The 71,641-nt window shown below is 47.0% G+C and overlaps 1 protein-coding gene across 1 annotated transcript; it reads left to right on the top strand.

The window, feature by feature from the left end:
- The first annotated feature begins 12,009 nt into the window (after positions 1–12,009).
- LOC125435442 (transmembrane immune signaling adaptor TYROBP) lies at positions 12,010–42,831 on the top strand. The gene is made up of 6 exons (XM_048501642.1): positions 12,010–12,090; positions 12,200–12,353; positions 24,613–24,633; positions 27,572–27,709; positions 35,647–35,690; positions 40,189–42,831. Exons 1-6 carry the CDS (start codon positions 12,010–12,012, stop codon positions 40,252–40,254), a joined length of 504 nt encoding a protein of 167 aa, XP_048357599.1. The 3' UTR covers positions 40,255–42,831.
- The last annotated feature ends 28,810 nt before the right edge of the window (positions 42,832–71,641 follow it).

Here is a 71,641-nt window from a genome sequence, read left to right as displayed (position 1 = left end):
TGCAGCCACTCAGGAGAGAACAGCCGGGCAGGAGGAGCTTCATTTGCCTCCTTTTCCCTTTTTTAAATTTTGCAGCTTGCATCTGCGTAGCTACACTACATAGCAGTGGCGTAGTGGCTAAGAGCAGTGGCTAAGAGCAGGTGCACTCTGATCTGGAGGAACCGGGTTTGATTCCCAGCTCTGCCGCTTGAGTTGTGGAGGCTTATCTGGGGAATTGAGATTAGACTGTACACTCCCACACACGCCAGCTGGGTGACCTTGGGCTAGTCACAGCTTCTCGGAGCTCTCTCAGCCCCACCCACCTCGCAGGGTGTTTGTTGTGAGGGGGGAAAGGCAAGGAGATTGTCAGCCCCTTTGAGTCTCCTACAGGAGAGAAAGAGGGGATATAAATCCAAACTACTCCTCCTCCTCCTCCTCCTCTTCTTCTTCTTCTTTTTCTTCTTCTTCTTCTTCTTCTTCTTCTTCTTCTTCTTCTTCTTCTTCTTCTTCTTCTTCTTCTTCTTCTTCACAGGTGCAGATGGTCGTATTGTGGGACATCAGCATGGCTGTGAGGTTCATTTGTGCACGCCTGCATAGCTACGCATGGATGGGAAGTAAATAAAAACGAGACGTGTCTCCATGAGGAGGCGCGACAGCAACCCAGATTGTTTCTGTGGCCTCCAATTGCCGCCTGCACAGATGCATGTGAACACGAAAACAGGAAAACAGGTTCCTTTATCCTGACTGCAACTCGTTATACATTTGCTGTGCAGAAGAGACCTGAGTCAGACCATCGGTCAATGCTACTATAATTGGCATCAGATTCCCATAGTCTCAGTCATAGATCTTTCACATCACATGCTTCATGATCCTAAAAAAACAAAAAAAACAGGAAATGCTGAGAACTAAACCTGGGCCCTTCTGGATGAATATCAAATCTTGCCCTCCTGAGCCACAGCAGGAAGATAATGTGTAAGTATGACAAAAGGTCCACCCTGAAACACAAAGCGTGGTGCAGTACACTTCGATTTTGATTTTAAATACCTTTAATGGCATATAAATAGTTTAACATTAACATTGCAAGATAATAACAGCCTTTACAACTTCTGACGAGTTAAAATAACACCATTTGAAAATTTAGCCACCGCTTCCAACAGCTCGTAGTTGTGGCTGTTTAAAAGATATATAACCTTCTGTTCCATGCAGGAAGGAGATTATGTGCTTCTTCCTATCTATCTCATAAAAAGGACAGTTCAACAGCATATGAGATACTGTTTCCACAGAACCCATGCCACACGGGCATTTCCTTTCTTTATGTGGAATTCCAAGGTGGCGTCCAAGGCTAAAGGAACAGTGGGCATTACACCTAGCTAAGGTGTGGTGCAGTACATATAATGATCAATTCTATTCCGCACTTGTACCCAGTGGAAAACGGGGTGCTTAATGATCTGTCCTCTCGCCAGTGATCAGATCTGGCAAGTCACTCTCAAATGGGGTTCGCTCTTTATGTTGTTTGGACATCACCATCCAAATTTTGTCTGCATTTCCCCAGAGCCAAGAAGCAAGACAGGTGCAGCCAAATATTCTATTCTGAACTGCAAAATACCTAGGTGGGCTAAGAAGTAGGGTCTCTATGGAATCTGACTTTTGGGGGATCAGTGCCATCCAACTCCATCCAACTCTCTTTCAACTCTATGATTCTCTTCCAACTCTATGATTCTATGATTCTGTTAAACAGAGGCTAGATGAACATATGTCGGGAATATTTTGATTGTGTTTTCCTGCATTGCAGGGGGTTGGACTTGATGGCCCTTGGGTCTCTTCCAACTCTATGGAGGATTCCGCAGGGGCCAAAAACGGTGGAGTGAAAATGGTGTAAACCTTTTAACGCCATTTTAAACCATTTTACACCATTTTCACACCGCTGTTTTTGGCCCATGCGAAATCCGCCTATGAGTCTATGATTCTATCAAATAAATCAAATTGCCACCACAGCTAGTAAAAAAAAAAGATGTGGGGAGAATTCTTGTGCTGTTGAGGTACTGCAGTGGCATAGGAGGTTAAGAGGAGCAGCAGTGGCATAGGAGGTTAAGAGCTCGTGTATCTAATCTGGAGGAACCGGGTTTGATTCTCAGCTCTGCCACCTGAGCTGTGGAGGCTTATCTGGGGAATTCAGATTAGCCTTTACACTCCCACACATGCCAGCTAGGTGACCTGGGGCTAGTCACAGCTTCTCGGAGCTCTCTCAGCCCCACCTACCTCACAGGGTGTTTGTTGTGAGGGGGGAAGGGCAAGGAGATTGTAAGCCCCTTTGAGTCTCCTGCAGGAGAGAAATGGGGGATATAAATCCAAACTGTTCTTCTTCTTCTATTACTGGTGGTATTTCTACAGAAAACTCTGGGTAAGCATGGGGGGAAATCCTTAGCAACTGGAGGAGAACTCAATATGAATATCATGCTGGGGAAGAGAACAGAGTAACACAAGTCATTCCATAGCGGAATACAGAGTTGCCATCCTGTCCCAGTCTCTGCCACTATGTCGCTATGAGACCCTTAACCTTTTCTGGGACCATTGGCTGGGCTTGTCTCTTTATCCAGAAAGCTTTCTGAGCAACAGATGTCTTGAGGGGCACGCTCCAGCAATGTCTTTCAGATTATGCAGTGAAGATAGCAAAATGTCACTAATGGATTGTATCTGGCTCGGGTCTGAGGGGCACGCTCCGGCAATGTCTTTCAGATTATGCAGTGAAGATAGCAAAATGTCACTAATGGATTGTATCTGGCTCGGGTCTGAGGGAGAAGGCCATGGCTCTGTGGTTGTGCATCTGTTTAGCATGCAGAAGGTCCCAGGTTCAATCCCCGGCAGCTCCCGTGGAAAGGACCAGGCTGTAGGTGACGCAGAAGATCTCAGCTTGGGATCTGGAAAGCTGGTGCCACTCAGAGGAGACAGTAATGACCCAGATGGACCAAGGTGTCTGATGCCGTGAAAGGCAGCTCTGCACGTTCACCAAAACCACCCGCAGACAAGATAAGGGGTCTGTATAAACTCCAGCTCCACTCCAGGTATGTTGCAAATTAGCAAAAAGGAAAAGAGAAAAAACCCTTTAAAATCTCATGGCCTGATAGGGATGGAACACCAACCAGAAGGGACAGAATCAGAGGTGGGATCCAGCAGGTTCTCACCAGTTCCCGAGAGTGGGTTACTAATTATTTGTGTGTGCCGAGAGGGGATTACTAATTGGGTCTGATTTTCCGTTAGAAATTCCATTAGGTCCAAAAATCATAAAGTCCTGTTGTTTCCTATGTGGCTGGTTAGCGAAGGTAGAAAACGGGATAATTCTCCCTGTTGGGCTGTTTTAAAAACATGTTTTAGAAATATGGTAAAGTTCCTTGTTTAAGGAAAGAATAGAATAGAATAGAATAGAATAGAATCTTTATTGGCCAAGTGTGATTGGACACACAAGGAATTTGTCTCCGGTGCATATGCTCTCAGTGTACATAAAAGAAAATACATTTGTCAAGAATCATAAGGTACAGCACTTAATGATTGTCATATAGGTCTAGTAAGCAATCAGGAAACAATAATCAATAGTAATAAAAAAATAAAATTTAAAATAATAAAATAAAAAGAAATGTCAGAACAGGCTATACTCATACAGTCATAATTGGGAGGAGATGGGTAATAGGAATCATCAAAAAAGTAGTGCAGTAATTATATATAATATATATTTAATAAATATTTTGACATTATCGATGGATTTATTTTTTTAACAGAGTGGGATGGCATTCTGGAAAAAAAACTGTTCTTATGTCTAGTTGATCTTGGTGTTGCAGTGCTCTGTAGCGACGCTCCAAGAGGGTAAAGAGGTTGGAAACAGGAGTTTATCAAATGCCAGGGATCGCGAAGGGGAATTCAGTAATCATATTTTCTATGCCACCTGAGCCCTTTTTTGGACCCAGTATCCACAAGGTCCCTCTAAAAGTGAGAAGGCTGCAAGGTTAGCTTAAGCAATTTAATTTTTTTCTGCACCGGGGGGTTCTTATTCAATTCCTCCTATAGAAGAAAGTAATCAACCTATCTTTTGATTTGTGTCTAGAAACAAAGGTCAAAGTCAAATTTGAAAGTCTATAGAAATCTTACAGACAGAACGCAGTCAAATTCAGAGGAGAAGTCAGTTGTTTCTGTTGTCAAGTAGATGATAGGACTTTGCTATAATGAGTTTGTAAATTATCGGACCAGAAAGAATCCATCAAGCTGGAAATTAGGAACTTTTTTTTACAGTTAAGAGTTTTTTTTTACAGTAACAGAGAAATTATTAATGCCCTGCTCCCTTGGAATGTCCGGCCACTCGTCCGTGGAGTGCCCTGCCCAGCTCCCATTGGGTTGGCTGTACGGCTACTGTTTGAATCCCACCACCATGGGAACCTGTTACTAAAATTTTTGGATCCCACCACTGGACAGAATGTTGATAGCAGCTGAGAGTTCAACTGTACGTGTGAAGGTACAGACCTCTCCCAGTTCCTGGAAGTTTAGAAAATTGTGGAGGGATGAGATTTCCTAAACTGTCCCATGGCACAAGTGATTTCTCTCAGGCTTGCCTCTACCTGGGTGATACGGCTCCACCAATTCCACGGGAGTCACCAGAGGAGGGAGGTGGGATTCGGGGTTGTTCCACCCTCTGTTTCTGCTAGAGAACATGCAGCCTGGTTCCTTGAGATCCAAACAAAGGGAGAAAAACCACTTCAGCAGGTAAATTGGTGGGTGAAAGCCCGGCTTATAAAATGAAAGACAGAGAACCAAAACCCTGAGATGTGTTGGATTTCACCACACAGAGAAGCAGAAGGGTAAAAGATAAATGTATATTGGGAACTACCTCGGCGTGTGGTGGAGTCTCTTTAAATGGAGCCTGGATGGCCATCTGACAGGAGTGCTTTGAGATTAATGTCAGTTTCCACTGCATTGTGCCATGAAGTGGGTTGGACTTGAATGCAGCCCGCTTGGGGAAGTCCTCTTCCAACTTTATGATTCTATGATTCTATGAACTACATTTCGGATAGGAAAGACGGAAAGACAGCATGCTGCTATCTTGCTAGCTAGGAAGAGTCTCTGCAACTAACTTCCGAGAAGAATGAGACCTGAGAGTATCTGTCTAAGGACAGACAAGAGATGCCACAAAAGGACGGAGGGGGTCACTAACCTTACAGTCCTCTCTAAGTGACCTCTTGCCCGCCCCCTGCTGGGTCTTCTTCTCAGTTCTTTTGCACATTAGACATTGCTACTTCCAACAAGATGCTCATTAGCCGTTGTTAGCATGTGAGGTTCTTTTGCTGCATTTTCTCCTTTCTATGCCAATCCAAGAGTCAAGATAGGAGAAGCAGCTTGATTCTTGGAGACACGGGATCAACACTGACCACTATGAATACATCAAGACAACACCTACAGTGGCCAGGTTGCCTGCTCCTGGTTGGGGAATACCTGGATATGTTGGGGGAGGAGCTTGAAGAGGGCGTGGTTTGGGGAGAGAAGAGTCTTCAGTGGGGTATAAGGCCATAGAGTCAGAGGTGGGATCCAGCAGGTTCTCACAGGTTCCCGAGAGTAGGTTATGAATTATTTGTGTGTGCCGAGAGGGGGTTACTAATGGGTGATTTTGCCACGTGATTTTTGCCTTAGTTACGCCCCTCCTCTCAGCAGTAGCGCGCAGAACTTGAAGCACAGCAGCTGCATCCTTGCCACAGCCCCGCCCAGGAATGCCCTGCCCCCGGAATGCCCAGCCACGCCTCCATCGTGCCCCGCCCAGCCCCATTGGCGCTACGCCACAGTTTGAGTCCCACCAGTGGTGGGATCCAAAAATTTTAGTAACAGGTTCCCATGGTGGTGGGATTCAAACAGTGGCGTAGCGCCAATGGGGCTGGGCGGGGCACGACAGGGGTGTGGCCTGGGCATTCCAGAGGGCGAGGGCATTCCTGGGCAGGGCTGTGGCAAGGATGCAGCTGCTGCGCCGGTTCTTGGGCGGGAAACGAATGCACGCAGGTGCAGGCTGCCACGCACGCCGGTGCACCTCCTGCTAGACTGCTTCAAGTTCTGCGCGCTACTGCTGAGAGGAGGGACGTAGCTAAGGCAAAAATCACGTGGCAAAATCACCAATTAGTAACCCCCTCTGGGCACACACAAATAATTAGTAACCTACTCTCGGGAACCTGTGAGAACCTGCTGGATCCCACCTCTGCCACCACTGCATAAGTTCACCTTCCAAAATGGCCATTTTCTCTAGAGGAACAGTTCTCTGTTACCAGGGGATCCGTTGTAGCTCCAGGAGATCTTCAGCCACCACCTGATGATTGGTAACCCTAACAAGAGGTGGAGGGGAGCATTGCCAGATCCTGATTTGGAAGCTCTTGGAGATTTGGAGGTGGAGCTTGGGGAAGACAGGGATCTCAGTGGGCTACAATGTCATGGAATTCACCCGCCAGTGCATCAGTTTTCTCCAGGGAAACTGGGGTCTACTGTAGCCTGGAGATGAACTGCGATTCCAGGTTTAATGCCACTGCACTTCCCACACTGACCTTTTTCTTACTTCCATGACCATTTTAAAAAAAACACTGAGAATAACTAGTCATGGTTTGACCCTAATATAACATTGCTCTCCTCTGTAATGCTTCTATTAACCACTAGAGAGCGCACTAGGCTAAATGGCCCAATACTACTGGAATTTGCTAAGTACATTCAATACTTCATTGATATGCATTAAACTGACACTGGGGGAATAACTGAGCAACTTAATGGCATAATCCTAGGGCAGCTAAGCCATTGTCTGAGCATAACTCTGAGCATAACTCAGAGATACACCATTGCTCCTTTGTGCTGGCATACCACCATGCCAATGCTGTGCCAATGCAGGGACCAGAAATAGGCAGTGCCCAGGGTATGCTAGAGGAGAAGCAAGACTTAGTGCCCAGGGAATGCTAAGCAAGACTTACTTGGCATCCTACACCAACACAGCCCAAGCAGCTCCCCCAGTCAAATATAAACACACCCATTGAAACAAAGGGCAGGAACAAGCAAATTCCTGCTTACTGCCATGCCTACATAGGATGTAAAAGCCAATCACGGCTCTCCTAAACAACATTGAAATCCAACCTAGAACACCCATAGGGACTACCCACCACTGGCTTTAAGTTGTGGACATCTCAAATACATGAAGACACCTGGTTGGCTTAAAAAAAACCCTTTATGACCTGAGCCTTACATACTAGAGCAGGACTGTGGCTCAGTCAAAGAGTCGGTCTCTGCTTTGTATTCAGAAGTTCCCGGGTTCAATCCCTGGCATCTCCAGTTAAACAGACCAGGTGTCAGGATATGTGAAAGACCCCTGGAGATCAGTCTGAGTAGACCATTCTAACCTTAATGGGCTAGACGTCTATTATGAATTAGGCAGCAGGAGGTGCGTGTTCATGTGTGTGTACTAAGGCCAAAATATACAGCCACTGTACCCGAGCTACAGGCTAGAGAAGCTTCACAACAAGCACTTGAGTGAACAGTGAAATTTAATCCATAAAGTGCAAAATATGCCATGCAAATTTAGCTCAAATGCACAAAATCAAACTCCATGTATGTCAAAATCTACGCAAGAACAGCGAATCTCTGTACAAATACACCGGGAACAGATAGTCTTATAAGTTATGCCAGCGCCACAAGTCCAAAGGATTCTTAGCACCAATGGTCCAAAAAAAGTCTAAGCAATAGATTTTTAGGGCAAAAGTTCAAATGGTTCTTGGGCCAAAATCAACAGGTTCGTAGAGACAGAAGACTGGGCTCTGCGATTAATCCTTGTTTTCGCTGATTCTTCCTTAGCAGTTGTTTCTCAAGCTTGCCATAATTACTACTGGGAGAAATTCATAACTATTATTATTTGGATGTGTCCCACCTGCCAGGTGAAGCTATCTGTATCATTACCTGCTCCACATGTGTATGTGCAGGACTGGCTCTTCCATTACCAACCCAGCAAGCAGTTCTTTTCCACAGACCAACACCTATTGATTATTCCTTTCCGTATGGTAGTGAAAAGAGTCACAGCTACATCTAGGGACCTTTCAGGGGCTGCTTGTATTTTGTACAAAACGTTTAGGAAGCCTCCCACTCGGTTAAGCTCTTGTAAGCTGTGCATAGCAGAATCACTCAGAATTATTCAGGAGGCCTTTCAACACAACCACCTCACTTTTAATGACATCCATTTGTTTTGTTTTTAACGGACTGAGATTGAAAGAAATCTTGGGGTTATAGTGGACAGTCTGATGTCAACCCTGTGTGATGCAGCAGCGAAAAAGGCAAACTCCATACTCCATACTTATTACGAAAAGGATTTAAAATAGAACAGCCAGTTTCTCAACATAAAAGAAAAATTTGTACACTTTCCTAACAACCATTACATTAACACAACTAAAAGAAAAAAACACAAAAAAAGAATACACAGAGACCAACCCCCCCCCAAATCTTACAATAACTAAACACAACCTATTATAACTAACCAAGCTACACACCGTAAAACCATATAATGACTTCCTGCCATCTCATTGTTGAATTCTAATCCATTTTATGTCCATGCATCTATTTAAAGTGAAACAATTTATCCATTACACACTGTATCATTACCAATATTCTAATTCAATCTGCTGTTTTCTTTTAGATCTCAGGACAGCCAATATTGTAAGGCCCTTGCATAAAGCAATGGTGCAGCCTTGTTTGGACTACTGTGTGCTGTTCAGGTTGCTGTGTCTTTAAAAGGATGCTGCAGAGCTGTGAAAAATACAAAGGAGGGCAACTGAGATTACTAAGGGGTGTGAACACCTCTGCTATGAAGAAAGGATAGAGTTTGGGACTTTTCAATCTATCAAAAAAAAATGGCTAAGGGGAGACAGTGATGAATTTTATAAGATGGGTCTCAACAACTGTATGTAGATAAGTGCCATAAAGTCTCAGCTAACGTATGGAAACCCCAGCAAAGAGTTTTCAAGGCAAGTGAGAAGGAGAGTCAGTTTGCCTTTGCAGCTTTGCCTTCCCTTGCACAGTTTTCTATGGTGGTCATCCATCCAAGAACCAACCCTGCTTGGCTTCTAAAATGGGATGAAATCACGCTATGCCATGCCACCTTCCCTCTCAACGTGATGTAGTGGTTAAAAGCAGGTGGATTCTATTCTGGAGAACTGGATTTGATTCCCCATTCCTCCATCTGAGTGGTGGAGGCTTATCTGGTGAACCAGATGCGTTTCCGCGCTCCTACATTCCTGTTGGGTGACCTTAGGCTAGTCACAGTTTATTCAGAACTGGCTCAGCCCCAGCTACCTCACAAGGTGCCTGTTGTGCGGAGAGGAAAGGAAAGGAGTTGTAAGCCACCTTACAGGAGACAAAGGTGAGCTATAAATCCAAACTCGTCTTCTTCTTCTCCCGCAAAAACCAGAGACGAACTGAAATTAACATTGAAAGTTGTCTCTTTTGCGGAGGGCGTGATCGTTAAGCTGTTATAAAGACCTTCTCGCTGTCCAGTTACGGTAAACCTGGTTTGTTTGCTGATTTATTTTATTTCAGCAGGATGAAAGAGTCACAGATTTCGCACCGATCCAAATTGAAATGGGAGGAGGAAATTCTCAGACAAGTTTTCCACATGTAAATGTGCTCGGGTGAGGGATGCAACATGCAGCCCGGCACCGTTTCTGTGGCCTCTGCTGAGAAGAGATGCATATCAAGGCATACTGCAGATGATTGCGACTTTTTCCAGCCTCAGGGAAACCCCTGATTTACGGCTTTCTCTCTAAACAATCACTTGTCAGATCAAGGTGATGGATTGCCCTACCTGGCTGGCTCTGGTGTTGGAAACCAGTTGCCTCGCGCAAGGAAATGCAGTTTCTTCCTGCTCAGAGGAATAGAGGTTCAGCATGAAAGCTGTCTCAGTAGAGCTGTGCAGAATTATCTGCCCGGGACAATACTCAGCTGAATTGTCGAAATTCATGTTGTCAAGTATTACAGTGGACTTTGCAGTTGCTCTGTTTCTGTGGCTTCCTGGGGATATTCTTGGAGACGCTGGGTCAGGCCAGACCTTGCACAAAGCAATGGCCAATTTTCGTATGTGGGTTAGTATGTGGCCTCAGTTTCGGTTTGCATTCAAAACCTGGTTTGCCTTCACAGATGCTGCTTTTATCATTTTCACTTGGCTGTGGAGATCCAGAGAGTATTCTGGCCTGCACTTTTTTGAGGGCAGCAATGGATGAAAGACCCGAATGCCTGTGTCATTCATACAGAATTGTAGTTAAATTAACGGTGGTTCCAACTGGCTTTCTGAGCCTACCGCCAGTCATTACTGAGCAAAAGGGGTTGCCAATCTCCAGGTCATAGATGAAGATCTCCCACTTGCACAACAGATCTCCAGGCAGAGATCAATTCATCTGGAGAAAATGGCCACTTGGAAAGCTGGACTCTATAGCACTATACCCCACTGAAGTCCCTCCACTTCTCAAATCCCACACTTCTCAGGCTCCACCGCAGTGGTATAGCGCCAACGGGGCAAGGGGGCGCAACGCCCTGAGTAGAGCCATGGCAGGGGTGGAGCTGGGGAGTGGAGGGGGTGTTCCAGGGGCATTCTGGGGCAGGGTGGGGCAGGCAGCACCACAGCAGAGGCACAGGGTGCATGTGTGCCCCAGGCACAGTTTCCCCATGCTCTGCCCCTGCTCCACTCCCAAAAAGCTAGGTATATCCCAGTAAATCTCCAGATATTTCCCAACCCAGAGCTGACAACCTTATGATATCACAACTGATCTCCTAATGACCAAGATCAGTTTTCCTAGGGAAAATGGCGGTTCTGGAGGCTGGACTCTATGGTATTATACCATGCTGAGGTCCCTCCCCTTCCTAAACCCCACCCTCCCCAAGCTCCACCCCCAAATCTCCAGAAATTTCCCAACCCAGAGCTGACAATCTTATATCACAACTGATCTCCTAATGACCAAGATCAGTTCCCCTAGGGAAAATGGCGGCTCTGGAGGCTGGACTCTATGGTATTATACCACACTGAGGTCCCTCCCCTTCCTAAACCCCACCCTCCCCAAGCTCCACCCCCAAATCTCCAGATATTTCCCAAGCCAAAGCTGGCTACCCAACTGAATACATACCTCAACTTTCTCAGTGTGCATCCTGTTGGAATTTCCAGCCTTGCTTTGCATGCAGCAGCAGCAAGAGCAGAATGGAATTCTGGGAAGCTGCACGAACATTCTAAAGGTGACAGTTAGAATCCGTTGGTAGTGTTCTGTTCCCTCACGCACACACACATGCAGACTGCCTGACTGACTAACTAAGAGAAAGATGCTCTGTATACTGCTCTGTAAACCAAATGATATATAGAAAGCGCTCTGACTACGACTAAAACATATTGTAACGCAACCAAACTGTAACAAACCATTAGCCGTGCATGTAACCAGTATTTGTGATACTTTGATAATGTATATACTGTATGTTTTCTCTCTCAGGTTAAGAAAAGTTCTGCTTATGTTTTTTATGAACTTCTGAGGGAAAAAACGGCTGGTCTTTTAAGAGATAAACTATTCTAATTTGACGTGCCGCACAGTTCACATTTCCACCCGTTACTTTGCTTGACAGGGTTATATATTCCAAATATACCTGTTGCCCTTCACATCCAAGAATATTTAGTTTGCAAGGCTAGAAACTACATATTGATCGTTCTCTTCCCCGTGCAGTGAGGTCATCATACATGGCTGCCAACTGCAGGTTGGGAAATCCCTGGGGATTTTGGGGGTGGAGCCTAGGAAGAGTTTGGTTTGGGGATGGGAGGGACCTCAACAGAATGTGATCCTATAGAGGTCACCCGCTGAAGCAGTCATTTTTTTAGGGAAACTTATCTCTGTCATCTGGAGATCAATGTTTATTCTGGGAAATCTTGAGGCTGGCAGCCCTGTGCCCATTACCACAAAGACAAAGGGGCTGGACATTGGAGGCCATGTGTGAAGAAAAACTCACAGGCAGGACATGGGTGGCTACCACCAACAGAGGTCAGCATGCCCAGTCTCTTCTACGTCCCTGTGGCCTGGCCTCCCATCCATTGGGGAAGTAAGAGACTGCTCACAGTCTGACAGCCGCCCCATGACAGCTCCCTTCCCCTTTTCTGAGGTTTCCTGCTTAAGCTGTTTCGATTACACCTCCCTTGCTCTTCGGCCAGATACTGCCGCTGTCCCTTCAGGAACCCAGAATAAGCTTATCCTCGCAAGAAGATCTCGGAATGAGCTCGATCCCCAAGTTGGGAGCCCGGGCCCCAGGCCACCCAGGATTCCCAGTGCTTCACGTTCTGCTAGGATTGGCTTCGGCACAGCTGGGTGAGTTAGATCCAATTCTTTCCATCACTTTCCCTATCTTTATCTCTCCAACCCTCCTGACTGTTGCACAAGGTGACCCTTGAAGGACTATTCCTCACCTAGGGCAGCAGTGGCGTAGTGGTTAAGGGCAGGTGCTTTCTAATCTGGAGGAACCGAGTTTGTGAGCTGTGGAGGCTTATCTGGGAAATTCAGAATAGCCTGTGCACTCCCAAACATGTCAGCTGGGTGACCTTGGGCTAGTCACAGCTTTTCGGAGCTCTCTCAGCCCCACCCACCTCACAGGGTGTTTGTTGTGAGGGGGGAAAGGCAAGGAGATTGAAAACCCCTTTGAGTCTCCTACAGGAGTGAAAGGGGGGATATAAATCCAAACTCTTCTTCTTCTTCTAGAGCAAATTTTGTCCATTCTGCTTCCTGGTGTCACCTCTTGTCAAAGCTAGGAATGAACTGCCCTTATTAATTCAAAGCAAATAGAGGCCCTTATTGTGTTTGTCAGGGCTGAGTAGACCTTCCCAAATTAGACCACAAACTGGATATACTGGACAAACTGAATATAAAGACGAAGAAGATTCATATCCATCTTTCTCTCCTGTAAGGAGACTCAAGCTGGCCTACAAACTCATTTCCCTTCCCCTCCCCATAGCAGACACCTTATGAGGTAGGTGGGGCTGAGAGAATTCTGAGAGAACTATGGCTAGCCCAAGGTCACCCAGCAGGCATCATGTGTAGGATCTGAGAAACAAATTCTGTTGATCATGTGGAGAAGTGGGGAATCGAACCCAGAATCTCCAAATGGAGTCCAGCTGCTCTTAACCACTACACCACCCTGGCTTTGGACATCCTATCTCTTTGAATGTGATGTTCTGCCAGCATCTCTGGTGAGGGGCTGAGGTTCAGTGGCATTATATTCCATAACCCCCTGGCATCTCCAGTTAAAAGCATCAGATAGTTGGTACTGTGAAAGGCCTCTGCCTGAGACCTTGGAAAGCCACTGCCAATCAAAATAGACAATACTGAATTTGGTGGACCAATGGTATGACTCAGTAGAAGGCAGGCCATGTGCTCACATAGGGGAAGGTGGTTTGGCTCAGTGCTAGAGCATCTGTTTTGCATGAGGATGGTCCCAGATTCAAACCCTGGCATCTCTAGTTATAAGGGAAAGAAAAGACTACTTGACAGGATTTCTAGGTGTGAAATCCTAGAGAGATCCTCCCTGGCCAATGACATTCTTAGGATGTCTTTCTGCCCTGACAGTTTTGAAGACAAATTCTGCATTATGCTTGGACATGACCAGGAGATTAGGACAAAGATGTAACCCGACCTGGTAAAAGGTCCTCAGTCTCAGCCGGCCGACATTTTTCAAACCAGCTCCGCATTTGTATTCTGTAAGCTTCCTAACAGCACTTTCTTGATACAGACTGCTCTGTTGTTGAAATCAAAGGAAGGCATTCTGTACAGAGTAGAAAGCAGTGATCTGGCATGTTTCTGTGAGGTAAACTTGAATGTTGATATGCTGACGGCTGGTGGCAGCGAGCCACTTTGGATTGTTTGCTACAAGGCAAAGGAAGGAAGGCTGTAGTTTCATGAGGTTTTGCTTCTCATCTAATGAGCTGGAGAAGAAACGTAGGATTCCCAAGCTGCAGGTGGGGTCTAGAGTTCTAGAATTAGAACGGATCTCCAGATGACAGAAATACCCCCCCCCCCCCCCGCCTTGTGGAAATAGCAGGCTTTATGCCATCCCGTCCCTCCTAAGCTCCTCCCCCAAACTGTGCCCTCCAATCTCCAGCAATTTTTGCAAGCCACCATTGACATCTCTAAAGAGTCAGTGGCACAGGGTTGGAGAGGCTGGCTGCCCTGAAGGTCCCACTCTATTGTATCTAAACTCAAGGCCCACCTTCTCCTGCCCAGGACAGTCGCAACTTATTTATTTACTTCATTTATACACCATCGTTCTCCCCCAATAGGGACCCAAAGCAACTTACATTGTTCCCCTCACTTCCATTTTATCCTCACAACAACCCCGTGAGGTAGGCAAGGCTGAAAGTGCATGACGGACCCAAGGCCATGCAGCAAGTTTCTGTGGCAGAGTGGGGATTCAAACCTGACTCCCTGATGCTCTCACACTTCCAGACAGATCTACTAAGATAGGGGGACAAATTTCCAGAACCTAATCACCTTGGGGAACCAGGGTGCCAAGGAATTTTGATGTGATGTTTGGGTTGGACCCGGATAGTGGGCAGGAAACAGAGAAGAAATATTTGTCGGGGGTATGGTGGTGGTTGGAAACTTCTCCTTCCTGCCTTGGTTTCTTGTCCCCACCATGGAGTATATACAGACATACCATATGCTATTGTAGATAGGGTCCAAAAAACATACGCTGTTAGAGATCCATGATGGGTTTCCCCCCACATTTTCCTTGTCAAGAAATGCAGCTTTGGAGAGATGCCAATTTGATCAAAGCTGGAAGGATGTGTGTACGTGTGAGGGTGAGAGAGAGAGAGAGAGATCTTGTGTCATTTCCCAGAACCAAAAACGTCACCCCTAAGCAATGGTTTGTCACTGCACGTTGCACAACACGCTCTCGGGTTGCTTGCTTTCTGCATTCTTCTTGACACTGTTGGCCATCTTTCCCAAAAGCATAACTGTGATGCGTCCTTCATGAACGGAGCCAAAGTGTGATAAGGTTATTCAACCACAGTTTCCATCAAACTGTTAGCATTTCACTACAAACAAGAATTCTGGGAAATCCATTGATAGATTTTTCCAAGTCACGTATAGTTTGGACCTAATTCTAATTTCTTCCTCAAAACTAATATATATATTAGTTTGGCCCTAATTCTCCCCAAGATTAAAAAGGCAGCAAATATTGTTGATGTTCTCTTTCTTTTTTAAAGAAATACTTCAATAAGTATGACAGCTTCTAACCCAGTCAGTTTTTCCCTGCATAGAAAAGTTCCTCTATCACATTCATCTTGTTTAAGTAGGTATTTTCTGCTGTCTTCAGTTTTCCATTCATACTGCTAGGCCCAAATCAGACCATTGGTTCGATTTGTCTCTGTCTCATTGGCAACTGAGCTAGGCCATAAATATACAGTCTGGTTGGCCCTAGATTTGCTTCCTGCATCTTTTCATATAGCGTTGCCAACTTCAGGTTGAGAAAATACCCGGATATCTGGAAGCAAAGGGGGTGAGGTCAGCAGGGCATAATGCCATAATCTCCACCCTCCAAAGCAGCCATTTTCTGATCTCTGTAGTTTGGAGTTGAGTTGTAACTGGCAATCTTACCTACCGGCTGGTCAGTTTCTCTTTGAAAAATGAACGAGAAACTGCTGTGTCATTCTAGCACATGCCTATATTTTGTATTTCTATACTTGTAGTGGTGAAATTGCCTTAGAAATTCCCAACCTCCCTTAGGGATTCTACCTTTTAAAGCTTGCAATTTGGACAGTGGCCAAGCACTGCAGGCAAGCATTTAATAGGTGACATTTCCCCCCGACCATTTTGCGCCTGAGGCACCCATGAAATCCTGAGAGTGTGGTTAGCACAGCAACAAAATGGCTGCCGGAGCTTACTTTCAGTCACACAGCAAATATCTTTGTGCTGTGGGGGCGGCGGCCGCCAAAGCAACGTTTTTAAAACTTGTAACATCCGATCAAATCTCCGGGCGTTTCCCCACTTGCCACGACCCCCTGTATGCCGCGAGCTGCTCTTAGCGCGCGTCATTTCTGGCACGCACCTGGGCTTCCCCACGACCCCGCACTCTGCGTGGGGTCATCAAAAGGTGCCGTTTGGAAGAGCGCCAGGAATGACGCGCGCTGAGGGGACGCGACAGTGGCAGTGTTGGGGCGGCTGCATTGTCGCCGCCCCTGTAGTGGGGAGTGCCGGGGGACCCCGCGCTACTTGCCTACAGTAGCGCGGGGCAGAAGGTAAGTGGGAAAACGCCCTCCCTTGTTCCTCAAAAGCTCCACTTGGCCCTGTCTACTTTCTAAAAAATACTTGCTTGTAGAGTTGGCTGCCTCCAGGTAGGACCTGTGGATCTGGAATTACACCTGATCTCCGAAAATAGAGATCTTTCCCCTGGAGAAAATGGCTGCTTTGGAGGGTGAATTCTATAGCATTATATCTGGCTTGCCCTGACCTCAGGTGTGAATTGCGCCCAGGGCACGTGTGTGCCCTGCGCCCCTGCCCCCATCCGCTCCTGCCACGCAGGGCATGCACCCGCCCAGTGCATCACGCGCACCCCCGCCCCTTGGCGCTATGCCACTGCCTGATCTGGATGACCCAAGCTAACCTGTTCTTGTTAGATCTCAGACGTTAGCAATCCAAGCATGCATCTGTATGGCTAATGGTACTGTTCTGTTGTCCCAGTATCTCCAAAATTCAATAAACAATTAAACAATTAGGATGTAAGCTTTTACATTGTGTTAGACTTTACAACATAAACGTTATGCACACAGGCTTATTATTGTGTGGTAATTTACGCAAAGATTCCTAAACCTAACTGTCCATTTGCAAAGGGCTCACAGCAACAAATTAACGTAAATAATATGCACATGGACTGTCATTCCCTGGTTGTTGAATGACTTCATGAAACCTTTACAGTGGCCCATTATCCTGTGTAATAGTAAGAAATAATAATTGTCTGAACACGTTTTGGAAACAATGGAATAACTTTACAAAGTGAATGGAATGAAACCTACTTGTAATCCCCCCCCCCCCAAAAAAAAATCCTTTTCCACAAGCCTACAAAAAAAATCTTTTATGCACTGCTGTTTAAGAACTGGCTCTCGTATAAACCAAAAATACATAAAGATTGTATCACTAGCAGAGTTTGCTATCGTGGAAACACTCCTAAAAGAAAAAGATAAAGGAAAGAAAAATTACCAGGGTAGAGACCTGATGCTCTGCTCTGGTCTCAACACCTTGTATTGAAAGGCTATCCAGTTAAATAAATGAAGCATAATTGCTCATTAGCAAAACCTCTTACTAGTTAAAGTGCCATGTCAAACTAAAAAGAGAAAACCCAGCTCAGGAAAAAAAATTGCTGATTCCACATAGGGCAAATATAACGGGGGCGGGATACCATAAAACCCATGGGGGGTGCTTTGCACAGGTCCTCCCCACCAAAACGAGCTTGCCCTGTTTTATTTTCCCCAACCCAGGTGATTGCTAAGCTAGCGATCCTTTTGAAAAATCCCAGGTTGGAGCCACTGCTGCGCAAACAGCCAGCAGGAGGTGCTTTACGTTCCTCCCTTCACGGTGCCGTCCACGGTCAGGGAGAATCCGCCTGTCATTGCCTGGCCATTGCAGGGAGACCTGTTTTTCTTTTCTTCTTTTATTTTGTGTGACGTATCTGCGTATCTACACCGGTGTGACAGGTCATATCATGGGACAATTGGAATAGCTGTGGGGGTTCATCAGTGATGTAGCGCAAACAGGGTGGGGGGGCACGAGCCCCGGAGCAGAGCTGCAGCTGAGGTGTGGCGGGACCATGGAAGGGGTGTGGAGAGGGCATTCCAGGGGCATTCCGGGGCAGGGTTGGGGTGAGCGATACTGCAGCAGGGGCTCAGGGCGTGCGCGTGCCCCGGATGCAGTTTTTCTTTGCTCTGCCTCTAGGGTTCATTCCTGCATGCCTGCAAAGACACAAGAGCAACCCGGATTGTTTCCGTTGGCCCCGATAGCTGCCTGCACAGCATGCATGTGAACGGGAAAACAGGAACACGGGTTCCTTTATCATGAGTGCAAACCATTATACATTTGCTGTGCTGGACTGACCAACGTCCAATTGACAAAAAGCCAGAGTAGTTCAAACTCTGGTGGAATCCAAAAAGAGGGGAACTGGAGCTCAGCCCCAAAACAAACTGGGCCTCAAGTTGGAGAAGCTTCCTCTTTAATTTCCCAACCTGTAGCTGGCAACCTTACTTGCTGGAAAGGTGTTGAAAGAGCCCATGGTCACTGGGCTGGGGACTGTTGCTCTAAGGCTTAAAGTTAAGAGTCCCAGGAGTTCCCTATACACACAAGATCATTTTTGTATTCTAAGAGAGCCCCAGTCTCTAGCTCCAACATGTCACAGAGAGCCAAAGGCGTAGCTCCAAGGGGACAGGGAGGTGCGCAATACACCGGGCGCGCGCCCCTGTGGGGGTGTGGTGAGGGCATTCCAGGGGTGTTCTGGGGGCGGGGCAGGTGCATTCCATGAGAGGGGGTGTTCCAGGGCGGGGTGGGATGGGGCGGAGGATGCACAGGTGCACCAGGCTCTTTCCCCCCTTGCTATGCCTCTGCAGAGAGCAAACCGGCGTAGGAATATGGTCAGCGTAGTGTAGACATCACAGACAAGAGCAAAGAGGCATGTGAAGATGTCAATCACCTGGAGTGCAAGAACTATGTCCAAAAGAAAGGTGACAGTGACAGATCAGTTGTACAAACCCCTTTGTTGGTCCTGGTCAGTATTGTAGACTATTAGGCAAGCAGTGACAGGGAATATTGAAACAACATGTCAGATCTTAGGAACATGCCTGAGACCCCAACCATCTCTTCCCAGCTTGCAGGAGGAAAATGACTTCTGAGCTAGCCATTCCCTTTCCCTGACTTTGACAAGAACAAAAATAAGGTTAAGAATTGCTTTGCCAGATCAAATTAAAAGTTTCCCCGCCCCCCGGCCCGCCGCCCCAGTCTAGCATTCTGGCCAGCCTGATGCCTCGAGGATTCTCGCAAGCAGGGCACAGCAAGAAGAGAGCCGTATCCCCCGAGGTCCGTCTCTGACACCTGACAATCAGAGATAAGCCGCCTCTGATAAACGATTCCATTTTTAACTCTCCGTGACTGTCATGAGCCCCAGGCTGATCTCGGAAAAGGCTCTTTTTCTCCTCTCCCTCCTGGCTCATTTCCTGAATGTGGCAAGTCACTCACAAAAAGGGAGCAAGAATGAGTAAATCGATTGTCTGCCAGGACCCGGGGGTGAGGGAGGCCAATCTAACTTTGTAAAAAGTGATGATTTTTGGTTGAGGTGTTTTGTGTCTGTTGTTTGGCGCTGGAAACACCTCTGGAAAGCCTGGAAACACTTGGGTATGATTGGCCAGTGGTAGAGCAAAGTTTAGAAGGATATACTTTGGACCCCATCCCTTAGGGTTGCCAACTCCAGTCTGGATAATTCCTGGAGATTTGGGACTTCGGGTTAGGGAGAGTGAGGGTTTGGGATGGAAGGGATCTCAGCAAGTCTCTGTCAATGAGTCAGACTCTGTAGCAAAACCAAGCATATAAAGACAACTGGAAATCAACAACATACAATCCACAAAGAACTTTCTACACCAGGGCTATAAACAAGATTTTATACTTCACTCATATAATGTCCTGATTTAATAAAACTTGTGGGTTGACATCAAAACATAACAAGTGCAGAAATCCACACCACATAAACAAATTAATCACTGGAGTATTGTGGGGTTTCAGGGCTGAATGGCCGTGTTCCAGTAGCATTTTCTCCTGATGTTTCCCCTGCATCTGTGGCTGGCATCTTCAGAGATCTTCTGAGGATCCTCTGAAGATGCCAGCCACAAATGCAGGCAAAACGTCAGGAGAAAATGCTACTGGAACATGGCCATACAGCCCAGAAACTCCACAACCCTCCAGCGATTCTGGCCATGAAAGCCTTCAACAATACAAAATGATCAATGTCATATAACATCCAAAAGGCAATTGCTTGTGGTTGTTGTGGTTTTTCCAGACTGTATTTCAGCAAATACTTGTGTCTAACACCACTCTCACGACACAAGTAACTCAGGTCCTTGCAACGTTAAACCAAGACAGGTTCCCCAGTAAATGCCTGTTTTGTGGTGACTTATCCACTTTATCAGTATCACTTATTCCTGCTTGCCCAGTATTGGGTTCACTGTTTCCAAATATATAGATTTCATTAACTCTAGTATTTTTATTTATTTTTTATTTATATATCAAATTTATAAACCGCCCACCCCCGAAGGGCTCTGGGCGGTGTACACTGGGCCAAACATACAATGGCCAAAACAACATACACCAAATAAAATAAATTAAAACAAGTTAAAACAATATACAAAAATTCATAAAACTAGCAGCATCAATACAATATACATAACAGCAAGATTATAAAAGTGTGTGTGTGGTATCATTGTAGTTGTGTCAGTTATGCCTGGGCTAAGCATCAAAGATTCTTTCCTTCAATCGCTATGAAGATTTATTAAATTAGCACGTTATATGTGTTAAGTATACCAACTTGTTTATAGATGTGGTGTAGTAGGTTCTTCGTGGACTCTGTTTAGTTTCTGTAGCAGCCATTTTCCTCCAGGAGAGCTGATCTCTGCAGTCAGGAAATCAGTCATAACTCCATGAAGTCTCCAGCACTTGTAGGAAGGAAATTGCCAACCCTGTGCCCCCTATGTGGAAGCATACAGAATGACATTTAGCTGGCTGTACACAGTTTGGCAAGAAAACTACAGTACGTGCAGAGAATTCAATTGCCAGGAGCTGTTGTTGTTGTTTAAAGTTGCAAACTGGCCTTTTCTCCGGTGAAGGAAAAGGCCTAACCCTGGCCCCAAGCTTACGTTTCTTTTTGCTAAGATTGGTTAAAACTTCAGAAATCCTAACTAGTTGGCTGCAGGTTTCTGCGACAGGCTTCACCAGAGAATGTTTACCTCCGCACAGAAAAAAATATATGCCAAGGCGGGGAGGGGAAACCAAATATGTTGGTGATGCTTTCCTTTGTTGCGGATGTTGGTTTTCTAACATCTTTTGCTCAAAGTTCAGATATTGTGCAAAAGCCATGTCTGTGGCCAAAAAAAAATAGATTTACTTGGTGACATTTGGAATTGGGCTTTGGAGTAGTGAATACTTTTCAGTAATGGCCAATTATGCTCAGCGTGTCCGCTGTGTGTTGGGGGCGCATGTCTATCGCAGTAAGATTTCTTGTACAGATGTATTTTCTGGAGCCCTGCTTTCACTTTCCATTCTCTCTGTGGCAAGCGAGACCACTTCTAGCACAACTTTTAATGTGCTTTGCCGCCAGTGGTGGAAAGATGTGCCAATGAGCACAGCTTTGCCCTGGAGATCTTCCTTCTGCCCATGGCCAGCCTATGTAGCTCTACCCAGCCATCCATGCTTTCCCCCTTGCTCCGCCTTTCATGTTGCCAGCTCCTTCCGGCTTTTTAAAATGCTTTTATTGAGATATCGATATTTCAATATAATAATAACAGAGAGGGCTTTACCAAGGAATAGCTCAAGCAAGGTCTCTTTTTAGCTCGACCCCACTTTCCCTGCTCTATTTCCACCCTCCCCAATGATTGGGAGGATTTTTTAAAACTTTATTTCAAGCCAGCCTCTCTTTTAAAACAAGCTTATCTCTTCCTTGCCACGGCAGCCACAGAAGGAAGAGATTGAGAGAAAGTGAGGGAATGTGTGTGTAGAGAAAAGAGGGGAGAGATCTGTGCCTTTAAGGCTGATTTGATGGCCAGCATTAAGAGAACCAGAAACTGAGAGCTGGCAAAGTTCAGCCAACAAACTGCGCTGCATGCTGTGTGCTGCTTCATCATGTATAAACAGAGAAATGTGAGCAGACCCCACTACAAACCTGCTGTGCAGTGAAGAGCCCAGAGGTAAACCTTCCATGCATAATGGGCCTATGATCTGTGTAGTTTCTAACATATATTTGTCTCATGGTTTTAAGGACATTAAAACCTGAAAGCATGTAATATCTTTTATGATGACCACTCAAAATAGCACACTTCAGTGTGCAAATGGTTCAGTTTCTAGTTAGCTCAAGTTAGTTCTCGTCAACACCACTGCCTCATTCACAAGACTAGATTAGTTGAACTTCCAAGATATATAATAAACAGTTCGTACAGAAAACACACATAACCCTACAGCTCTACCAATACCAATCAACAGGAAACTCCCAATAGACGGAATAAGGAGAAAACTCCCCAAATGATGGCTGCCTCAGCCATTGATACTGCAGTTTTAAGACCATCTACTCAGAATCTTACTGAAGTTACACACTGGGCCTTATTTCCAGGAAAGTGTTCTTCAGACTGCATTGTAAGGCACGTATTAGATTGTGTAGCTGGGAGAGAGAGTGAGCTGAAAAGCTGATCTCCCATTTTATGCTAAGGGGTTTACTTGCTGGAAAATGTTCTTCGACTGCCGCCTCAGCCAGACTTTGTCAACAACCAGACAGCGAAAGACATCTCTGGGAAGGAAAGAAGATGTCTGTGTTAATCACATCATTACAACATCTAATTGTCAAAACAGCCAAATTAGGATGCCCATTGGCAAGACAACCATCTCTGCCTCCTTCCTAATGTTACAGACACCTTCTCCCATCTCTGATGGGTGCTCAAAGACCACCTTCCAACTATTAGGCCTCAAGGAAGTTAAAGGTTCACACAGGTACAGAATTTTGTGCTCAGTTCCCATTTCGGCACTTGCAGAGTTGCAGAATCTCCACAGAGACAGACGGGGCCTGGCTTCTGAGTAATCTGTGAAACTGCTTTCCTACCCTGGACTGGAATAAAAAAGAAACAGGAATGTGACCTCAGCTGCAGAGCTGCAGTTGATCTGAAATGAATCTCTTCCTGCTGAAAGAGAGCAGATCAGATAATATACAAGGGAGGGTTGCTCTGCCGTGACATGAAAATCTGGGTAGGGTTAAAAAAAAAAAACACCCCTGCCTCCTCTATGGTAGGGAAAAGCACACTTCTGTTCTCCGAGAAATTCTAAGCAGGTCTATTCAGAATCATATTTCAAAACAGTGTGGCTTGCTTTCAGGAAAGCGCTCTTAGGGTGGCACAGAAAGCCTCCCACACTCCACAGAATTAATCACCTGGCAACTGAGGTCGATTCCCCACTCACGATTAGATTCCCCACTCACGTGCTCATCACTCCAAATATCTAGGTTTCCTGCAGAACTCCCCACTTCACCAACGCCGAACGCGCATTCAGTCCGTTTCTGGTCCCCCACCCCACCCCCGCACGTGTTATTTTAGAACCTGGAAGAAAGTAGACCTTTTCGAAAAATGCGTGGGCAATCTGGAGCAATGGGGAAGTTGGGGGAGGGGGGAATCTAGATTCGAACTACCCGCCCTTGCGAGTGACGTGTCAGGGTTGCTACGCAGAGTCAGGCAATGGTCCATTCCACACAAGTCCCTGAAAAGACTCGTGATGCGATTCTTCAGGGGTCATATCTTCATAGCTACGAAGACATCACCTCCCCCGCCCCACACACACACACAAAGAACTGATGAAAATAAACAGTCGAGATGATGGAGCAAGCTCAGAAAATGGTGTTCAGAAGGAAGTCCAGGGACTGCAAAAAGACGAGAAACATCTTACGAGGATCGCACCTCACCTCAAGTCGCAATGCTTTGAAAATGTTTTCAGAAAAAGAATTGCTAAAACACAGCATTCGTTTAAAACATTTTCAGGCTGTGAATAAAATGGTTTGGATGTTGCTGAACTCCTCTGAGGAAACATTTTATTTCCTGCCTCAGAACGTTTTGTTTTGGTTGTGTGCAATGGATTGCAGGCGAGCCCGCTCTGTTTGTACCTTGCTAGGAAAACCTCATGAGGAAGGGCTGTGAGTCAGCTGTGGCTTGATGGTGCTTCTCAGATACACACACAAACAAAACATGCAACACAAAACAAGCACTCCTGAGGGGTTTGCTTCATGCTGAGTTTCCCCAAATTTGCCATCACAGCTTCAAGTAAAACATATGAATGAACTATAAATGGGCAGTGTTGGAATAACAGAAAGGACAAGTACCCCTTCCCTTCTGTGGGCGTTTCCCCACTCACCATGATCCCCCCATGCCACGCACTGCTCTCAATTTACAAGAGCGCCAAGGATGCCGCGTGCTTAGGAGGCGCCACAGCGGCAGCGTCGGGACGGCTGCGCTGTCGCCGCCCCTGTCGTGGGGAGTGCTGGGGGACCCCACGCTACTCTCCTCAAGTAGCGCGAGGCTTAAAGTGGGCAAAGGCCCTGTGACAGCCCTCTTGGCTACAGGATTTTTTTTGGTGAAGGGGCAAAATTTGGTCATGATTTGTTACAATTAATCTATAACCTGTGCTTTTTAAAAAATAAAACCAATGTACTTTTAATCTGTGTGTTTAAAAATAATCTTGTTAACTAGACAGCAGTGGGCTTGTCTCTTTGCAACCAGAGGGGAAGTAGTTTTTGCTTAGAGTGCAGAATCTGAACCATGGCCTCAATATTCTTTTCTTTTCTTTTTCTCCCTTGTAGGAGCTGTCCAGGCACAAGGAGGTAAGAACACATAAACACTCCCATATTGTTTAATGCTACCAATTTTGCAAATGACACTAAAAGGAGACCAGAGTTTACTTTGGGCCATTTTTATAGTTACTTCTAAAGATTGCTGGTGCCATTGGAGGTTTTAGTTCCTGTCCCAGAATTCTATTCCTACAAATAACTACTCAAAATGCATAATGTGTTCCTATTTTCAGCGGGCATCATGGTGCCCTGCCTTCTTCATAGGTTCATAGGGGGTTTTTTTTAATGAAGGGGTCTGACCCTCCTGCTCCCATCTTATGCCCCCAGTGATGGCTGATGAGCTCCTAACACCATAAAGATCAGAAGTAAGATTAAAAAATACAGTGGAGTCAGTGGTGGGATCCAAAAATTTTAGTAACAGGTTCCCATGGTGGTGGGATTCAAACTGTGGCGTAGCGCCAATGGGGCTGCGGGGGGCACAAAGGGGGCGTTGCCGGGCATTCTGGGGGCGGGGCATTCCTGGGCGGGGCTGTGGCAAGGACACAGCCACTGCGCCGGTCCTTGGGCGGGAAACGAATGCACACAGGCGCAGGCTGCCACGCACGCCTGTGCACCTCCTGCTAGACTGCTTCAAGTCCTGCTCGGTACTGCTGAGAGGAGGGGCGTAACTAAGGCGAAAATCTCGTGGCAAAATCACCAATTAGTAACCCCCTCTCAGCACACACAAATAATTAGTAACTTACTCTCGAGAACCTGCTGGATCCCACCTCTGAGTGGAGTGTAAAATGACATGTTCATCTGCTATAGCAAAAATAATCAGAAGTCTTGTGGAGTGTCAAAATTTTACCCCAGTAAGCATTTGTTTATTTATTTAGACCCCACTTCTACCACAGTGGGGAACCCAAAGCAGCATAAAACATCATTCTCTCCTTCTCTATTTTATCCTCATAACTACCTTGTGAGGTAGGTCAAAATAAGAGTGTGTGACTGGCTGAAAGACATCCAGGCAGCTTTCATGGCAGAGTGGGAATTCAGTACTCGGACTCCCATATTGGAGGATGACGCTCTAATCATTATATCATACAGGTTCTCTTTGGCCTTTTGCACACATTTGGTCCCTTCAGGTCAAGAGTACATTAGCTTTGGGTCAGATTCTCAACAGTGCACGTTCTCCTCGCCCACCCCCTTCAGGACTCACCATGCTGCAGATCAGAGAAGCCCCACGGTTTCCAGGAGCAAGCAAAGTGTGGTTTTTCCCCTGCCTGTGCAAGGAAACCAGAGGAGTATGCATTTTGCATCCTTCTTTCCCACTCCCCCTCACCTTCCACCACCCACACAGGAGCAGTTCCGGCAGCATTTCTGGGAGCCAACAGGACTCCTTGTTGTGTTAAAGAAAAACATAAACACTTCTGATCTAACCAAGGAGTGACAGAACAAAGAAACATCTTTTTAAGAAGAAGAAATCATAAAAAGATGGCAAATAACCACCCAAACTGGGAGCACCTGCATCAAGGGACAGGCAAAATAGTCCATAAAAGCTTATGATGGAATAAAATATTGCTTCTCTTTAAGATACCACAAGGAAAAATGGAGTAAATAACTTTATGGTTCTCTGTTTCCTTTTTTTAAATTCTTGCCTAATCTCAGTGGCATGTACAGACTTTCTCTTCCTGTTCAGAGTTCTGTCTTGGCATGCAGAAAATCCAGCAAGAAGCCTTAAAGTAACACTAACTAAATATGTTGGCCTGTGGTTGGATGCCTACAATCCATGGTATAAAGCCGTGATGGCAAACCTTTGGCACTCCAGATGTTATGGACTACAATTCCCATCAGCCCCAGCCAGCATGGCCAATTGGCCATGCTGGCAAGGGCTGATGGGAATTGTAGTTCATAACATCTGGAGTGCCAAAGGTTCACCACCACTGGATAAGGTCTCCTTTGAGTTGTCCCCACCTGTTCAAAATTCTCAATACATTTCCTGCAGAGTTGCAGAATGGGAAAGGAAAGCCAAGATCATCAGTCCAAATCCCTGCTAAATGCAAGGTACCCACAGATATCTCTAACAAAAGGCTGTGCGGTTTTTAAAAGTAGCTCTCCCATCTTCCAGGGCAATTTCGTACACTCTCACCCAGTTCTTATTATTAGGAAATTCTCCCTACTGTCCAAACAAAATCTGCTGTCCTGAAATTTAAATTCATTATTCCTGGTGTCATCCTCAAGAGGAAAATATCTATACTTCTAGACATCCCTTCAGGAACTATGGTGTCTCATCTTTCTTATTTAAATCAAATATCCATCTGTACTTAAATCTGAATTTCTGAGCCTCTCACCTGTCCAACTAGTGTGGCACTCACCAGTGCAGCATCTTCTTGCAACTTTTCCAAAGCAAAGAGACAGTCCTCACAGTCTTTCACCTCATTGGAGCAGGAAGTGCATCAGAAGACCATCAAAGGCATCACCTTTGGGTGCCCCCATCATAGGAAGACTCTTGGCTTGGAACCTCTCGATGTTTTCTATTCATTTTGTGACTGGGCCCATCTCCAATGGCAGCCATTCTGTGGTGGCTTCCACTACAATTTCTCAAAATTCCAACAGTGCCCCAAGGACCAACAAGACTGAGGACCGCTGCCATGATCATTCTCGTCACTCTCCCAAGGTTCCAGACAATGTGGTGTAGTGGTTAGGATCAGGGTTTGATTCCCCACATGAGCAGTGGACTCTTATCTAGTGAACCTGGTTTGTTTCCACACTCCTACCCATGAAGCCTGCTGGGTGACTTTTGGCTAGTCACAGTTCTCTCAGAATTCTCTCAGCCCCACCTATCTCACAAAGTGTCTGTTACCAAGAGAGAAAGGGAAGGAGTTTGTATGTCATCTTGAGACTCCTTACAGGAGAAAAAGACAGAATATAAATCCAAACCCTTCTTCTATTCTTCCATGCATCTTATGATTCTTTTCCTTTCTCTTCTCAGATTGTGGCAACTGCTACCATCTCAATCCAGGTGCGATTGCAGGTGTGGTGTTGGGAGACCTGCTTTTGACTTTGCTCCTTGCATTGGCTGTATACTACGTGGCCACCTGCTTCTACCAACGCCAGCTGGCCAGCAGTGGTAAGAAGGGTTGTGTGTTATTGTATCCCTTGTTGTATGTTTGGCCATTCCCTACTGGAAAATGTGCATGGTTTACAATAGTGAGAGAAAGACAAAGAAATCCGCACAAATCCCCTACTGTTCTCTTTACAACTCTTGTCTGCAGCAAGGAGGAAGTTCAGGGAAGCAGAGAACTGTGGGAAATGTAGTCAACAGATCTGCAGGTATTCATAGAAAGAGAAATTTATTTATATGAGATACGGACAGAGCGTCCTATAGGAAAATGAGAGCCAGAGATACTTTGAGTTGCTTTATTTATTTGTGTTCAAAGTTTACGAACAAAAAAGAATGAGTTACATGGAGAAAAGATTTTTTTGTGTGTATTGTCGAAGGCTTTCATGGCCAGATTCAATTGGTTGTGGTGGTTTTTCCGGGCTGTGTGGCCATGGTCTGGTAGATCTACCAGACCACGGCCATACAGCCCAGAAAACGCACCACAATAAGATGTTTTTTTGTTTCCTGTTACTTATCTACATCATTATACGTTCAGTTACATTTGCTAAGTATCTGCTGTCTGTTCAAACAAAGAAACAGAGTTAACTTCATAACCTCTGGTGTACGTGCTCACTAACACATAAACAATAGCTATTTTGACTGACCGATGGCTAATCAACAGCTTCACTCATTACAATATCACCTCAGCATCCTGTTTACATACAAACAGATGTCAACCCTTTTGTAACTGGTTGTGACAGACACTTGCAAATACCAACAAACCCCTTCTCAAGTGTCCATCACACAAGTCATACAAACACAATTTAACACAGAGATTCTCAAACTTCATCTTAGTTAGTAAGAATGTCCACTTCCATCTTTTCTGAAGGACAGTACTGGATACCAATTAGTCTCTTCTGTTACATTTCTCTCTCAGAAACAATCTTGAAGCATCTTGATCATGATGTGCTTGCTTCCTTTCTTGATACTTTCACTTTTCAACAGAGCTGTGCAAGCTTGATTGTCCTCAGAGAAGGTGATTGGCTTGGGTTCATCTATGCCAGAGGTCTTCAAACTATGGCCCTCCAGATGTTCATGGACTACAGTTCCCATCAGCCTCTGCCAGCATGGCCAAGTGGCAGGGCTGATGGGAATTGTAGTTCCTGAACATCTGGAGGGCCATAGTTTGAAGACCCCTGATCAATGCCAAAGTCTTTCAGAAGACTGTTAAAGCTCAGCCTGGTCTGAATGGGAACCCCTGGGAGGAATACTCAGATAGAGCCACAGGAGGTGGTGATGGCCACTAACCTGGATAGCTTTAAAAAGGGCTTGGACAGATTTATAGAGGAGAAGTCGATTTATGGCTACCAATCTTGATCCTCTTTGATCTGAGATTGCAAATGCCTTAGCAGACCAGGTGCTCGGGAGCAGCAGCAGCAGAAGGCCATTGCTTTCACTTCCTGCACGTGAGCTCCCAAAGGCACCTGGTGGGCCACTGCAAGTAGCAGAATGCTGGACTAGATGGACTCTGGTCTGATCCAGCAGGCTAGTTCTTATGTTCTTATGTTCTTATAGAGAAGAGAGGACAGTGTTGATTCCAGATTCACAGGCACTACATGTAGATGCAGAGACTGAGCAGCAGAGCCGTAGTGAGAGGGAACTGCACCCGGGGCACGTGTGTGCCCTGCGCCCCTGTCCTGCCCTGGAACCCCCCAGAACACCACACCCATACCATGCCCACGCATTGGCACATGCCCCATACATGACACTCGCCCCCCCTTTATCCCCTGCGCATTACGCCACTGCTGAGCAGCCAGAAGTTCCTGCAGGACCAGGTCCACAGGCTCAGGCAGAGTATTCAGGCTGGAATCCACAGCTAGGTCCAAGCTCTGAGATTCCCCAGCAAGAGCTTAGCTCTGAGACTCCTCAGCCCCTTGATAGAACCAAAAGGGACCTTTACAGCTCCCTCTCATTCACTCACTCACACACCTGTCCGTCTCCAGAGCCCTGGGTGCAACGCAGGAGGAGACTACATGTAGCTTACAGCAAAGGAGATGCAGCAGCAGGTTAGCAGCTATGGGGCAAGCTAGAGTACAGTAGTCTTTTCAGGATCCAGACTAGAGTAACCCAGCTGCAGGAGGTTATTGCACAAGGGAATGGGAGGCTGGCTATAAAAGAGAGGTTACAGCTGAGCTACCCTGTGGTGTGGTTTAGTTTGCAGGTTACTGTTTCTTGTCTTCTCTGGATTCCTTGCTCTGTGCACATTAAATGTCTGAACCTGCTAAGACCTGTGTGTGGACTATCTTTGGTTTCTGAGGGTCTGTCTACGACAAAGATGTATGATCTATTCCATCTCTTTGCATGCATTACAGGCAGATATGCACTCAGACTCTATAGTTGACCTGGCAACTGTTGTCTGCTTGTGACTGGTCTGGCTGATCAAATTGTCTCCATAAAAGAAGAGATATCCATTTGTGGATTTGAAATCTGATCTGTCTTCACCCCAGTCAGCCTCCATATACTCCACCAGTTGCAAGTTGTCACAGGGTGGAATGTTTAACTTTAAGTCCATAGTCTTTATCAGATATCTGTTGACAGCATTCCAATCATGGTGATTGGGTGAACTTGCCTTTCTGCTTAGAATCCCAACAGCTGCTAATATGTCTGGCCTTGTGACTGTGCTCTTGTATAGAAGTCTTCCAATTGCTTACCTGTCGCGATGATTGTCTTTCAGTAAATCTACATCTTGGAGGTTTAAGTATGCGGGATCCAGTGGTGTGCTCATGCCTTTGGCATTCATCATATTTACTGATTCTATAAAGTTCACAAATTTGTGGGCATTATGAAGAAAGCCACCATCTTGGGTTCTCTCCATCTGTATTCCCAGATATTGTTGTACTTGCCCTAACTTGCTTGACTTCTACGAACTGGTTCAAAGTTTTAGCAAGGTCTGCTTCATCACCTTGATTCTAGCACCACAACAGTAGATCATCTACAAAAGTGAGCACATATTCATATTGCCCATTTTTCATGCTTGAGAACAAACACAGCTCGGCTTGTCCCTGCTGAAACCCTTGATCTTTTAGCAATGTTGTCAGTCTCTCATTCCACAATCTTGCTGCTTGCTTTAAGCCAAGGGTGTCAAATTCGCGCCCCTCCAGATGTTCATGAACTACAATTCCCATCAGTCCCTCCCAACATGATCATTGGCTGTACTGGCAAGGGCTGATAGGAATTGTAAATCATGAACATCTGGAGGGCCATGAGTTTGACACCTGTGCTTTAAGCCATACAAGCTCTTCTGTAATTTGCATGCAAGCTGGCCACTCTTGGATTGTGCAATTCCAGGTGATAGTTCCATGTAAATTTCCTCAGACAACTCTCTGTTGAGACAGGCTGTTTTTATATCCAGATGCTCTATGTGCATCCCTCATGAGGCTGCAATGCTCAGCAATGTTCTCATATCTGTGTAGTTGACAACTGAAGCAAAGAGCTCACAATAATCAAATCCAGGTTTCTGGGTAAATCCTTTGGTTACTAGACAAGCTTTGTATTTTTCAGTGCTCCCATCAGCGTTGCATTTAATCTTGTACACCCATTTGCACCCTACCATTTTCCTGCCAGGTGGTAAATTGGTGAGTGTCCAAGTTCTTCTTTCACTGCTGCCATCCACTTATTCCTTTTATGTGTGGGTAGCGACATCATTTCTTCCCAATCTCATTCTGCAAACTCGAATGGAGAACATAATCATTATACTTCCTTGGCAACACTCCTTTGTTAGCTCTCTCTCTGACTTCCTTACAGTCCAAGAGTGTCATGAATGAGCCAGAAGTGACAGTGTCAACCAGGGGCAGAGCACCCCATGGGGACATGTGGGATCACATGTCCCCGGGCACATGCCATCCTGTCATGTGGGGAGCGCAAAATCACCCCCCACACCTCTCTTCCCCGCTCTGACTTGGCTCCCGGGTCGGCATGGGGGAAGAAGGTTGTGCTGTGTGGGGAGGGATTGAAAATCGCACCCCACACCCCTCCCCGTCCCGCCCCAGCTGGCGAAGGCTGAAGGAGTGGCCTAGCAGGACCACCGCAAGGTGCCCCTTGGCCCAGCACTGCCCCGCCCTTCCAGGCCCGGTGGAGGCCACAGTTAAGCACCTCTCAGCCCTGCCCTGGCAGGCTGTCCAGGACCACCACTGGCTCAAGTAAGAGGGGAGTGGGGTGGGCATAGCTACCACAGGATAAGGGGCATAGGTACCATGGGGTATGGGAGTGTAGCAACCACAGGGTGTGGGGACCGGGGGCAGGGCTACCACAGGGCGCAGAGCGGCATGGGGAATGCCATTTTGTCCCAGGTACCCTTTCCCCCTGCTACGCCTCTGGTGTCAACACTGTGTGACTTCATCCTGCCCCTCATCTGTTTTCAGGGCTGGCTTTAAGCACATTGGACAAATTGTTCCCACATTGGACAAATTGCTCCCAATCAGGCCCCATGCCTAAGGGAGCCCCATGATAGGGTAATTTGCTGCTGTCCTTTATACCATGGGTGTCGAACATATGGCCTGGCCCTGATCTGGCCTGAGTAGTTCCCTAATAAACATTTACTCCTTTTAAACAGTGTGCTAACCACTCCCCTCTGCTGTAAACTGGTCGCAAAAATAACCCCATTTGCTGCAAGATAGAACAATGGGATGATTCCAATGATGGCGAGGTGGCAGTAAAAACAGGCTGGAGACCACATCACATGATCGGACTGCCAATCAGTAAAATTACAAGTTGGAAATCTGTGAATGACAAGGATCTCCTGTACAGCTAAGCAAATTATTGCAAAAAAAAAAAGTGTGCGTTTTAACAGCAGCAACACTGTGCAAGCCTTCAAGTCCCCTAAATTTTCCCCACTCTCTCTGTCTCTTTCTTTCCCATTCTAGAGTTCTGGGGGGAAACTCCCGCACCACTTTGCAATGGTTGGGGAGTCCCAGATCAAAAGATATAGTGCAGTGATGGCGAACCTTTTCGAGACCGAGTGCCCAAATTGCAACCCAAAAACCACTTATTTATCGCAAAGTGCCAACACGGCAATTTAACCTGAATACTGAGGTTTTAGTTTAGAAAAAACGGTTGGCTCCAAGGCGTGTGTTACTCGGGAGTAAGCTTGGTGGCAGTTGGTGGCTTTGCTTTAAGGCAACCGTGCAACTCTTCCAACGGGTGACACAACCATAGGAGGGTTTACTCAGAAGCAAGCCCCATTGCCAGCAACCGAGCTTACTCCCAGGTAAAGGATTGCACTTGTTCTTCGCATGAAAATCAGTGGGGTTTAACAGCGCTTAACAGGGTTACCTACACTGCTTCCCCAAAACTGACCAGGTTCTCAGGAGCAGCAGCAGCAGAAGGCCATTGCTTTCACATCCTGCATGTGAGCTCCCAAAGGCACCTGGTGGGCCACTGTGAGTAGCAGAGTGCTGGACTAGATGGACTCTAGTCTGATCCAGCAGGCTAGTTCTTATGTTCTTAACTAGGTCTTAGGTTTAATGCTAATAATCGAGCCCAGCAGCCCAGGCCAGCCTAGATGGGGGGGGGGGGACTCTGTTTGCGCGTGCCCACAGAGAGGGCTCTGAGTGCCACCTCTGGCACCCGTGCCATAGGTTCGCCACCACTGATATAGTGTGACTTATTTCTGGTATTCTTCCATGAGCGCATTTGCTCCTGTTCATCTCCTTCCCTCTCTGCGTCCTCCCTTTCCACCAGAGCTCGCGTCCCCAGCGTCTAAATTTAGAGCCTGAGCTTCTCCCACAGCAGGAACCTCTCCTGCTTCTGTGTTTTGCTTCTGGCGTCCTTCGATCCAGTCCCTGATATCTCCAGGTACAAGAGCTGAGAAAGATCCCTGGAGATTGGCTGCCAAGGGGAGGGGCTGGGGCTCAGTAGCAGAGCACCAGCTTCGCGTGCAGAAGGGGCCAGGTTCAATTCCTGACATCTCCCGTTGAAAGGACAAGGCGGTGGGTCATGTCGACAGCCCTCCCACTGAGTCTTTGGGAAACTGCTGCCTGCCAGAGTACACAATACCGATCTCAGTCGTCTGAGTCAGTACAACGTATAAGGCAGTGTTTCCCAACCTTTTTGACATCACGGTACCCTTGACCTCACTCTTCATATCTCACGGTACCCCTGCCATTCCCCCTTCCCACCCCATGCCCCTGCTTGCCACCCACCCACCTTCCCCTCCCAGAGTGAAGGGAAGCACTGGGAGGGCAGGAAGTGGCTGCTGACCTTGCAGCGGGCCCTGCCCTCTGGGCCAGCTCCATGTCCTTGCTGGTGCCAGTGGGAGACACTGCAAGAGTGAGGGGGGCGTTAGCGTTGCTGCAGTACCCCTAGGACATGCTCACGGCACCCCAGGGTACCACGGAATCCTGGTTGGGAATCGCTGGTATAAGGTAACTTCATATGATCTTGTAAGAAGGAAGGGCTGTGGCTCAGGGGGAGAGCACCTGGTTTGTACCCTGAAGATCCCAGGTTCAATCCTCCACATCTCCAGTTATAAAGGGATCAGGTAGGAGTCAGGGACGTATGGCCTATAGCACAGGTGTCAAACTCGCAGCCCTCCAGATGTTATGGACTACAGTTCCCATAATCCCCTGCCAGCATCATGCTGGCAGGGGATGATGGGAACTGTAGTCCATAACATCTGGAGGGTCACGAGTTTGACACCTATGGCCTATAGGGTCACCCATGTGGCGCATGCCTTTCGGTCACGTGGGGGGGGGCGATGGGCTACCCCCCACATGACAAAACAGTGTGCACGTCAGCCACATGCCATTGAGCCCTGCCCCCCTGCAGGGAGGTGGGGGCGGGGCTCAGCAGGGGATGGCAGCAGCACCCACCTGGGCCACCTGCCACCGCCAACCTCCCCCCCCCCCCTGGCCTCCGTGTAGGCCTGCTTTTTCCCTCCTCAGGCCCTGGGGATGACAAAGCCTGCAAAGAGGTGGGGGCCCTAAGGCCCACCCTTGAGCCCCACCCCCGAACACAGGGGCAGGGGGCACCCAAAGGAGGTTTTTGTCACCAGGCGCCATTTCCCCTACACTTCTGGTAGGAGTGGATGTGAAAGAACTCTGCTTGAAACCCAGAAAAGTTGCTGCTGCTCTGAGTAGGCAATACGTCGTTCAATAGACCAATTGTATGTCTCAGCAAAAGGCAGCTTCATGTGTCTGCTCCGAGTAGGAAATACAGTATTTACTCAGAAGTAGGCTGCTTCATATAAGCTTATATGATTGATGGTGCTAGGCCAGCTATTCCCAACCAGGGTTCCGTGGTACCCTGGGGTGCCGTGAGCAAGTCCCAGGGGTACTGCGGCAACGTTACCAGCCCTCCTCACTTTTGTGGTGTCTCCTGCTGGCGCCAGGAGAGTTGGTCTAGGGGGCAGAGCCTGCTGCAAGGTCAGCAGCCACCCCCCCCCCTGCTTCCCTTCACTCTGGGAGGGGAAGGTGAGGGGGCGGCAAGCAGAGGCACTGGGAGGGGAAGGTGGGGGGATGGCAGGGGTACCATGAGATATGAAGAGTGAGGTCAAGGGTACTGTGACATTGAAAAGGTTGGGAAACACTGTGCTAGGCTGTTAATAATGATGGTTATAATAATTTATCTAATAGCCGTGCCGACCAAAAACTCTGCTAAGAGAGGCCACCCAACGTGTGGGCTTTTTGCAAACCTACGGTCACCTCCAGGTTTGCGGGAGAGTTAAAAAAAAATCAAAGGGATTTAACAGTGCTGAGATTGCACAAGACCGCGTCACAAGGTCTCGTCCTTGTGAATCGTTTGCTGACTCTAGCCCAAACTGCAGGACCAAGGAATCCTGTATACAAGGAACGGTGGAGGACTGGGAAAATAAATGCTGAAAAGAAAGGGCTGTTTCTATCCCTCCCTTTGTTTGTCGTTTTTCACTGACCTCGATCCACATCTCACTTTTCCTTCATGTCCAACAGAACTCAAGAAGACACGGACAGCAGAGATGGAGTCCCCCTACCAGGTGAGTGTGACATAGTGACCGTAACCTTTAATCCCAAGGACGCCTCACAGTTGTCAAAGAAGTAAAGCCTTTGTTGAAGGAGGAGTTCTTCATTGTTATGACGTAAGGGAAGGCCAAGATGTTGTGGCGAGCAGGGCAGAAAATGGACCTGGCATATCTGGGTCACAAATGGCATGGATATATTTGTTTACACATTCTTGGCCCAATCAGATCAGATACTATTTAGGACTGGATCTTGGCGGGGGCGGGCCAGAGCGGCGAGGCAGGAAAAATGGCCTCGTTCTGCTGCTGAGGAGTTTGCACGGCAGCAGAAGCCACCGGAACAACAGAGGAGCATTCCAAAAGGCCCTCAACCTTTGCAGTTCTTGAAAGTCCCATAGCAAAGCCAATACTGCAGGGCGGCGCCGAGGCAACAGCGTGGCAGACACGCTGCAGCGCCGGGTGCTGTGGGGAACTCCCCATTGCGCCGGGGCATTTCCTGTGCCAACAACGGGGCATTTTAAGAAGAAGAAGAAGAAGAGTTTGGATTTATATCCCCCCTTTCTCTCCTGCAGGAGACTCAAAGGGGCTTACAATCTCCTTGCCCTTCCCCCCTCACAACAAACACCCTGTGAGGTAGGTGGGGCTGAGAGAGCTCTGAGAAGCTGTGACTAGCCCAAGGTCACCCAGCTGGCGTGTGTGGGAGTGTACAGGCTAATCTGAATTCCCCACATAAGCCTCCACAGCTCAGGTGGCAGAGCTGGGAATCAAACCCGGTTCCTCCAGATTAGATACACGAGCTCTTAACCTCCTACGCCACTGCTGCTCCTTAACGTGCAAAAAAACTCTAGGTTCAGTGCCAGAACTAGGGTTTCCAGATCCAGATTGAAAAATGCCTTCATATTTGGGGATAGAGACCAGGAGAGGACAGGAAGCTCGTTGCCATGCAGTTTGCCCTCCACATAAATCATTTTCTTAAGGGAAACTCATCTCTGTAGTTTGGAGATGAGGTGCGATTCCAGGGGGTCTCCAGGTGCCACCTGGGGGTTGGCACCTCTAGCCACAGCACAAGAGAGAAAACCTTGTGCTTTTGCATTCCCAGTCAGAAGGCCGGCCACCGCCTTGTCCAAGATGGGGAATTACCCAGCCCCAATTTCCTCTCCAGTTGCAAAACAGGAGGGGGAAAATGGCTTCCATGACATGTAGTGACACTCCAGGAATTTCTTCGATGTCTATGGTAAAGAGAGAGCCGCTATGGTGAAAACTGGCTGGGCGACCTTGGGCGAGTCATATACTCTCAGCCCTGTGCCTGGCTTGTATTTGGATGGCAGACCTCCAAGGAGTACAAGGGGCGTGACACGGAGGCAGGGCAATGGCAAACCACCTCTGACTCTTGCCTTGAAAACCCTGCGGGGTTGCCACAAGTCAGCTGTGACTTGACAGCACCCACACACTGTGATAAAGGCCATAGAGATTCGAGGAGGCAATCTAGAGTACCCTCTGTGACATCGAATCCACCCTGAACTGCACCTTCTCCAGTCACTGCCTCCCAAATCTCCAGCTTTTGCCATAGCAGTGTTGGGAATCCTACTAATCAGGATTGGGGTAGAAGTGTCAGTTCAACTGTGAAATTGTTAGGGGATAAAAGAGTCCTCTTGTCCTCCCAGCTCTTTGACTTTTAATAATGCTTCTTGAAGAGCTACTCAAGTTAGGCTTGCAGTACTCTTCTCTCCCTCCTCTGTTTTGTTTTCACAACAACCCTGTGAAGTAGGTGGCTGAGCAATGTGTCCAAGGTGAGTTTCCATGACAGAACGGGGTTCAAACCTAGATCTCCCAGACTTCGAAGAAGAAGAAGAAGAAGAAGAAGAAGAAGAAGAAGAAGAAGAAGAAGAAGAAGAAGAAGCAGAAGCAGAAGCAGAAGCAGAAGAAGAAGAAGAAGAAGCAGAAGCAGAAGCAGAAGAAGAAGAAAAAGAAGAAAAAGAAGAAGTAGAAGAAGAAGAAGAAGCAGAAGAAGCAGAAGCAGAAGAAGAAGAAGAAGAAGAAGAGGAGGAGGAGGAGGAGGAGGAGGAAGAGGAGGAGGAGGAGGAGGAGGAGGAGGAGTTTGGATTTATATCCCCCCTTTCTCTCCTGTAGGAGACTCAAAGGGGCTTACAATCTCCTTGCCCTTCCCCCCTCACAACAAACACCCTGTGAGGTGGGTGGGGCTGAGAGAGCTCCGAGAAGCTGTGACTAGCCCAAGGTCACCCAGCTGGCGTGTGTGGGAGTGGACAGGCTAATCTGAATTCCCCAGATAAGCCTCCACAGCTCAGGCGGCAGAGCTGGGAATCAAACCCGGTTCCTCCAGATTAGATACACGAGCTCTTAACCTCCTACGCCACTGCTGCTCCAGGCGGCAGAGCTGGGAATCAAACCCGGTTCCTCCAGATTAGATACACGAGCTCTTAACCCCTGCACCCTGCGGGATCTCAGTTTCTATTGCTTAACTAATGCAATTTTAGCAGCTACTCTTGCTGAGCAAGAGAAAATCTGCAACAATCCTAGTAAGGATTATTTTTCTTCCTCCTTTCCCAAGATCCTCCTCCACATCTCCCTGTACATGTTCCAATTTTGCATTGACGTGTATGTGTAAGAGAGACAAGATTCATTCCCTTGCTCAGATTTCACTTCTAGGGTTCCTACAGAGGAAACTGAGCCCCGATGTGTGAGAAGATTAGAAATGCACTCCAACGAAAATTAGATATGGCAGTCCTTAAAGACAAAAGTCAAAGTAGTGATTCTTCAGAAGCTAGAAATTAGGAACCATTCCTGATTAATTAGGACAAGTCAGAGGATATAGGTGCCAAAGTACCTAGACCAAAAGCCTATGAAAATAACAAACATTATACAACTAAGCAAATCCAAATTGTTTTTTATACATCACAAATAAAAATACTTGACCATTCACTTCATGGATTAACACGTAAACACATGCCAGCTGGGTACCCTTGGGCTAGTCACAGCTTTTCAGAGCTCTCTCAGCCCCACCCACCTCACAGGGTGTTTGTTGTGAGGGGGGAAGGGCAAGGAGATTGTAAGTCCCTTTGAGTCTCCTACAGGAGGGAAAGGGGGGATATAAATCCAAACTACTACTCCTTCTCTTCCTCTTCTTCCTCTTCTTCCTCTTCTTCCTCATACAACAGAGTCTTTTTTCTCCACTTTCCAACAATACTATTTCAAGAAAATATGCTAATCCACTGCCTTAATGGATTGACATATAAAGTCTAACATACAATTCAATCTTCTCTTAAATGTGCAATTCAACTTTTCGAATACCCAAGTCGTACTACTCAACAAGGTTTTCGCAATCTTTCCTTGTTTCGCAACACTTCTTCAGAAGTCTGTTGTTTTAAATCAGGAGAATCTGAACTGGAGTGTTATGGGGTTTCCGAGCTGTATGGCCATGTTCCAGTAGCATATTCTAATTTTCAAAGAAGAAGAGTTTGGATTTATACCCCACCTTTGTTTCCTGTAAGGATTCTCAAAGCAGCTTACAATCACCTTTTCTTCCTCTCCCCACAACAGACACCTTGTGAGGTAGGTGGGGCTGCGACAGTTCTGAGAGAACTGTGACTGGCCCAAGGTCACCCAGCAAGCTTCAAGTGGAGGAGTGGGGAATCAAACCTGGTTCTCCAGATCAGAGTCCACCTCTCTTAACCACTATACCACACTAGCTCCAGGATTCTTTGGAGGCCAGCTGACCACTTTGAACATGCTAGAGTCTTCCTACAGTACTGATCTGGATGAGCCAATCGTGTCAGTTCTCAGAAACTAAGGGTCAGCCCCAGTTAATATTTGAGTGGGAGACCATCAAGCAAATGCAGGGTTGCTACACAGAGGGATTGCTACACAGAGGAGGGCAATGGCAAACCACCTCTGGGAATCTCTTGTCTTGAAAACCCAACAGAGTGGCCATAAGTTGGCTGTAACTTGATGACCCTTTCCACCACCACCACCATCTTTCCTCAGTGGTGTAGGGGAGGCAAATGGTGCCCAAGGCAAAATGGCACCCTCCCCCCCCCCCCGCTGCCCCTCATGCCCCCTCCCCTTCTTGTCCCCCTCTTACCTTAGTAAGGGAGGGGCTGCTCGGAGCTTCCACTTGCCGAAGGCTGCTCCGGAGACTTCTGCTTTGCAGAGCCTGGGGGGGGGAGGCAAGGGAGCAAGGGGAGGGGTGTGGGATGATTTTCTTCCCCACATGATGCCATTGGTGCACCCCCAGGGCGGGGCGCCCCACCCCGTGGTAGCTACATGACTGTCTTTCCTATGTGCATGAGTTCCATCAAGTTGCAAGAGACTGGTGGTGACACCCAACAAAGGGCTTTCAAGGTGAGTGAGAAGCAAAAGTGCCTTGGCGTTGCCCACTGCCTTTCTCTGCAGAGCCTTCCTTGGCCGTCTTTCTCAGATCAGACAAGATGGAGCAATACCATGATGTTTGCCTGCCTCAGCCTTCCTCCTAACCCTGAGTCAATTTCCTGTTTTGCAGGAACTCGATGCCCGCACTCTGGACGTTTACAGTGACCTGAAGAATCCAAGACGCACCTTCAGATAAATCTTCTTACTCCGGGCTGGGCCTTTTGATGGGGAGGGGGACCGAGCCAGCCACTTCTCAGAGACTTCCAATGTCTCCATGCAAGCTCCTCTTCCGGAAAGAAAAGCTTTTTTTCCAGACCTATCCTTCAAGACAAGGCTCCAACTGTGAACAGTCATTTCATTCTTCTCCTTGAGATGCTCCCCTGCTGTGTCTGGTCTGCTTGAGGGCACCTTTGCCCAGGTTCACTGCAGTGATAGAGCCATCACCAGCTGCAGCACAATGTAGAGCTCTCTGGCAGTGGGGAAACGTGTACGCCCTCAGTCAGATCTTCAACCAGGAATACCTTATTCTATTTCACCGGCCCCTGACTGGTTGCCAAGTTTCATGTTGAGTTTTAGGCTTAATTTACAACCGGGACTGTGTCATGCCTGGCTCACGAGCACCCGAGAAGGGCGTTCAGCTCAGCTTCTGACTTTTCCCATAGAGTCCCTTTGGGGTTTTGTCTTCTTCTTTTTTTCAGATTTGTTTGGGCAGCAACCTCTGTGAAGATCTCCCGGATAAGTCTGTTGAAGTGGCGGATAGGTACAGCCCCCCAGCCGCTGTAACCAGTGACCTATCAGGTCCCCGGTTCATATCTTTCCACTGTCACCAAGTCACCTGGCAGCCTTCGCTTTCAGTTCCAATTTGTAATATTGGGGTAACAAGAATGCCAAACTTCCTTCCAAGGGTGTCGTGAGGATCACAGCAAGATAGAAATCAATAGGGTCACAACAAGATAGAAATCAATAGGGTTTGCATATGAGGAGAACCTTCTATGCTGCAGAACCCTTTCGTGTAAAATGAGAGTGGGGGGGGGGGTATACATATTTTTTCACACGTACATTTGTTTTTGCTTTGTTGTTTTCCATCAGGTATTTTGAACTGTACCAAGTTGGCTCTTAGCATTATTCGGCTTCCTTTGTTGCTTTGTTTCCTGTGGGCGGGAAGGAATCCTGCGTTTGCCTGATGTTGAATTTTCCTCTGAACAAATGTCTGCTGCAAGAAAATGTTGTACCAGGTAGAATTTTATTGCAGGTGGTTAGCATGTATATTAGGGATGCCAGCTTCCGGGTGGGACCAGAATTCCACCAGATCTGTCGCTTGTCTCCAGACTACAGAGATCGGTTCTCCTGGAGAAAATGGATGCTTTGGAGGGTGGACTTTATGGCACTGTGCCCCACTGAGGTCCCTCTTCTCCCCAGGCTCCATCCCCAAACCTCCAGGAGTTTTGCAACCTGGATCTGGTACCCCTATTCCCCCAGCAACCATAGTGCATATAAATAAATACATCCTGATTTGTCATGCAAGATAGTGGACTGGAGAGAAAGGCATAGAGACAGGGACCAAGACTTTGTCCCCTCCCATGATTGGCAGCTTCGCAGCTTGAAGGAGGATGAGATCCAGACCAACCTCATCAGCAGGAACCCAGTTTCTGAAGACATGCAGAGCAGTGGCGTAGAGCCAAGGGGAAAGGGGGATGCGTGACGCACCGGGCGCGTGCCAGTAGCGGGGGTATGGAGGAGGCATTCCGGGGCATGGCAGGGGCACGGGACACACGCGTGCCCCGGGCACAGTTCCCCCTCGCTCCAGCCCTGATTCAGAGTGCATGTTCACTGACAAACCTATCCAAACCATTGCCAGCAGCAGGTTTAGGGGACTGACAACACCTTCAAAGCAGTGGTGTATCTAGGCAAACTGGGGTCCTGGGCAAAACCTGAGTTTGATGCCCCCCATTGGTGGAGCAGCCCGGCCACGGCACTCACCCTTCCCCGACGGCCCCAACAGCCCAAGTTCACTGGAGGCGGAGCTCCCCGTCCTCCTGCTCTGCGACTGGTGGCTTGTGGGCCACCGTACAGAGTGGACAGGTCTTAGTCAGAGTGAATGGGGCTTAGAAATCAGGCGTCCCCACTTGACTACAAATTTCTGCACCTTGGGCAACTGCCCACTTTGCCTAATGGGTGGTACGCCACTGCTCAAAGAGTTCCTCTTGTTTCCTGCCATTGCCTTTTCCCATCAGATCTCTCATGTCATCATACAAAGGAAACCAAGACCCCTCTCCCCAAGCAAGTGGGGGAAACGCCACTTTTCTTTTGGCCAAGGTTGTGGACAGCTTGAGAAAGGAAAGGGACTACTCGACTCACAAAGTTAGCTTTAAAAAAGAAGTAGGCATGTTTTATTTAGAGAGACATTCAATTTAGAAACTTTATAACATACTCCCCCTTCAGGTTGAACCCAAATAAATGTACCAAAAACACAAGAGAAACAACCAATACAACGTGTTCTTCACTAATTCTGCTTACTTAAAACCTCTTGTCTTTTCCCAGCCTGTCTCCTCCTGATTGATGGAGAGCCATCAGTGGGAGAATTCTGATTGGATGCTGTAAATCCCAAGCATCATTGGGGAAAGACTTATGGTACCCAGGGGCAATGATGGGGAAAGGGGGTGCTGGCAGTGAAGGCCATTGAGCATGGACAGTGGGAGAAAGTGCGGGTGGAAAGGCACAAGAAAGGCCTCTTGACAGGCAGACAATAGGGTTGCCACCTCGGAGTTGGAAATATCTGGAGATATTGAGGGTAGAGAAGGAGGGGGTTAGAGAGGGGAGGGACCTCATCAGCATATCATTCCATAGAGTCCACCCTTTAAAGCCAGCGTGGTGTAGTGGTTAAGAGAAAGTGGATTCTAATTTGGAGAGCCTGGGTTTGATTCCCCACTCCTCCACCTCAGTGGTGGAGGCTTATCTGGTGAACCAGATTTGTTTCCGCACTCCTATATTCCTGCTGGGTGACCTTGGGCCAGTCACAGTTCTTTGAAACTCTCTCAGCCCCACCTACCTCCCAAGGTGTCTGTTGTGGGGAGAGGAAGGGAAAAGAGTTTGTAAGCCACCTTGAGTCTCCTTACAGGAGAGAAAGGTGGGGTATAAATCCTAACTCCTCCTCCTCCTCCTCCTCCTCCTCCTTCTAGCAGCCATTTTCTCCAGGGAAACTGATCTTGGCTGTCTGCAAAGGCGTAGCGCCAAGGGGACGGGGGGGAATGCACTGGGCACACACCCATTTGGGGGCATGGCAAGGGCATTCCAGGGGCATGGCGGGGGCTCAGGGTGCACATGAGCCTCATGCACAGTTCCCCCTAGCTCAGCCCCTGGCTGTCTGCAGATCAATTGTAATAGCAGGAGATCTCCAAGTCCCACGAAGTTGGCAACCCCAGCAGACAGCCTCTGGGCATTATGTCCTGGATCAGTCCTTGGCCACAGGAGACTCTCTTGCTGTTCACTCAACACACGAAGGGACAAGGTGTGCCAAGCTAGGGATGATGTGGAAAGACTTGCAAATAGGAACTGGGGCATCTGATGTAACAAGCTCCGAGCGCAGCTCTTCTCTTGAGGCCGGCTGGCAGGAGTGATGGGCAATCGCTCAGAGTTATGGGGGGTTTTTATCTGACATCTCAGCAGTACGGCTAGACCACAGGTAGCTTCCTGCTAGCCGGCTGCTGCACAGCAGGACTCGAGGAAGGGGAGATTTCTGTTTGATTTCCACCAAGAGAAAGAGAGCCTGGCTCTCCAATAAGCAGGGCTTGATCTATATTTTTTTAAGAGAGGCAAAAGAACAAAACGATGCCCTCTATATATTATATACATATTTTTCTTCATATATATGTATATCATTAACTCTTTTAAATGTTGGAATAAATTATGTCAACCTCTATGAACTGTTAATGAATAATTCACTTTTACATTTTTAAAAATCTATCTATGATGTCTAAATATTCTCTCAACCCATCTGCACACATAAAAACCCAACCCAAGGAGGCAGTTTTTAAGTCCAGCCTTCTCCCAGACATTTCTTTTTAAATGCAGCACATATCATTTTGACATGAGAAGCACCAAACACATTTCACACTCCATCATGGCATGGTAAAATACACACCAGGAAAAGCTTTATCTGGTAATCATACTGCTAGAAGCTAAAATGACTAAGCTGAAGCTAATGTGCTTCAGCCACTGCCAGAGACTCACTGGAAAAGACAACAATGCTAGGAAACATTGAAGAAAGTAGGAAAAGAGGAAGAACCACCATGAAGTGGATCGACGCAATAAAAGAAGCCACAGCCCTCAGTTTGCATGAGCTGAGCAAGGCTGTTAATGAGCGGCCATTTTGAAGGGACTTGACGACACAAAACACATGTGAAGAAGCCCTCCATTCTTGTCTCCCCTCCTTTCCCAAGGTGTAAAGTCACGCTCTGAAAGGCAACAGGTATATTTGGTATATATAATCCTGTCAAGCAAAGTAACGGGCGGAAATATGGATTGTGCGGCACGTCAAATTAGAATAGTTTATCACTTAAAAAACCAGCCGTTTTACCTCAGAAGCTCATTAAGGCATAAGCAGAACTTTACTTAACCTGAGAGATATACATACATTATATACACAGGATCACATAATAATACTTGCATGCCCGGCTCATGGTTTGTAACAGTTTGGTTGCATTACAATATCTTATAGTCAGAGCACTTTATATATCATTTGGTTTACAGAGCAGTATACAGAGCATCTTTCTTTTAGTTAGTCAGTCAGTCTCATAGTGTGTGGTGAAGGGAACAGAACACTACCAACGGATTCTAACTGTCACCTTTAGAACGTTCATGCAGCTTCCCAGAATTCCATGCTGCTCTTGCTGCTGCTGCATGCAAAGCAAGGCTGGAAATTCCAACACGCTCATTCGATCAGATAAGGGGGCAGGTCTACTTGTGGCTTTTGGCAAAGCCAAGCATAACACAGTTCCCAGTTTTAAAGGGGGGGGGCTTTTTCCCCTCTGCCCCTTTTCACTCCAGGCTGCTCCTGGGCTTGCAGCAGAGTACAAGGTAGGGGGGTGGGAAAGAGGGGCGCATAAAGCATTCTAAATCATTATCCCAGCATCCCAAACTCTTCTCCTCCTGTGAGTGTTTATAATGCACCCAAAAGCCTTCCCCCAGAATTCTTGTGTGCCCAAAGTCTACCATGGCCACTGTCAACCTACAGTCCTTGAAGCGGGGGTGGGGGAGGAAAACAAAGAATTGGAAGGTCCTACAGGTGAAAGAGCAGAAGGTGGGGAAGGAGGGAGATTGCCAAGGCCAATGAAGGTTACCTGTGGGTCTTTGTCTCTCATTGCATCAAACTTAACATCTCTGAATCTCTCTTCAGGAACTTTTAGTTACCTTTCCTCTTCACTTGCTATAGTCACATTCAACTAACAACTGCAGCTTCTGCCTTACCAAGGACTGTGACTTCCCAATGAGGCCTGGGATCTCCCTCTTCCTTCCCTCACACCTACTAGTAGCAGCTTCATCAGAGGGAACAGAGAGCATGCGCTACAAAATGAGCCATCTCTTCTAGGCAACTGAGCCTTCCCCGCCCCCAGCTGTCACCCCCTCTCTGTCAAGCGCCCAGGGCACCTGCCCTCACTCGCCTTCTCCATCCAGCCCCGCTCCTTGACTAAGGCTGAGCTTCTCCCTCATTATTGGCTGGGAGGGACTGCAGATTGTTAAGCTCCTCCCACTTTGCTATGACTGACAGCTGGGAAGGCTGCTGTAAATTGCTCCCCAGAACCCAAGGTCCTTTTGTCTGCCATCCAAAATGCTCCCACAAAAAATACTTCTCCGGGGAAAGGGGGGGACACCCAGGAACAGCTGGGAGAGGATTTCCAGTGTTCTCTGGAAAGACAACAAAAAATGGACAGTTTCAAAATGGATGGAATACATATGGGAACAAATACAGTTAGAGATCTTTGAGAGACTGACAAAAAATAAACTATGGAAAGAAAAAATGGAAGATATTATGAAACTATGGACAGTGTATGAAAAATGGATGGAAGAAGCCGGATTTAACAAAGAACTATAGAATAAGAGAATAAGAAGAATGAATTATGCTGCTTGCATAAAATAATTAATAGAAAAGGGGGGAGAGGGGAGAAAATGGAAAAATGTATAGATGAAATGAAGATATTGATTGTAACAAATGTATGAATATTCTATACAATAAAAATTATTTTTTTAAAAAAAGGATTTCCAGTGTTCTATGGCAGAAAGGGGGGGTCGACTAAAATTGCCTCTCTTCTATCTGCGAGAATCTTCTATAGATTATCTGGATTCTCTAAACCATGGGTGTCCAACTCTGGCACTTCAGATGTTCATGGACTACAACTCCCATCAGCCCTTGCTGGCATGGCTAGACACCCCTGATCTAAACTTTATACATTTCCACCAATGTCATCACAGTTCCCTCGTACTTATTCAGGGAAGCAATGGCTTCGCCCAGCCCTGAGGAAAAGGAGAAACAGAAGTATCATCAGCACAAGGCTGCATTTCTCAGCTCTCCTTGCAATTTCTCACACTGGTTCTAAGACCCGGCGAAAGGCTAGGTCCCAATTGTGTGGTGTGCCGTCACGGCACGATTACCCCATTTCCTGTGTGTTCTTAGAAGATGACACAACCCGCAGTACACAGTTCCTGCTCCGTGCATGAAGCCTCAGCCTAGCTATAAGCACATGAAGTGACTCACGCAAGCCAGCTGATTAGCCTCCTTTTCAAATTTTTCCATTCTATCTCTGAACAGCCATCGACGCTCACCCTGCTCCAACCGCAGCCCCCAGACCTGACCTCGGGAAAGATCAAGCTTTTCCTCAAAGTTTGATAGCTAAACCACATTTGTTTCTGAATTAAAACTGGAGGCACACTTCAGCAATGCACTTTTTAAAAGATTACACATTGACGACGTTCAAATTGCCGGCCCACAAAGAAACCCTTGTCTGTCCACTGGGAAACCAAGATCCGTTCTCCTGGACAAAATGTCTGCTAGGGAAGATGGACTCTATGGCATTATTTCTGCATAAGTCACTGATCTGGGAAGACCACCTGATTGACAGGAAGTATGCCCAATGCAGTGACACGGCCAGAAGCCTCTTTCAAACACAAGCAAATTTGCTGCCTCTCTGTGTTGAGAGCTGTGGAACAATCCAGTCACACTTGATGCAGAGATGTCACAGAATGACCTGCTTGCACCACCGGCTGTTGGTTGGAAACCAGACTAGGGCCCACTCCGCACGGGCCAAAAACACCATTCCAGGGGCACAGTTTGCATGGCTGCCACCTCTGCAACAAGGCAGCACCGTGCTTTCCCCACACACCCCTCGACTGGCGGGGAAACGCTGTTTTTGAAACTCACGCAATGAGCGAGTCTTTTCAAAAACAGCGTTTTGAACCCGGTGCCAAGCAAATGGCACCAGGTTGGGGGCGCTGCTTTTTGGCACCTCCGTTTTGTTTGCCAACTTATCCTCTCTGCCTTACGCAGTTCTGCAGGGACAAGGGGACACACCTCCTGCCCTCCGACGCCTGAGGCGTTGCCCCTCGTCCCTGCAGAAGTGTCCCCTCTTCCCTGCAGAACTGCGCAGGAAAGAGAAGGTAAGTTTACAAAGACAATGGAGGTGCCTCCGTGCGAAGACACCTCCGCAGGCCGCGGCAGCTCTGGGACCACCCGCACGGGAGCGTGAGAACGGTCCCGGGGCTCCACTTGCATCATAAATGCTGGTGTGCTGCTGCTGCACACAGGCTCAAATCTGTTGCTCATTCAGAGATGTAACAGGCAGCCTCATCCTCTGGCCAGGTGGCTTCAAGCCTTCAGTGGATTCAAGTATTTATTCATTGCAGCACCCTAACAGTTATCTTGCAGCAAACTCACGTAAAATTAGGAGGAAACGAATGTCCTAAAATAATAACAATCTGTCATCCTCAACATGGCGCCCTTTCATCCAAAGTACCTCTCCTCCAAAGTAAAGCATTAGTGCCGGCTTCCCTCTTCTTCACTGGAGCAGAAGATACTTCAGCTCAAGAAGCATGTCTGTGGGCTTTAGAGGAAGCAACCATTTGAAAACAGCTGTCTCTATCACTTGGTGACTCTTGGCCCAGAACTTCCCCACATTTAGAGGTGGCCTGCCATTTTCTGGTCATGGGCAGCCATTTTGTGATGGTGCCTCCTGCCTTTTCTCAACATCCCACAAGCGTCCGCAAGCTCAAGAAGTTTGGAGACCCCTGGCATAGCCTTATTAAGGGTTTATTATTCCTGTGACCCTGTGAGGAAGGAAATGACTTTGACCTTTTTACACAGGATTCTCATTTCCACAGCTGTACTTAAACTCCAGATAGTGACAGAGCGTTTGTGCCATGCTCATGGCATAGAGCTAAACAACAAAGCATGATAAATTACTTCCCGTTAAGCCTCTGTTAGAGGTAGGGTAGAGGTAGGGTTGCCAGCCTTCAGGTGCTGCCTGAACATCTCCCGCTATTACAATTGACCTCCAGATGATCAAGATCAGTTCTCCTAGAGAAAATAGCAGCTTTGGAGGACGGACTCTTTGGCAGTATTTGGCAATATACCTTGCTGAGGTCCTTCCCCTCCCCCAAGCTCCACTCCCAGAATCTCCCTGTATTGTTCCACCAAGAGAAGGCAATTCCAAGTGAAGTGTTTCAAGCCAAGAGATAAGCAAAGGTAGTTTGCCATTGTCTGCCTCTACATAGCAACCTTGGACTTCCTTGGCGGTCTCCCATTCAAATACTAACCAGGACTGACCCTGCTCAACTTCTGAAATCCAATGAGATCCAGGTCAGGACCTACTGGAAGATGGGATTTTTTTTCTCCATGTCATACCTCTAATTTGGACACTGAGGAAATGGTTCAGCAGTCTCCAAACTAAAGGGAATTAGATTCATGGAGGAGAGGTCTGTCAATGGCTACTAGCCATGGTGACTACAGGGAGCATCAACATTTGGAAGCAGTCAACTTCCAAATCCCAGTGTTAGGAGGAAACATCAGGAGAAGGTTTTGGTCTCTGTGCTCTGTTGTCGACCCTCCAGAAGAACTGGTTGGCCACTGGGTGAGACAGAATGCTGGACTAAATGGACCACAAGTCTGATCCGGCAGAGTTCTTCTGATGTCTTTATGCTCTTGAAGTGTGGTATCTGCAGTTTTTGATATCTATGTAATGTTTTAGAAACTACCTTGCCTTGAATTCCAAGACTGGCGTAACTCATGACCTCTAATATATACTGCGCTGCCACCTTGAGGGTTCAGGTGGAATGGGTAAGGAAAGGCATTTGTCAGCAATTTATAAAGGATGTTTTCACCTAGAGTAGTTGAGGTCCGCTGCAATTTCACACCAGCTTGAGCCAACAGCCACTGTCTGTCCCCAACACTGGACTGCCACTATCAGACCCACCGTTCACAACTAGATCTTCTGAAACCAACAGTGTTCTCTACAGGGATATCAGCAGCAACTGGTAGAGACCAATCCTGAGGTCTGCTCAGGAGAAAATCCCCTATTGTTCAATTAGGTTTACTCCCAGGAAAATGTCTGTAGGATTGCACTGATACACCCTAGTTTATCCTAAAAGTTTACACTTTTAGGGGATGAGAAAAAAAACTGGTCTTTATTCTGATCCTGATGAATACAACCAACTTCCTGGGTCTAATTCAGCCGTTTCACATTGAACTCTCCCTTTGAAGTTTCTCTGTTGTGTGCCAGTGACTATTAGGCCAGCAAGAGTCTCCAGAAAAGCTGAAGTGTCCTCCCACTGTTTTCTGGCTGTTCTCCTTTGTAATATTAAACGTGCATCCATTTATTCCGCTACACAGGAAATATTAAATTGGAGGAAAAGCAGGTGAACGAGCCATTGACGGTACATGAAATGTTATTATGTCCGGAAATAGCATTGTCTGAATGGCTAAGGAGACAGAACTGGCAATCAGCATGCTTGGATTGGCTGAAATTGGCCCAGGATAGCCGTGTAAGAAGTTGAAATACATCTAGAAAGGAAATTTTTATCATTACTGTTTAATTTTAAGCGTTTCAGTGGGTGAACACTGGATTCTATGATGACTGGAACAAAAATCTTTTGGGTTATATAACACGTTGATGATTGTCGTGATTACGTCAATATCTTTGGAACCAACATTGTGATTGATATTCTATTTCCACATCATCCATCCTAATTTATTTTCCTACATCTTTCTTTTTTACGGATCAGGCAGTAATCCCTTGGGAGTTTGTTTTTTTTCTGTCAGAGATTCTATCTCAGCAGCACAGGTAATACAAGCGTTTACCGCTATCGCTGTTTAATGGATTTTATCAAGAATTTCCATGTTTATTCTGTTCTTATCTGTGGATTAGGATTAACTCGTTCACTGTTCAATTGGGAGTGTGTGTTCTTTTTTAAAAAAAACACACACAATTTCCAAGAGAAAGCCGAACACAGCAGTTTTACTGTACCAAGGGGGACAACCTGAGATATTTATAGAAAATGTTTCTGTTAGAAATTGCCGAGGTTAGCTTTATGACTCAACCGATTGCTGTTCTGCTTTAGAAAAGAAAACACATCTTCTGCCAGTTGGTATGACACACAAAATCAGTAATTAGATTAAAAGATCTTGGAGGTATCTTCAAGGATTAACCGGTTTAAGGGTATGCTAACTATTCTGTCTCTTTAGAACTAATCCTTTTTATTAACGGAGCAGGGGGAAAATACTTTTCCACGATGTCAGCAGTAGCCACAGACAGTACTGCCAAACATGATCAACGTACGTATATATTAACTGTCCCAGTACCTATAATATTAAAGACTCTTACTGCATTGATAAGAACTGCTGTTTTGTGGGGGTTTAGCAGAGGTGGGATCCAGCAGAGGTGGGATCCAGGTTCCCGAGAGTAGGTTACTAATTATTTGTGTGTGCTGAGAGGGGGTTACTAATGGGTGATTTTGCCACGTGATTTTTGCCGTAGTTACGCCCCTCCTCTCAGCAGTAGCGCGCAGAACTTGAAGCAGTCTAGCAGGAGGTGCACCAGTGTGCGTGGCAGCCTGCGACTGCATGCATTCGTTTCCCGCCCAAGGACCGGCGCAGCGGCTGCGTCCTAGCCACAGCCCTGCCCAGGAATGCCCCGCCCCCAAAATGCCCGGCCACACCCCCGTTGTGCCCCGCCCAGCCCCATTGGCGCTACGCCACAGTTTGAATCCCACCACCATGGGAACCTGTTACTAAAATTTTTGGATCCCACCACTGGGGTTTAGCCTTAATCTTGTGCTAGATGCTGTACAAAATGTAGGAGAAATGCTGGGATTGTTTTAAAGAAGTTATGAATTATTGGGGGAAGTTGTGTTGCCCCAGAAATAGTCGAGAATCTCATGGCACCACAAAGACAAGGAAAAGTATTGTGGCACGAAGGCCTAGTCACATTGGTGTCGCAAGAGTGTTGGGGATCGCCCCCTAGGGGCTGTGGCTGCAACTGCAGCACAGAACAATTTTCGTTTGAACAAGGTCACCCAAAAAGCAACATTTCAGTGTCACCCAGGGAATCGGCAGAGCTAGTCAAATCCTATGATTTGTTTGCAGAGTATGTTTAGGTTGCACCTTGCGGTGCGAAGAGGAGCCCAGGGGAACCTTCGTGGGGACTGTCAGGGAACCCTTGTCCACGCTACCAACTGTAATGGGCACGACTGGGCTATGTGGACTGTTTTGTTTCAAGCCAGTTTGAAGGAGTTTGGAGAAGGTGAAAAGGGCAGGGGAAACAACATGGGTAGGAAGAGGAGGGTCTAGTAATTATTCGCACCATTTTCCTTGCATAGGCAGCCACTGTCCGAGGATGGCTGGAGAAATCACAGATTCCACATTCTCCCTCATATTTCATGGTGGGGCCTGGTGTTCTCTTGAAACGACAACTCTTCTCCAGGCTACCCAGATCAGTGCCCAGGAGAAAAAGGAATCTTCAGAGGATAGACTCTTTGGTGTACCATAGAGGCTCTACCATATACCATAGAGCAGTGGTGGCGAACCTTTGGCACTCCAGATGTTATGGACTACAATTCCCATCAGCCCTTGCCAACATGGCCAATTGACCATGCTGGCAGAGGCTGATGGGAATTGTAGTCCATAACATCTGAAGTGCCAAAGGTTCGCCACCACGGCCATAGAGTCTAGGAGAAATGGAAGTCCGACAGAGGCTCCAGGGGGCTCCTGTTTCTCCTATGGAATAAATATCCCTGCTGAGCTTCCTACCATCCCCAAACTCCACAGTCACGACTCCCAAATCTCTAGGAATTCCCTAAGCCAGAGTTGGCATGTGCCAACCTCCAGACGATAGCTGGAGATCTCCTGGGAATATAACAGATCTCCACACGACAGATATCAATTCATCTGGAGTAAATGGCCACTTTGGAAGGTGGATGTCATGGCGTTATACTTCACTGAATTCCGTCCCCTTCCCAATTTCCACTGTCTCCAGTTATTTCTCGACCCAGAGCTGATAGCCCTACATGTAGGCACAAACAGCTGGCTATCTGGGTGGCCTGAATATCTAAGCCTGCTGCCCTACAGATGTAGGATGTTGAAAGAGCCAGTTCTGTTCTCCAACAAGGAGCAGGGAAGGAGTAGACCAAGAACAGGCATCCAGACCCATAGCCATAGTGGGGCAAAAGGGGGCAGTCAGTGCCATCATTTGTCATGCCCCTCCAGTCAGGACAAAGGGTTTGGTGTGAGGTCTGTCACAAGTATTCCAAGTGTAAATCCTCTATATAAAGGGGAAAAGAAAAAAAGGTGTGAATCCTGTCATAAATCTTTCCAGGTATGAATTCTTTATGCAACTGATGAAAACCAATTGAATAGTTAGAAAGTCTGAAGAGTCCTGATTTTAAAATCCTGCAAGCAATGGAATAAAATCACGTTGGGGGGGAGAGAGAGGGAGAGAGAGAGAGAGAGAGATTAAGTAATACAAGGGCAAAATCATGTACCAGACTCTAAACAAAGCAAAGAGAATAGGACAATGTTCCACAATAGTCTTGAAAAACTCTTATTGCTGGGGAAATTATTTTTGACAGGACAAATAATACAGGATTTAGGTGCAGAGGTAAATAAGCATAAATCTTTTGCTAAAGTATGTGACCCACAGGAATCCTATTCACTAGGAAGGGTTGTGGGTTTTCCTCTGAAGATGGAAAATTGCTGGAAAAGAATTCTACTCACAGCCTGTTACTATGCATTTTATTTACTTTATTTGTTTACTTCATTTATTTATAGTCCTTTCTTTCCCATGGGATTCAAAATCAGATTACACAGTGTAAATCAATGCAATCCATCATATGAGAGGCATAATAGGCAATGCATTAAGACTAGGATTGCAGTAATTTGAGCCAGCAAAAATCATTCTCAAACAATCATTCTCACTTCTCAAACAATGCAGAAAATGGTATTACAAGTAGAAAGCAATGCAGTAAGAGCAGGATGATATATACAGCAAACAGATAATATATAACATGGAGTGATATCATCCACAGTCTTGTTGCTTTTATAAAAAGCTCCTTCCTAAATTATTCCAGTATCATAAGAACATAAGAACAACCCAGCTGGATCAGACCAGAGTCCATCTAGTCCAGCTCTCTGCTACTCGCAGTGGCCCACCAGGTGCCTTTGGGAGCTCACATGCAGGATGTGAAAGCAATGGCCTTCTGCTGCTGCTGCTGCTGCTGCTCCTGAGCACCTGGTCTGTTAAGGCATGTGCAAATTCAGATCAAGGAGGATCAAGATTGGTAGCCATACATCGACTTCTCCTCCATAAATCTGTCCAAGCCCTTTTTAAAGCTATCCAGGTTAGTGGCCATCACCACCTCCTGTGGCAGCATATTCCAAACACCAATCACACGTTGTTGTGAAGAAGTGTTTCCTTTTATTAGTCCTTATTCTTCCCCCCAGCATTTTCAGTGTATGCCCCCTAGTTCTAGTGTTGTGAGAAAGAGAGAAAAATTTATCTCTGTCAACATTTTCTACCCCATGCATAATTTTATTGACTTCAATCATATCCCCCCTCAGCCGTCTCCTCTCCAAACTAAAGAGTCCTAAACGCTGCAGCCTCTCCTCATAAGGAAGGTGCTCCAATCCCTCAATCATCCTCGGTGCCCTTCTCTGCACTTTTTCTATCTCTTCAATATCCTTTTTGAGATGTGGCGACCAGAACTGAACACAGTACTCCCAAGTGCTGTAGCACCACTGCTTTATACAAGGGCATGACAATCTTTGCAGTTTTATTATCAATTCCTTTCCTAATTATCCACAGCATAGAGTTTGCCTTTTTCACAGCTGCCATGCATTGAGTTGACATTCCCATGGAACTATCAACTAAGACGCCCAAATCCCTTTCCTGGTCTGTGACTGATAGCACTGACCCCTGTAGCGTGTATGTGAAGTTTGGATTTTTTGCCCCTATGTGCATGTAGTTCAATCATGTAGCTCAATTATTTTTATTAAAATGCCCTCTTGAACCATTCTCCTTTATGTATGTATGTATGTGCGTGTGTGCGTGCGTGCGTTTGTTTGTTTGTTTGAATTTGTATACCGCCCGCCCCCTGAGGGCTCAGGGCGGTGTCCAGCAGTCCAATACAGACATTTAAAATCCATTAAAAACAATCAACTCCACTAAAAATAAGGAACCATAAAACATAATTTACATAATTTCAGACGGCATTAAACCCCCCCCCCCTTCCTTGCACTCACGGGAGGCCAGATGTTCATTATAGCAGATTTTCTATGTTATCCCAGCTGGCCAAACGCCTAGCGGAACAGGTCCATTTTACAGGCCCTGCGGAAACTCTGTATGTCCCGCAGGGCCCTGATCTCACCTGGAAGCCTGTTCCACCAGGTAGGGGCCAGGGCTGTAAAAGCCCTGGTCCTTGTAGAGGCCAGTCAGATCGCTTTGGGGGCAGGGATCACCAGGAGGTCAGCCTCCAATGAGCGGAGGGGCCTAGCAGAGCGATATAGGGAGAGATACATAGTTTGCAGAATGACAAAGCCCCTTCCACACATGCAGAATAATGCACTTTCAATCCATTTTAATGCACTTTGAAACTGGATTTTACTGTGCAGAATAGCAAAATCCACTTTCAAACAATTGTGAAAGTGGATTGAAAGTGCATTATTCTGCATGTGCGGAAGGGGCCAAAAGCTTTCCTCACATCTTCAGAAAGGCCATTCCACAAAACTACATGCCTCTGTGCAGTTGCTGATCTCGTGCATTTGTTGGATGGCACCGTTAGAACCCCTGAGCTAATAATTTAGTTTTGTGTTCAATTTGTGCATTATTTTTAAAAAGTTTTGATAACTGTGACTGGAATATCGGAAGCCTCATTTGGCATCAGTTTAATAACTTAATTCCCTAAGAAAATGGATAGATCTCTAACTACATCCCAACAAGAGCTAAAATCTCAAGCATAGAACTGCGGCAGAAACCAAGAGTTTTTAGAGAATTAATTTGTTCTCTAGATGTAGGCACACAAAATCACAACCTCAGCTTGATTACCCCAAAACAAAAATAAGAACGCTGAACAGTTAACTGCGGATGGTAAGATAGGCGTTCTTGGTTTGACAGCTCTGTTTTGAGTGACACCGCTTTCTGTTTCCTTTCCAGTTAATGGAGAAAAGGTCGTATTTGCAATTTCAGGTGTCAACAACTGGAAGAAAGACTCCCACGCTTCTTTAATTCTTCAAACTATGCAAAATAGTTGTTGGGGAGAGCATTTTTATGAAGCTAATAGAGAACAGGGCTGCCGTCTGCGCCACAGCGTGTGCTGTTCCATCTTGATCGTACAGCACTGCTTTCGTTTCTGTGATTCCATTTTCTGCATTGCTTGACGATACTTTTTGTAACCCTAGTCCTGTGGCACTGCATTCGAGATCTCTCATGCTATTTGACTACATTGCTTTACACCATGTCATCCACCTTGAGTCTCAAGTAGAAATTGGGTCTATAAATATAGTAAACAATAACGGATGGACCCCAATGTACTCATTTCCCCTACCCATAAAATTTTTCTGGCTACAGGCCTGGACATGTCAATTCACATCAGGTATAGAAATTCATGAGCAGGGAAGGGGGGGACAGACATTTTCTACCTACTAAAGAGAAATACACCACAGCTCATTCTTTATTCCTTTTCTCAGCCAGAAAACCTCACACGTGTCCATCACCACAAAGTCCTGTATTACTGCAGGAGGAGCAAATGCCTGAAAGTGAGACTCAGATAAGAAGGGATGTCAGCCTCAGATTCCAGTCATGTTCATGTAATCCTTTCCTTCACCTGTAGGGGGATTAAAAGATTGTCTGTTAGAACCAGACGTGGGAGCACTGATCCAAGAAAGTCGCCACCAACCTGGTTTTCAATCAGCGAGACTGCTGGTGTTTCCTTTTTGATTCTGGACTTTGATTCTTTAAAATGAAAGGCGTTTATCACCCGTTCTTCACCCATGGTCAGTTTCATATTTGTACGTAAAAGGTTTCGGGAGCTTGCAAAGAATTCCCGGTAGGAATCATTACACGCTGCCACCCAGTTCAAGGAAACGGATGAATCAGACGTCCTTTGCTAATGTATTGACCGCGTGATCATTTTGATAAATGAATTGGTTAATTAATTAGGACCGTTGCCAAGAAGTGCAGTAAGTAACTGGGCACCGCCTCCTCACGTCTCTGTAGGGATGTCTTGCTAAAAAGCATAAGAACATAAGAACATAAGAAAGAGCCTTCTGGATCAGACCAGAGTCCATCTAGTCCAGCTCTCTGCTACTTGCTGTGGCCCACCAGATGCTTTTGGGAGCTCACATGTAGACTGTGAAAGCAATAGCCTTCTGCTGCTGCTGCTGCTCCCAAGCACCTGGTCTGCTAAGGCATTTGCAATCTCAGATCAAAGAGGATCAAGATTGGTAGCTATAGATTGACTTCTCCATAAATCTGTCCAAGCCCTTTTTAAAGCTATCCAGGTTAGTGGCCATCACCACCTCATGTGGCAGCATATTCCAAACACCAATCACACGTTGTGTGAAGAAGTGTGTCCTTTTATTAGTCCTAATTCTTCCCCCCCCCCCCCCCGCCCCCAGCATTTTCAATGTAAGCCCCCTGGTTCTTGTATTGTGAGAAAGAGAGAAAAAATTCTCTGTCAACATTTTCTACCCCATGCATAATTTTATTGACTTCAATCGTATCCCCCCTCAGACGTCTCCTCTCCAAACCAGAGAGTCCCAAACACTGCAGCCTCTCCTCATAAGGAAGGTGCTCCAATCCCTCAATCATCCTCATTGCCCTTCTCTGCACTTTTTCTATCTCCTCGATATCCTTTTTGAGATGTGGCGACCAGAACTGAACACAGTACTCCCAAGTGCGGTCGCACCATGGCTTTATATTGTGACGTCATCCCATTCTGTTTCCCCATCTTTGCTCCACATCATTGGCTGACACTTGTGGGAAACTCAGAGCACACTGATGTCATGCCAGGAATCATTTTTTTCCCCTCAGGGAGTCTCATGCCTGCTGCGTCCCTTGAAAATTCAGGCCTGGTTCTCAGACTCTGCTATCCCTTTTTTGAGGAGTCTGTCTGCATCTTATACCCGAATATTATCTTTCCATCAAAAAAGGCTCAAGAGAACAGCGGGATTAGTAGAATTCACAGAGAGCCAGTTAAGTGATGGTTAAAGTGGGATCTGGGAGAACCAGGTTAGATTTCCGCACAACCAAACTATAGGCAGGAAATAAAACGTTTCCTCCAAGAAGTTCCGCACCAATGTCTTTCCATCTAACCTACCTCACAGGGAGGAAGAGGGGGACAATGTAGGCCATTTTGACCTCCAAGCAGGAAGAGCAGGAGAAAACTGAACTAAATGATGAACTCAGTGCAAACCCAAGTGGTTACTCGAAAAGTCCCATCACTCCCAAAGACTTAGTTCTTCATTTCACAAAGTTCTCCGTAAGCATGTACTTCATTAGTTCATTTTTTTTTGTCTCTCTTTCCACCAGGGCTTCAAGGGGAAGCAAGTTTAGTGTTTCTCACTGACCTTTTTTGTTCAGCGTCTTGTTCGACGACGTGTCCCTTTGACGAGTGCAGTAATAGACAGGGATGAGGAGCAGCACAGTGAGAAGAATATCTCCAGCTACGATTCCAGCTATGACCGCAGTGGTGATTTGGTAACAGTCCGCGGTGCCCCCTGCGCTTTAGAAGAGAGACAAGACCCAAGCCTGAGTGAACTTGCCATGCCTGAGATCGCCACTAGAGGGCAAAGTGCCACACCAGTTCAGCAGAGGAGACAAAAGGCAGGGCAGAATTAACCTCTTCCTTCATCTTAAAGGGACAAGACACATCCAGGCACTGCATTTGCACAGTTCCATGCACTTCTGGCTTCCTCTCTTGTCTTCTGTGTTTACCTACAAGGATGCCTAAAACTCATAGGAAATCGCACTATCCAATCAAATCAGAAAAGTGTATGTGTTCCCATAGTGGGTTCATTAACACATTATAATGTCCTCATGTTTGTTGGGGAATGACTCAAGGACATGCATGCAACATTGGTTTTTCATCTTCCAAACACACACTAGCCATTTTCTGTTTGGGACCACAGCACACAGCACACAAGAAAGGCCTGGTGTGATTTTCCCCCTCCCTCCCCCTCCCATATATGCTGTTTTCTCATCCCAAGAAGCTGCTATTGGCTCCATTGTAAAACCTATGTGAAGCCATGTGAGGAAGATGAGTGGGAGGAGGAGGAGGGGTTGTCTTGGATTCATACTCTGCCTTTCGGTCCTGTAAGGAGTCACAAAGTGGCTTACAAACTCATTTCCCTTCCTTTCCCCACAACAGACATCCTGTGATGTATTCTCTGAAAGAATTCTCAGAAAATTGTGACTAGCCCAAGATTGTGCAGCAGGCTTCATGTAAAGGAGTGGGGAAACAAATCCAGTTCACCAGATAAGAGTCCACCATTTATGCGGAGGAGTGGGGAATCAAACCCGGTTCTCCGGATTAGAGTCCACCACTCTTAATAACTACATCCCAGGGGTATACAAGGGGGAGAGGCTAAAATAGCTGGTACTATTTGTCCATCAAAATAGGGAGAAATAGTGTCAAAACACAAACTGTGGTACATTTTAAGGGATATACATAATTCAAAGGGAGGGCTTTATTCCTTCAGAGTGGGTTGGGTGGGGATACAGAGGTTGCCCCATCCTTTACTTTCGCCCAGGACTCCAGAATCATTAAGGCCCCTTCTGCACATGCAGAATAATGCACATTCAATTCACTTTCACAATTGTTTGAAAGTGGATTTTGCTATTCCGCACAGTAAAATCCACCTGCAACGTGCATTGGAAGTGGATTGGAAGTGCAATATTCCGCATGTGTGGAAGGGGCCAAAGACTGCCTTTATTTTCGTACCCCAATCCCTGGGTATGGCTTGGAAATCTGCAATTACAACTGATCTCCGGGTGAGGGAGATCAGTCCCCCTGGAGAAAATGGTTCCTTTGGAGGGTGGGCTATACGCCGTTATACCTTTTGCTATCACTCCTTGCCAAATCCCACCCTCTCCAGTCTCCATGCCCCAAATTTCCAGGAATTTCCCAGTCCAGAGTTGGCAACCCAAGGTAGTGGGTTGACCATAAGAAGGGTAAGAATACAAGAACATAAGAACGAGCCTGCTGGATCAGAGTCCATCTAGTCCAGCTCTCTGCTACTCGCAGTGGCCCACCAGATACCTTTGGGAGCTCACATGCAGGATATGAAAGCAATGGCCTTCTGCTGCTGCTGCTGCTCCTGAGCACCTGGTCTGCTAAGGCAAGGTTGAGGTTTCTGCTAACACTAAGGCTAAGGTTTCTGCTAAGGCTAAGGCTAAGGTTTCTGCTAAGGCTAAGGCTAAGGTTTCTGCTAAGGCTAAGGTTTCTACTAAGGCTAAGCCTAAGGTTTCTGCTAAGGCTAAGGTTTCTGCTAAGGCTAAGGCTAAGGTTTCTGCTAAGGCTAAGGTTTCTGCTAAGGCTAAGGTTTCTACTAAGGCTAAGGCTAAGGTTTCTGCTAAGGCTAAGGTTTCTGCTAAGGCTAAGGTTTCTGCTAAGGCTAAGGCTAAGGTTTCTGCTAAGGCTAAGGTTTCTGCTAAGGCTAAGGTTTCTGCTAAGGCTAAGGCTAAGGTTTCTACTAAGGCTAAGGTTTCTACTAAGGCTAAGGCTAAGGCTAAGGTTTCTGCTAAGGCTAAGGCTAAGGTTTCTGCTAAGGCTAAGGTTTCTACTAAGGCTAAGGCTAAGGTTTCTGCTAAGGCTAAGGTTTCTGCTAAGGCTAAGGTTTCTATAAGGCTAAGGTTTCTACTAAGGCTAAGGTTTCTACTAAGGCTAAGGCTAAGGCTAAGGTTTCTGCTAAGGCTAAGGCTAAGGTTTCTGCTAAGGCTAAGGTTTCTGCTAAGGCTAAGGCTAAGGTTTCTGCTAAGGCTAAGGTTTCTGCTAAGGCTAAGGCTAAGGTTTCTGCTAAGGCTAAGGTTTCTGCTAAGGCTAAGGTTTCTACTAAGGCTAAGGCTAAGGTTTCTGCTAAGGCTAAGGTTTCTGCTAAGGCTAAGGCTAAGGTTTCTGCTAAGGCTAAGGTTTCTGCTAAGGCTAAGGTTTCTACTAAGAATGGGCTAAGGTTTCTGCTAAGGCTAAAGGTTTCTGCCAGACTAAGGTTTCTGCTAAGGCTAAGGCTAAGAGTTTCTACTAAGGCTAAGGTTTTCTACTAAAGACTAAGGTTTCTACTAAGGCTAAGGCTAAGGTTTCTATACTAAAATGGAGTTTCTCTGCTAAGGCTAAGGTTTCTGCTAAGGCTAAGGTTTCTGCTAAGGCTAAGGCTAAGGTTTCTGCTAAGGCTAAGGTTTCTGCTAAGGCTAAGGCTAAGGTTTCTACTAAGGCTAAGGTTTCTACTAAGGCTAAGGCTAAGGCTAAGGTTTCTGCTAAGGCTAAGGCTAAGGTTTCTAGATCCAGGTTGGAAAATTCCTGTTATTTTGGTATGGAGTCAGGGACTTCTGTGAGGTACAATGACATGAAGTCCACCCTCCAAAGCACCCTTTTCTCCAGGGAACCTGATTTCTGCAGTCTGGAGATGAACTGTAATTTAGGGGGATCCCCAAGTCCCATCTGGAGGCTTGTTTCTTGAATATACAATACTTCTGTACATATAAGACACAGTACTTTGTTACTGTAAGCTTTTGGGTGCAGAATGTCTTGATTTCACTACTCCCCTCTGGAGGATAGCATCCCTACGGAACTCATCCCAACCCCTGGCTGAGCACCATCCCTGAGCAACCACCAGGACTTTCTCCATATTGCTTCCCTTTCCTGCCTTTTCCAGCCTCTCTCCACATCCTGCTAAGCAGCTAAGCCTGGAAGACGGACAGAAGAGCTGTGCCCAGGCATGGCCCAACCCTGTGCCAGAAGCATGGGCCCTCGGCAAGGAACTTAGAGCAGGTCCAGAAGCCCAACTGCGGCCTCTGCCCTCCTGGGGCAGTAACAGGGAGGAGGCAGGGCTCAGCCTGGCCAGGAAGGAAGGAGAGAAGCAAGAGGAGGAGGAGGAGGAGGAGTTTGGATTTATATCCTTATTTCTCTCCTGAAAGGAAACTCAAAGGGGCTTACAATCTCCTTTCCCTTCCCCGCCCACACAATAAACACCCTGTCAGGTGGGTGGGGCTGAGAGAGCTCCAAAGAACTGTGAGTAGTCCAAGGTCCCCCAGCCGACATGTGTTGGAGTGCACAAGCTAATCTGGTTCACCAGATAAACCTCCAAAGCTCAAGTGGCAGCGTGGGGATCCAGTTCTCCAGATTAGAGTGCACCTGCTCTTAACCACTACACCATGAGTGCCCTTAAAGGCTTTGAGGGAACAGCTGGAGGGGAGGGCTGGGGGCAGAATTGGAGGGAGGAAAAGGGTGAGGGCCGGGACGGTCAAGGAGGATGCTCCTATGTAGCTATGGCCTGACTCAGGACCTGGGAAAGGCCTGCGGAAGAGTGTGACGAATGCCCATATTAGGCATTTTGGTTTCCAGGGAGAGTCAGCCCTGAAGGGCTGGCGTACAACAGGCCTAATGGAGAAGGCCTTAGCAACAGCCAGAGTAAGAGCGGGGGGAAAGGCTCCACAAGCAGAGAACCCACCTGATTGGTTGGGAAGGGACCAATAACGTTTGGCCAAAGCTAGGGGGAGCTAGTGTGCTTACAGCACTTAGAGTCAGTTCAGAACAGAGTCTGTGAGAGACCAGTCGAGGCTGAAGATCAGTCAGAACAGAGCAGGGGGGTCAGCAGAGAAGGGGAGGTGTGTCAGTTCTGGAAGAAAAGGATTCTGTCTCAGCAGAGTTGGCTGACAGAAGTCCAGTCCCTGTCTAAGCTGTGTATGCTTGACAGAGAGAGGAGGCCTTGAATTGGTGCAGGCTGAAGCGCCATTCAGGAGCTTGACAGTTTGAAACTGTCCAGACCTATCGAGTCTGCCTTGCCTCTGTGTGTATCACCAGTATCACCAGTCTGGGAGAAGCTGGTCCAGAGGCAGTAAAGCCATATTAGGATTAGTGGGAGAGAGGGAGGCCAAGTGTGCCAGAATCTCCTGGGCTTAGACTGTGTGTTTAAGTGTGATCGCTCAGTGGGTATTAGTGCAGTAAAATCTAGTGTCTGTGAGATAACAACTCAAAGCAAAACCTTTTGCGTAAGGGAAGCTGAAGTAAAGTGAAACCTCTTTGTGAGAAAACTTACGTTTTGGACCTCTTTCAAGAGAAGTGACACCTGCGTGTGATCACAGTGTTGTGTAACTGTTGAATAACATCCCAATAAGTTTTCCTTCTGTAACCAACAAGCTTTTGGAAACCTCTCAAATCACCCGAGAAGCCTGCATTTTAGCCAAAATAAACTGTACAAGTTCTGTCTAAGTTACCACCAGTTCCAGTCTGATTTCTCTCTGTGTGCCTAGAAAAGGTGGTTCTTGCTGGCAGCTGATAAGCTACATCCCAGTTATATTTTTGGTGGCAGCAAACTTTAATATTTTTATTAAGGGAGATCCTCACAGCCATAAAGGAACAGTTTCCTGAGGGAATATCTCCCTGGGGCTTGGCACCTTGAATCAGGTACCAAAGAAAGGGGAATTTCTTTTTCTCTCCTTCGCCCCTGTTTGTTTGTGACTCCGGTGACGTAAGGGTGGCTTAAGAGGTGGGTCAAAACAATCCCCTCACCTTTTGGGGCTACCCTGGTTACCACAAAGAGAAGCTGCACCCGGATGCCCAAAGGCCAAAGGAAGAAGAAGAAGAGTTTGGTTTTATATCCCCCCTTTCTCTCCTGTAGGAGACTCAAAGGGGCTGACAATCTCCTGGCCCTTCCCCCCTCACAACAAACACCCTGTGAGGTAGGTGGGGCTGAGAGAGCTCCGAGAAGCTGTGACTAGCCCAAGGTCACCCAGCTGGTGTGGGTGGGAGTGTACAGGCTAATCTGAATTCCCCAGGTAAGCCTCCACAGCTCAGGTGGCAGAGCTGGGAATCAAACCCGGTTCCTCCAGATTAGATACACGAGCTCTTAACCTCCTACACCACTGCTGCTCACTTAGACCCCGGAGAGGGGCACCCCAGGCAGTGACGGGGCTCAGGGGCTTGGTTTTGATCTTTCGTGACTGGCTCAAAGACCAGCAACTTTGCTACCAGGAGGCTTTATAGCATGCCCCCCCCACACACACACACACCAGTTGTTAAAATGGTGCTTGTAAACAACCAGTTGTTAAATTATTTGAATCCCACCACTTCCCCACCCCTCATATATTCCATATTTGTGCTTGATCCTGTTTAGGGTAATGAATGTGTTCCAGCCCTTGTGCTGATGAGCTGAAATCACTCACCGTGTACATCAGCCACTGCACTTCCTGCAGAGAAAGAGAGAGAGAGAAAAGAAATGAGTGTGTCATTACTCCAGAAAGATACAGTCACACGCACCATCCAACACGCACAAATCGAATTAGGGACGTTCCCATAAGCACGGACAAAGTGGGCTTGATAAAGCGTATGTAAAGCAGGCAATTCCAGACAATAGATGAGTCAGGTAAGGTTTTTTAAAAACAAAATTTAAAAGACAACAGCTTCCCTAGTAATACAGTTCTGATCCATACTCTTTGCTCTTTAAGGACAAAGGATTCGTGGGGAATTTCAGGCATGGAGCTCCGTCTTGCGGAGTTCGGTCCTTAATAAAAAAGCGATCTCCCATCTTATCCCTCCCCTCCCTTCAGTGTTTTTGCTGAAAAATGCCACCTCTGAAGTAATTTTTCCCTATATGTATGTGTTAGGGGGCTTATGGCTACCCATAAATTGTCCTCTAATTCCAGGGATAAAATGGCAGCTGAGGAGAGGGTCAGCCCCTCCCTTTCCTGCTTCTGCTGGATCTCCTTGATACAGCAGTCCCAGAGGTTAAAGTTATCGGGCGAAGAGTTTAAAATAAGCACAGCAGAAAACTGTGACCTAAATGGAGAAGGGCAGGTCTCAGGAGCACATAGCGCTGCCTCATCCTCAGTCAGGTTACTTATGCTCAAGGTTGTGTTTGCTACTAGGATAGACAGTTGCTCTCCAGAGTTTCGGGACGCTGAAATCTTGCCTGTCATCTACTACCAGATTTTTGATAAGTGGACATGGTAAGGATTGAACCTGGGAACTTCCAAAGGCAAAGCAGATACCTTACCACTGAGCTACCGCCCTTTCTTAATCAGAGTGCTGGTATTTGTGCAAGTGTCTGTCACAATCCAGTTACTAAAGGGTTAACTGTCTGTATGTAAACAAGTTACTGAGGTCACTGTTTTATGACCTGCTCTATTGATTAGCTATTGGTCAGTCAGTCAGACCTTGGTTACAGGCTAGTGGTCAGGCAGCCCGAGGTTCTAAAGTTAACTCTATTTCTTTGTTTGAGCAGACTAGAGAAAGCCACGAGGCTAGTTAGCAAATTAGCTGCAAGATAAATATGTAATAGAAATATGTAAATATGTAATAGAAAAATATACCTTCTTTTTGTTTTATCTCCATGTAACCCTTCCCCTCTCTTTTTAAGTCAGTTCAGTATTTTTTACAAAAGCAACTCAGCATCCCTGTATATCTTTATTTTGCCACTGCATATGCTACTTAAGAATCTCTTTTGAACATATTGAAAGTTACCTACACAGGGCCTAATCAATCACCTATTCTAGCCCAGAGAGCTGGCATGGTGTAGTGAAGAAGAAGAAGAAGAAGAAGAAGAAGAAGAAGAAGAAGAAGAAGAAGAAGAAGAAGAAGAAGAAGAAGAAGAAGAAGAAGAAGAAGAAGAGGAGGAGAAGGAGGAGGAGGAGGAGGAGGAGGAGGAGGAGGAGGAGGAGGAGGAGGAGGAGGAGGAGGAGGAGGAGGAAGAAGAAGAAGAAGAAGAAGAAGAAGAAGAAGAAGAAGAAGAAGAAGAAGAAGAAGAAGAAGAAGAAGAAGAAGAGAGGAGAAGAAGAGGAGAAGAGAGAGAAGAAGAAGAAGAAGAAGAAGAAGAAGAGAAGAAGAGAGGGAGGGAGGGAGGAGGAGGGAGGAGGAGGGAGGGAGGAGGAGAGGAGGAGGAAGAAGAAGAAGAAGAAGAAAGAAGAAGAAGAAGAAGAAGAAGAAGAAGAAGAAGAAGAAGAAGAAGAAGAGTTGGATTTATATCCCCCCTTTCTCTCCTGCAGGAGACTCAAAGGGGCTGACAATCTCCTGGCCCTTCCCCCCTCACAACAAACACCCTGTGAGGTAGGTGGGGCTGAGAGAGCTCCGAGAAGCTGTGATTAGCCCAAGGTCACCCAGCTGGCATGTGTGGGAGTGCACAGGCCAATCTGAATTCCCCAGATAAGCCTCCACAGCTCAGGCGGCAGAGCTGGGAATCAAACCCGGTTCCTCCAGATTAGATACACGAGCTCTTAACCTCTTAACCTCCTGGGACCCTGGTCTGGAGAACCGAGTTCGATTCCCCCCTCCTCCACGTGAAGCCTGCTGTGTGACATTGGGCCAGTCCCAATTCTCCCAGAACTCTCAGGTCACGTGGAGGCACCCCATGACAAACCACCTCTGAACTTGACAACCCTACGGGGCTTCCATGGATCAGCTGGGACTGGACAGCACTTTCCACCCCTTTCTCGTTGAAGCAACTTGCAAGTCGTGGAGTGACACAAAGGTGGTAATGGAACTGCTTACTTCTTTTGGGCTGGAGGACAACTTTATCATTCTGTGACAGAGGCCCCTTCCGCACACGCAAAATAATGCGTTTTCAAACCACTTTCACAACTGTTTGCAAGTGGATTTTGCCATTCCGCACAGCTTCAAAGATCACTGAAAGCAGTTTGAAAGTGCATTATTCTGCATGTGCGGAATGAGCCAGAGATTCTGGTCAGCGACTCTGTCAAAGCTAGGCAGGGCCATCTTAGTATCCTGCACTTAGTATCAGCACTTTTATTTACTCAAGAGTACCTTGGTTACCTTTTCCTTCAGATGTCTTTACTGGTGGGTGCTCTAAGCACAGGGTCAATTTTCCCTTTATCTCTCCAGTAAGGCTTCCTCATGGTGGTTGTCCAAATCCTAGCTGGACATTCATGCTCCCTCATGGCAAGGTTAAGTTGCCCTTCGAGTGCTGTGGTGAATTTGGATGGTGTCACCACATTAGGCAAGGTAAATTTCCTTCTAAACTTACCCCTACCTGCCAAATCAAAAGCTTGAGGTTTTACACCTCTGGCTTTCTTTATTACTCTTCCTCTTTTGTGGTAAGGCTTTGTCGTTTTATCATACTCAAGCACGTTCTTACTGTGCCCTCCACCAGAACACACACATCTCCCCCCCCCCCCACATGGTATTGATTGGTCCCAAAACCCTAACCCTAACTCTGAGCCCTTCGGGGGAGAGTGGTTTATTAAGTCGAATGAATGAATGAATGAATGAATGAATGAATGAATGAATGAATGAATGAATGAATGAATGAATGAATGAATGAATGAATGAATGAATGAATGAATGAATGAATGAATGAATAATGCATATTAATCCCTTTCATTTTAACACCAGATTGACCTCCCCCGGTCCCCTCAAGTTTCCTCTTGAGTCTGGAATGCAAAACTTCAACTCGGTCTTCTGCTGGGCACAGCTACAATGTTGGGCTTTCACAACAGTCCTCTCCGTTGGCTGCTGAAGCGCTCTGTTGAGGTCTGCTGCTGCTGCTGCTTTCAGTTCATTTTGATGTTTCTGCAAGTCCTGCACTGTCCCGCACAAGCCCTGCACAACAATGTCCCGGCTCTCACTGGATACTGGTGCTTGACTTCTCTCTCTCTCTCTCTCTCTCTCTGTTCTTAGTTCCTCTTGTAAAACTCTTTGCACACACAAACACCCCCCTCTTCTTCCTCCAACCGGACACAGGCGGACAACTCCATCAGTATCAGTTCCTCCCAGATCCAGGGCTGAGGAGGAAATGGCTCTGAAAGGGGTCTCCCTCCTCCCTTGCACGAGAGACGTCTGCTTCCTGAAGTGTAGAGCTGTGCCGGGTCAGGGGCTGCAGCGCCAACCAAGTGCGACAATAGCAACAACCCTCCTCCGCCTATTGGGCCTGCTTTCCCCCTAAGCATTCAATGAGCGCCGGCAACCCTGATGATAACACCATCACATTGCCCAAACTTGTGATCACTACATTACCAATCCAAAGGGTGGGGGGAGGGTCAAGTATTGGGTCAAGATTTGAGCCTCAGCCTGGCTGGATCAAGATTTGCACCTGGAACTTCCCAGCTCACAGTCTGAACTGTGATATGAGCACCCCGTCTAGATAGGGTTGCCAACCTCCAGGGGAGGGCTGAAGATCTCCTGGGGTTATAACCGAACTTCAGGCCACAGAGATCAATTCACCTGGAGACAATGTCAACTTTTGGGGATGTACTGAGGGGGGCACAGGGGCTTTTCCCCTAGTGCTCAGGCGCACCCTGGCCACCGCCCTCACAAAAAAAAACCCTGTGGTGCCTTTAAAATGCGCCAAACTTCTATGTGAGGTGTGCCAAGGCTGGCAAGACACTGGGGGCAAACCCAAAGCCATGGAGGGCACCACAGGGGGTTTTGTGGGGACAGTAGCAGGGCGGTGGGGGCATCTGTAGGGGGTGCTGCTGTTTGCAGAGGGCACGTGCCATTGTTTTTTAAAGCTACGCCCCTGCCCTGTTTGGAAGGTGGACTCTGTGGTATTATATCCAGTTGAAGTCTCTTCCCCTCCTCAAACCCCGCCCTCCTCAGGCTCCACCTCCCAAATCTTCCAGTGTTACCTAGCCCACAGCTGGAGTAACAGCCATCACCTGGAGGTTGGCAACCGTATCCAGACATGGTGCTCACGTCACAGTTCAAAATGTGAACTGGGAAGTTCCAGGTTCAAATCTCAACCCCGCCAGGTTCAGGCTTAAATCTTGACATCCAGCTCTAGCGAAGCCCTCTTACCTCCCCTCTGTTGCATGCCACCTCTCACTCCCTGCCCTCCCTTGCATGCCACCCCTCCCTTCCCTCCCCCTCCACTAGGGTGGGTGGGTCATGTCCAGATGCCGGGCCCCCTCCCTCCCCTCCCTTGCATTCCACCCCTCCATCTCTCCCCTCCCTTACTCCTCTTCCCTTGCATGCCACACCTCCCCCTCCCTCCCTTCCCTCTCCCTCCGCTAGGGTGGGTGGGTCATGTCCAGATGCCGGCTCCCCTCCCTCTCTTGCTTTAAAACCCCCTTGAAAGGTCACCCTAAGTCAATGATGCCAGCAGAGACCCAGCAGGCCAGACCCCCTGGAAACAACTTGTCCATGCCATGTGACTATCAACCCACTGACACCCTAAATACTGTCACATGCCTCCTACCCCTTTCCCCAAGTGACGGAGCAGCAGTAGTGGGTGAGAGAGATGGCCAAAGGCACAGCACAGTTCAGTCCTGAAAGAGAATCACACCCTTCCAGGCAAATTGACCTCATAGAAACATAGAGCTGGAAGGGTTTTTAAGAGTCATCTAGCCCAACTGCCTGCACAACACACGAAATTCTTAACTACCTTTGCCCCCAGTCCCCCAGTGACCCCTGCTCTATGCCCAGAGGAAGGAAAAAACCTTCCAGGATCCCTGGGCCAATCTGGCCTGGAAGAAAATTCCTACCTGACTCCAAAGTGGCAATTGGCATTACCCTGGACATGTAAGAAAGAGGCAAGCACCAAGCCATCCCTTCCGACCCACCCTTTTAACGGTCTGCCCACATTCACAGAGTCAACCTTGTTCACAGATGGCCAGATGGCCTCTGCTGAAAAACCTCCAAAGAGGGAGAACCCGCCACCTCCCAAGAAAGGCCATTCCCATTCCACTGAGAAACTGCTCTGTCGGGAAGTTCTTCCTAAGGTTTACTTGGAAGCTCTCTTGATTTCATTTCAACCTGTTGGTTCTGGTCCAACTTTCTGGGGCAAAAGGCTTTAGTGGACTTAGAAGACCACACCCATTCACAATAATCCGACAGCAATTGCCAACCTCCGGGTGATCCCCTGTCCACAGAGATCTGTTTCCCTAGAGAAAATGCCTTAAGAACATAAGAACAAGCCTGCTGGATCAGACCAGAGTCCGTCTAGTCCAGCACTCTGCTACTCGCAGTGGCCCACCAGGTGCCTTTGGGAGCTCAAATGCAGGATGTGAAAGCAATGGCCTTCTGCTGCTGCTGCTGCTGCTGCTCCTGAGCACCTGGTCCGCTAAGGCATTTGCAATCTGAGATCAAGGAGGATCAAGATTGGCAGCCATGCATAGATCGACTTCTCCTCCATAAATCTGTCCAAGCCCCTTTTTAAAGCTATCCAGGTGAGTGGCCATCACCACCTCCTGCGGCAGCATCTTCCAAACACCAATCACACGTTGCGTGAAGAAGTGTTTCCTTTTATTGGTCCTAATTCTTCCCCTCCAGCATTTTCAATGCATGCCCCCTGGTTCTAGTGTTGTGAGAAAGAGAGAGAAATTTCTCTCTGTCGACATTTTCTCCCCCATGCATCATTTTATAGACTTCAATCATATCCTTGCTATGTAGGGTGGCGCGTGTGGAATTATAACCTGCTTCGGTGCCTCCCCTCCCTAAATTCCACCCTCCCCAGCTCTACCCCCTAATATCCACAAATTTCCCAACCAAGAATTGGCAACATGAAAACAATTGGTTTCCCATTAGCATCCAAGGTGGGCTTCTTGTGGATTTTGAACAGAGTCGTGCAGGCTTGGAGGCAAAGGGCCCTGTTGAAATCTGCAAGGTTCACTTTGAAGTCCTCTCCCAGGCTGAGATAGTTTGCGGTTTTAAGGTACATACAAACTTATCCAAATAGAAATATGATTTAAAATTTTGGCTAAAACTAATGAGGCTGAGAGCAAGGACTGGGTTTGAGGGGGGGTGTTCCCCTAATGGGAAAAAAATGCATTGCTGCCCATGGCATACCTGCTCGTCTTTATATGATTTATTTAGACATTTATGCCTTACTTCCCCACCACCACCCCCCAGCATCCAGTGTGTACCCATACAACACTGTCCTCCCTGCTTTTATTCTCACAACAACCCTATGAGGTAGGTCAAGACAGGAGACAGCAACGGACCTCTGGCCACCCAGCAAGCTTCCATGCAGAGCAGGGATTTGAACTCGAGTCTCCCAGAGTTTCCTACACTGTGCGTCCCCGAGGCAAAGGGAACAGGGTGCATTCAAGTGGGCTGTATCAGGAACCCCAAAGTCACGCCCCGACCCCTGAGAAAAGATTTGAAGTCACTCACCGGTCAAGAGGCAGAGAACGAAGGCCGATTTCCACATGGTCTCTCAGGATCTGGCCTCTGAGCTGAGCAGAGAGATCTTTGGATCTGCGAGGAGATTGCCTAACCCTCCAGAGCTCAAGGAGCAGGCGATGGAGAAGTAAGCAGGGATGACAGGGCATCGGCTTCCCCTTGAGCCAAAGAGCCACAAGCAAGCTGGTTTCCGCCTCCTAGCCTACGACGACCTCCTCCAGAGCCACAAGACTCTGGTGTGGTTTAGTTGTCGTCAGAGGCAGCCCACTTGCTCTGGGAATTGAGTTGCCAATTTCAGGGCAGAAGTCTGTTCCTGTGCCTTTAACTGCTGCTTGACCTGTGTATGAGGGAACTGATCAAGGGGGCTGTGTTTCTTTAAAAAGAGCGGGAATGGGGGTTATCGTTGATTGTACAAATTATTGCACTGTCTCCTTTTTACTGCAGTGCTTTCTGATTTCTGTGATCCGGTTTTTGCATCTTTCACGACAAGTCGTTTACTGTTTGCGGTTTGCAATTCGGAATCCAGCCTTGTGTGTCTTACACTGCTTTTAGGGTATTGGTTTTTCTGTTTTGTGATTTACCGCGAGTCTCCGTGAGAAAGCCGGACTATAAATAAAGTAAATAATGCATTCCAGTCTGGTCCTGTACATTTCCGTACTCAAAAGGATTTACTACAGAGGTGGGATCCAGCAGGTTCTCACCAGTTCGAAATCAGGTTACTAAAATTATTTAGTATTGTGCAGGGGACTTTTGATGGGGTCGCC

This window comes from Sphaerodactylus townsendi, linkage group LG06 (assembly GCF_021028975.2).
Source record: "Sphaerodactylus townsendi isolate TG3544 linkage group LG06, MPM_Stown_v2.3, whole genome shotgun sequence".
Lineage (NCBI taxonomy): Eukaryota > Metazoa > Chordata > Lepidosauria > Squamata > Sphaerodactylidae > Sphaerodactylus > Sphaerodactylus townsendi.
Note: the sequence above shows the minus strand (reverse complement) of the source record. Positions and strands in the feature narration are given on the sequence as shown.

Coding starts and splice junctions, on each gene's coding strand:
- LOC125435442 (XM_048501642.1), top strand. CDS start 12,010: ATGGGTGGCTACCACCAACAGAGGTCAGCATGCCCAGTCTCTTCTACG. Junction 24,634..27,571: donor AGCTGTCCAGGCACAAGGAG/GTAAGAACACAT, acceptor TTCTCTTCTCAG/ATTGTGGCAACTGCTACCAT. Junction 35,691..40,188: donor AGATGGAGTCCCCCTACCAG/GTGAGTGTGACA, acceptor CCTGTTTTGCAG/GAACTCGATGCCCGCACTCT.